The following is a 72089-nucleotide window of genomic DNA, read 5'->3' on the forward strand; positions in this document are numbered from 1 at the left end:
CTGGTAATACCGTGGGGACGGCAGGCCTCCTGCCCAGCCTTCGCTCTCCCGGTTGCCCTGTCTGATGTCAGGCTCTCATGCCAACCTAAGGAACAGATGTCCCAAAGCTGGCAGCGGGGGGGGGAAGAGACCTGAGTTCTGGTTTAAACTAGGCTGCTAACTTTCTGGATGATCTTACGAAGTCATCCTGTATTTCTGGGCTTGAGTCTCTTCTGTTGGGTGGGTGTGGGGATTTTAAATGAGAGGTCTTCAAGCTCTGACATTTCTAGCTCCACAGGATGGACACTGAATATCCTAAGGGCCCAGCAATTTTCAGAACACTGCTTTTTCAGCTAGAGGCAGGAATACCGGGAGGCATATTGGGAGTTTCCAGAGGTGGTCTGGGCGTGGCAGAGCTCACCGGTTTTTCCTGGGGCTGCAGAAAATGGGGGGTGTGGGTCTCAAGTGTGGGCCTCTTCCTTCTCTTGCCTTTGGGAAATGAACCCCTTTGAGAAATGGGTGACAGCCACAGACCATCTCTCCAGAAAAGCATGTGGCATGCACAGAACCATGTACCAGATGCACACCCTCTTTTACGTTTAATTTCAGGGGCCCATGGCCTCCCTAGAATGCAGCTGGGCTATCTGCCTGCTTTTCTCTCCCTAGTGGGTTCTGGGTTCCTCTTACAAATCCAGTGCTTGCTCCTGGGCCAAGTTGTGGAAGAGCTTCAGGAGCCAAAGGAAAGTCCTCAGAGGTGTTCGCTTTGACCTCACAAGGGATTGGATGAGACCTCTCTAAAGAGAGGCAGAAAATCAGTGCAAATTTATATGGCGACAGCTGAAGGCACTTGGTAGGTGGGGTTTGTGTGTGCTTGTCTGAGAGAGAAAGTTGGGGGGCAATGTGGGTGTATTGGCACTCTTACCTTGATAACATGTCTTCTGGGAGGGATTCTCTACTTCTTTGTAATTAAGCTTTTTATTTTGAGATAATTAGAGATTCTCATGCAGTTATAAAAAATAATACAGAGGAATCGCTTGTACCCTTAACCTAGTTTTCCCCTTTGGCAATATCTTGCAAAATTATAATACAGTATCACAGTTAGGATATTGATATTGGTACAGTCAAGATGCAGAATATTTCCAACACTGCATGGATCTCTCCTGTAGCCCTTCTACAGCCATGGCCACTTCCCTTCTCTGCTCTCATTCTCTACTTAACCTCTGAAAACTAATAATCTGTTCTTCATTTCCATAATTTTATCATTTCAAGACTGTTATATAAATGCAATAATACAGTATATGTGTAACTTTCTGGGATTGGCTTTTTTCACTCAGTGTAATTCCCTGGAGATTCATCCAGGTTGATACATTTACCAGTAGTTTGTTCCCTTTTATTGCTGAGTAGTGTTCCACAGTATGGATGGACCACAGTTAGTTGAACCATTTATGCATTCAAGGGCATCTGGATTCCTCTTTGACTCATTGATTATTTAGAAGTATGTTGATTTGTTTCCGAGTGTTTAGAGGTTTTCCTGTTATCTTGCTGTTATTGATTTCTAGTTTGATTCCTTTGAGGTCAGAGAACACACTCTATATGAAATAGAGAATGAATTCCGTATGAAAATTCAGTTCTTTTGAATTCACTGAGATTTGTTTTATGGCCCAGTCTATCTTGGCATGTGTTCTGTGGGCACTTGAGAAGAATGTACATTCTGCTGTTGTTGGGTGGAGTGTTTTGTAAATGTTGATTAGATTCTGTTGGCTGATGGTGTTGTTGAGTTATTCTGTATCCTTGCTGATTGCCTAGTTATTTTATTAATTTTGAGAGAGGAGTGTTGAAGTCTGCAAATATAATTGTGAATTTATGTATTTTTCTTTTCAGTTCTATCAGGTTTCACGTCACATATTTTGTATCTCTGTTGTTTGGTGCATGTGAATTTAGGATTTCTTGGGGGATTAATCCTTCATCATTATATAATATTCCTCTCTGTGCTCACTTCAGCGGCACATATACTAAAATTGGAACAATACAGAGAAGATTAGCATGGCCCCTGTGCAAGGACGACGCACAAATTCATGAAGCGTTCCGTATTTTTGTTAAAATGGTTGTGGTCATTGTATCTATCTCGAATAGTGTCAACAATAAAAATAAAATTAAAAAAATATTCCTCTCTGACTGGTAATTTTTTCCCCCTGAAGTCTAATTTATCTCATATTGATATAACCATTTTTGCTTTCTTGTGATTAATGTTTACATGATATATATATTTTCGTCTTTTACATTCAACCTGCCTATATCATTTTACTTGAAATGAATTTCTTATTAACAGAATAGTGGGTCATGTTTCTAAATGATATTTTTATTTATTTATTTATTTATTTATAGATAAATAACAAGGATTTACTGTGTAGTACAGAGAACTATATTCAATATCCGGTAATAATCTATAATGGAAAAGAATCTGAAAAAAAAATATGTTTAACTGAACCATGTTGCTGTACACCTGAAACTAAGACGATATTGTAAATCAACTATACTTCAATTTAAAAAAATAAAGAAAGAGAAAATCATCACCAAAAACCAGAAAGTCAGTCTTAATCATGTGCATTTCTAACTTATGTGGACTGACCAGATCAAAGACAATTTAGAATATCAATGGCCATTACAGGGAACATTTGAAATCCCCAAACTTAATTTCCTTAAAACTGAATTGGGCTACAATAGCTCAAAAACTTCCAGAAAAGAGTTCAATACTTATTTCTGTTGGTAGTTTGAGGCTTCCCTATGTTATCAGGAGTCTAAAATTGCCTCACTGAAAAATAAGATTTTAAGATTAATGGGGCAAACAAATTATTAAAGAAAGATAAAATGGCTCCCAAAGCCTTAGGCCCTTCTTCTTGGCTTCTTTGTCTCAGATTCCTCTTTGGCACCATCTTGTCTCTCTCTTTGGCTCCTCATGTCCAGACTCCACCTCCATCACCATCATCCTTATTCCCTTCTACACTTCCTATGCCTCTTCTATACCCTCAATTCTCCCATATTAACTTTCTCGCCGAACTTTCCCTTTTCTCTAAAACCCTCCCCACTCTTTTCCTCTGAACTTGTCAGAAGCTTTCCTTTCAAAATTGAGCCTTCTGAGGGTCCAGAGGATAAACTTTTAATTCCTTGGACCAAAGGTGAACAGTGAGCCATTGTTAAAGATTTTTTCAAAGTAACTAAAGTTTCTCACAAATTTGCTGAGGAATTCAAACTTATCAACCTGGTTTCTCTGACTTATATCAGCTAGTTCATATACTTGTCAGGGAATGCCAGGCCCAGCATTGGGTGAAAAACACAAATTGGGAAAATACTGAAAGGTCTCTAGCATTGTAAAGGGGAGACCAACCTGCTAATTTATCATATGATCAGGCTTGGGCAATAGCCAAGTGACTTCATCAAGCATAAATTGATATTTTTAGATTATTCACATTTAATGTAATTATTGATATTTAAGGGCCTCAGTATGCAATTTTATTTTTATATTTTCTGTTTGTTGTCTCTTTCATTTCTGTTTTCTTTTTCCTGTTTTCTTGTGTGCCACCTAAACATTTTAAAGAATTCCACTTTGACTTATCTATGGTATTTTTCAGTTTATATTTTTCGTATATCTTTTTAGTGATGTGTACATTATGTGTACATGACTTAACACAGTCTACTGGTGTCATCATTTTACCAATTCAGGTGAAATATAGAAACCTTACCTCCTTTTATGTCTTTTTACCCTTTATAATTTACATTATAATGTAATTGTCTTAAATATTTCCTCTACATTTAAAACCACATCAGACAGTGTTACAATTTTTGCTTCAACTGTCAAATATCATTTAGAAATTTAAGAGGAGAAATAAGTCAGTTGTATTTACCTACACTTTTGCTTAAGTGTATTTCTTCCTTCCTGATGTTCCAAGGTTTCTTCAGTTGTTTCTTTTCTTTTCTTTTTTTTCCTAAAGAACTTCTTTTAGCCACTCTTGGGGGTAGGTCTGTTGGCAACAAATTCTCTTAGTTTTCCTTCATCTGAGAATGACTTGATTTCCCCTTCATCCCTGAAGGATATTTTCACCGGATACAGTATAAGATTCTCGGTTGATAGTTCTTTTCACACGTGAAAAATGTTGTGCTACATCTTTTTGGTCTCCATGGTTTCTGATGAGAAATCTGCTGTTGTTCTAATTGTTTTTCCCATATCGGTAGGTGTCATTTCTCTAGAACTGTTTTCAAGATTTTTTTCTATGTCTTTAGTTCTTGACTATGATGTGTCTTGTGGATTTCTTTCAGTTTATTTTGTTTAAGATTCTCTCATCTTGAATCTGTAGGTTTGTGTCTTTTTCCAAATTTGAGAGGTTTTCAACTATTGAGCACTTTTTCAGTCCACCCTTTTTCTCCTCTCCTTTGAGACTCCAGTGACAAGAATGTGAGACTTTTTGTTGTATTACTATAGGTCCCTGAGGCTTTGTTTGTTTCAGTCTATTTTCTCTCTTTCTCAGTTTGGATAATTTTTATTGCTCTGTATTGCAGTTCATTGATTCTTTCCTCTGTTCTCTCCATTCTGCTGTTGAACCCATCCATTGAATTTGGTATTTCAGTTAATATGTTTTTCATTTCTAAAGTGTCCATTGGTTCTTCTTTATAGCTTATATTTCCGTTTTAGACTTTGCATTGGTTTCAAACATGTTCATAGTTGCTTGTTGAAACATTTTTATGATGGTTGCTTTAATATCTCTGTCAGATAATTCTAACATCTCTGTCATCTTGGAGTTGGCATTTACTGACTATTTTTTTTTTCATTCAGTTTAAGGTTTTCCTGGTTCTTTAAGATAAGTGATTTTTTTATTGAAACGTGGACATTTTGGGTAATATGTTTTGAGACTCTAGATCTTACTTAAAACTTCCACTTTGCCTGGCTTTTTTTTTCAACATGCTCCAGAGGGGAGTCTGGGGGCACTGCTTTATTACTGCCAGGTGGGGTTGAAGTCCAGTTGTCCCACTCGGCCTCTACAAATTCCTTTCTGGTTAGGAGGGGTTGGAATGCCTAGTTACTGGTCCCCTTGTGACCTCCACTGACACCACAGGGGTTGAGGGTGGCCTCTTTACTGCTGAGCAGTAGTAAAAACCCTGACTCTCCACTAGGCCTCCTCTAACACCACTCTAGTGGGGAGGGGTTAGGGTGACTCATTACTGCTGGGTGGGAGTGGGAGTCAAGGCTGCACTGGGCCTTTGCTAGCATGGATGGGAGTGGGACCACAGTTTTTTTTTTTTTTTTGGCAGTGTTTGACTGGATTAGAGCAGTCATTGTATAGAAGTTTGTCTTTCTAGGCTTCCCCTCTCCTAGTCTTTTGGCTAGAAAGAACAGGCTTTTGTTGGGGAATTTTTTGTCTGTACCTATTGATATTTTCAGGTTGCCATCTTCTTCAGCTCCAAATCTGGGATATATGAGGCCAAAAGAAAACCCACCATCCAGAAACTTCACCATCGTATCTTCCTCAGGTCCCAAGGTCCCTAGCTAGTTGCTTTTCTTTACCTTTCAGATTCACATGATGTTTGTTTTATGTATAATATCCAGGGTTTTTAGTTGTACTTAGGGGGAGGCATAGGGCAAAGTGTGTCTATTCCATCTTCCCAGAAGTGGAAATCCTCTCTACTTCTTTTTCTTTACTACTTTTTAGCAATATTGAGACTGTAGTACATGTATTTGGGAAAGTTTTAAACAGTACAAAAGAGATACATGAAAATTTCCCTTTCAGGTCCTGTGTTCTGCAGTGGCCACGTGGTTCTTCTGCCAGTGGCAGTCACTGTTACCAGTGCTTGTGCGTCCTTTTCAAGAGAGTCTGTGTGTGTGTGTGTGTGTGTGTGTGTGAGAGAGAGAGAGAGAGAGAGACTTTCTATACTTGGTAGTGGCACCAACTTAAACTCCATTAACCATGGATGAGAGCAGTTATACACACTGGTTCAGCAGCATTGTGTATATTTAAGCATATTTGCCAACCTAATATATGAAAAACTGGATTGTATTATAGTTTTAATTTGCATTTCCTGCCATGTGTGAGGTTGAGCATCATTTCTGATGTATAAAATCCATTTGTGTTTCCTGCTTTGTGGTCTGACAATTTAATTTCTTCTCTATTGTACATTTCTCTATTGGGTTGTTGGCATTTCTTATAGACTTGCACAGGTATGCACGTGCACATTATTTATGTAGCAAGGAAATGTGCCCTATGCCTGTCATATATGTCGCCAATATTTTGTTCCTATTTTTTCCGTTTTCTTTTGACTGTTGTATTTTATGGTAATCGATATTTAAAAAATTTTGAACTCACATGTAGCCTTTTTAAAAATGACATCTGAATTTGGGTCATGTTTTGAAAGTTCTTCCTAGTTCAAGATTATTACAAATATTCTCCCACATTTTTCTTCTAGATCTTTTCACAGTTGCATCTTTTGTTTAGGTCTTCGGTACATGTGATCCAAAATTTTTTTAGATCATTCCTGAATCGCCTCAACACAATCACTTGAAAGGTCTGTCTTGTCCCCAGTGGTTTGAAATGCCACCTTGATTGATTGTGGGTCTTCTCTGTGTAGGTGCTTATCTGCTTTGTCAGCAAATTACCAATGGCAGCTGGTGGCCTGGGGAGGCTGTGCTGAGGTGATCTCGGAGCCATCTACAAGGAAAGAAGCACTTTTGGCGAGGGATAAGGAGCAAGGGTGGCTGATTCTCCCCACCTTGGACTGCTCTGTTTTGGTCTCATGAAAATGGGCTGAGCCTGTTTCAGGGACGTTTTCCAACCATCTTGCCCCCTGATGGTAAGAGGCCCCTCTGTCTGCTCCTCTTGTAAATCACAGGTCCTGCTCTTTTCTTAAATAGCTCCTACATCCACCCCTCATCCCTATTCCCCTCTTCTGTCCTTGACACCTCTTCACTTCAGGCCTTTACTATTATGGCCTAGTTTTTGAGTACCCTCCTAAGTGTTTGTTTTAGTTATCTCTTGCTACCAAGCAAATCAACACAAATTTAGTTGCTTGAAACAACACACCTTTATTATCTCATAGACTTATTATTGCTGTGGACCACGAGTCCTGGCACATCTTAGCTAAGTCCTGGCCTTCAGGGCTCTCATGAAGCTACAGTCAAGCTGTCATCCAGGGCTGGGTTCTCATCAGGAGGCTCAAGTGGGGAAGGATCCATTTCCTTTTTCATGTGGTTGTTGTGGCTGTGGGATTCATGGAAGCTTGCTTCATCAAAGCCAGAAAGGGAGAAAGAGTGTCTCTAGTGCCCAGCTACTAGCAAAATAGAGCAAAATAATGTAACGTGATTGCAAGAATGACATCCCATCATCTTTGCCATATTGTACTGGTTAGAAGTCATACCACATTCAAAGGTATGATCACCTGGAGGCAGGTCTCGTGGGATGCCCTTGGACTCTGTCCTCCACATGGGTTGTTTTCTACTCTAGTCCACACTTCACTGTGGAGCCACATTAATTTTCTTAAAGCACATCCCTGACCTTACTAGTCTTCTACTCAAAAATCTGCATTAGTTAAATTTCATATAAAATGTTCTTATATTAGCATTTAAGGCTTTCTCCAGGAGCTGCCTGGCCGTTATCTGTCAAAATTGCCAGTGCACAAAGCCTTTGACCCAGACTATATCCCAGATCTCGACTCCCACATGAGTGAAATAATGAATGCACAAATGTAAGCACTGCAGAATCATTTGAAATAACCGAAGATTGGAAACAACCCAAGTGGGAGGGGCTGGTTGAATACATTACTGTACATCCAATCAGTGGAATACTACACAGCCACAAGATGGACGAGGCAGCTCTTTATAAATTCATGTAGAGTGATCTACACCAGTGATTCTCAGAGTGTGGTTCCTTGACCAGCAGTATCACCTGAGAACTTGTTGGAAAGAAACAAAGAACTACAAAAACAACCCCCAAATAATTTACAAAATGTCAATAAGCATACACATGTCAACAGTTACTTTAAATGTAAATTGAGTAAATGCCCCAATCAAAAAACGGAGCGGCTGAATGGATACAAAAACAAGACCCCGGGCTTCCCTGGTGGCACAGTGGTTGAGAGGTCGCCTGCCGATGCAGGGGACACGGGTTTGTGCCCCGGTCTGGGAAGATCCCACATGCCACGGAGCGGCTGGGCACGTGAGCCATGGCTGCTGAGCCTGTGCGTCTGGAACCTGTGCTCCGCAATGGGAGAGGTCACAACGGTGAGAGGCCCGCGTACCGCAAAACAAACAAACAAACAAACAAACAAAAAACAAGACCCCTAGATATGCTGGGAAAGTGACTTTTCACTGTATATCCTTTTGTACGTTTTGAATTTGGACCATTTAATGTATTACTTACGTAAAATATTAAAATACAAAAGCCCCATCCGTCAGACATCATTAGCTTTCTCTCTCATCTCTCACGTGGCCTGTTCACACCAGTCAGACTTGCCTCTTCACTATCCCTTGGGTGAGGGTCGCATTTCCTGGCCATGGGCCATCGCTTACGTCCGTGCCCCCAACTGGAATTCCCTTTACTCTTCTCTGTATAATTAAAGCCAACTCAAAGGTCAGGCCCAGATGCCGCCTTCTTTGGGGATTTGCCTGACCCCCGCCCTGCAGGCAGAATTAACTGGAACTTCTCCTCGGCTTCTCCAGCCTGTGCCTTTCTTCTGCCCACTGCCTGGCTGTCTTCTTTAATAGATTGGCGGCTCTCTGCAGACAGGGACTCAGCCTCACACATCATTGTGACCTCAGCGCCCAGCATAGCCTGCAAGTTGATACCTAAGAATCTTTTAGTGAATAACTGAGTGAGCAAGTGAATGATGGACACAGAGATGGGGACATAGGGACACAGGGTGGGCTGGACAGTGAACAGACCTAAGAGTGCGAATTGTCAGAGAGGAGAAGAATGAATCTGGGCAGGAAAGTTGGGGAGAGGTTGCGGGGAGAATCTGCTGGTGGCTGGGCTTTCTACCGGCTTAGGTTGGGGGCTGAGCCATCATCAGTGCCCTGGGGGGTGGGGTGGGGAGGGCACCTTGACCTGGGGGCCCATGGGATTCATTTCATTTCATTGGAGGGGGGAGTTCTTTTAAAAATGTAGATGAGCTTTGGAGGGGCAGTGATTGAGGGGTAGAATTTGTGCCTTAAAAAGACCTCACACAGACTGGCAGAAGGGCAGGCTGCCCTCCCAAGGGGATTATTTTGAGTACAGCCAAGTCGAGGTGAAGTTATTTTTTAATATTAAAAAGAATATGCCCCCCCATGGCCACTCTGTCCCTAACCTCCCTCCATCTCGAGAAAGCATCTGACATTTCCTGCACATTTTAACTTTCTAACCAAATAATGAAATAATCATATTGGCTCCTCAGTCACAGGATTCATTTTCTCTCATTCCTGGGCTTCAAAATTCATCTCCTATTTTAATCTGTTTTGAGCTCTTTTCAATTGCCTTGGAGATAGAGCCAAAGGTTCCCTGAACTCCTATTGCCTGCCGTTGTTTGGTTTTGCTTCCTGTGGGGTATTCTCTTTAATAACACGGTCTGTCCTGTAGCAGCGGCAGGAATTCTAGGGGGGTCGGGGCTGGGCCTCACACTTTGTGGCTCCCTGATAGTATATTAATGCCCACATTCCGACTCTGGGCATTCTCAGTTGCTGCCTTCCTCTTGAATGGTACCCGCCCTTCTCAATTGTGTTAATGTTTAAAAGCCCAGCCTCCCGTAGAAATTCTCTCTCCACTACTCTAGGCCACATGATCCTTCCCTCCTCTGAGCATCAAGTAAACACACAAAACACAACGGCAATAACGACCAGCATTTCGGAGCCTAAATATCTTTCAGGCACATTCTGAGCACTGTTACGGATTAATTCATTTGATTCCACACTCTCCTCTAAGGTAGTATTAGTTTTAGTGTCCCCATTATTTTGATGAGTAGACTGAGGTAAAGAGAGAGTCCATAACTTGTCCAAGCGCTGCAACACACCTAAGGTCAGTTTCATCCAGTTGAACTCTTGGTTTTCCTGTTTCATGTGTGCACGTCATAGCCTCCCAACCAGACAGCAGGCCCTCAGGGTGGGCGCTGCACCCTTCTAGGTGCTGTGCGAGGTGGTGTCATTGTAAATACTTGTTGGTTGTTTGAGCTCCTTGTCTCATGAAAGACCAGAGAGGGCGCTGGTTTGGAGCAGGAGGCAGGGGGCCGTCTGTACATTTCTTAGAGCCATTTGGGGTGGTGGGTGGAGTTGCTTGAGAACTTACCCGCGCTTCTTGTTTGGGGTAGGGAGTGGCACAAGGACATGGTGTGGCGCAGGTGACAAGGCTTCTCCTTGGGGGCATGAAACCATGTGTGCTGTAGGATTGTTGGAGAGAGTGGGGTGCCCATCAAGGAGCACCCTGTGACTCTGGGGAGAGATGAGCTCACTGCCAAGCGTCCCCCTTATGCAAATGAGAAGGGCCCCTATGTGGAAAGTCCTTGACAGTGGGGAGGGACCAGAGTCAGCTCTCTGTCCCAGGGGTTCCTCTCTGCCGCTGGGGTCTGGTCCTTCAGTTGGGTTGTCTTTGTTCCATAAAGATGACAACCCAGGCAGGCATTTCACCTCTTCGAGTCTCAATGATCTCATCTGTAAAAGGGGGAGAAATACCCAAACCTGCCTTCCTTGTGGCAGAGCATTGGGAAGGGCAATTGAGAGTGTACACATCAGGAACAAAAGCTTCATGGCAGGTAGGACTGGAATTACATCACTGGAGACAATTTCTCTCTGGGTCTCTCTTCCTGACATACTGTCTGATGGACCTGTATGTTTGTCCAGACTTGTTGAATCTGTGTAGCTTTGGCTTCTCCCTTTCTGTCCCTGGCACCTCTCATGAGCCCTTCTGGGGCTGTCTCTTCCTCCACATCAGGGTTCTGAGTCCTCGCTGTGCAGTTGAATCCCCTGGATGCTTCTGATGCCCGAGCCTTACCCCCAGAGGTTCTGACCCCATGGTCTTGGGTGCGTCCTGGGCTTGGTATTTCTTAAAGGCTTCCCAAAGATTCCAGTGTGCCCCTGCATTGAGACCTGTGCTCCACCGCGTGCTGAGACACAGGGCATGAATGGAGAGAAGAGAGAGGAGAGAGAGTCCATCAGAATCTCAATGTTCCTAGTAAAAATTTTTGAAAATCATGTTTGTTAGATGCTATGTTTTAGGCCTGATACTGAATGTATTTTGCAAGGTCAAATAAAATTGAGTACATTAAATTTTTATATTTAGCAAAAGGCTGTACAGGTGAGTTAGCATGAATCCCCTCTGGGATCTGAGGGTTGAGACGCTGGAGGAGCTGGGAAGCAGGGGGCAGCAGCAGACCTGGAGCCGGGAAGCCTGGTTACCAAGGCTGACTCCATCACTCACTTGCGAATATTCACACCTATCTCACAGAGTCATTGTGAGGGGCAATGAGGTCATTCATGAAAACTTTTTGAGAAACCAAGATTTCTGTAGAAATAAAAGTATTGCATAAAAGCAGTTGTGTTCTGTATTCTGTCGACTGTGACTCTCTGGACATCATTCCTTAGGAGTTCTGCCTGACACGGGGAGACCAGATGTCCCAAATTCCTGGTCTCCCGCGCAGGTTTACTCCACCATGTGCATTCCAGACCTCATCCACTCCTGGCACCACTGGCCAGCCCTTCCCCTCCCCAGCTCCCGTCTTCAAATTCCATCGCCCTCCACTGGCTTCTTCCCCTCAGGACAGAAACATATCCCTCTCTCCCACAGTAAAGAGAAAATACACCTGTGACCCTTGGGCCCCCTCTTCCTTCCACCTTTGCCTTACAACTAGGTTTCTGGGACATGTAACTCATGTGGAGACTCCCCTTTCCTCACTCCCTTCTCCTTCTGTTCTGGCATTTCCCATGGCTGCCAGCTGCTCCGTCCTTGTCTACCTGAGGTCTCTGCCGTAGGTGCCCTGTGGACCACTCCCTTCATGACACACTCCCTTTCCTCTGGCTCCCTCACATCCTCCCTCCCCCTCTCACCCTCACTCTCAACTTTGCCTGATCACCTAATCTTAGGGATTCCATTTCCTAAATATTTCTCATACCTGTAGACTCCCTTCAGTGCCCACCACCACTACCTTGGTTCAGCCCCTCTCTCACCTGGACTACCTCTCACCTGGCCTATTGGTCCAGCCTCTTAAGGTGTCCTGACCTCCCTCCCCGGCTGCCTCTGCCCTCCAGGGTCAAGTTAAATACAAAGCCCTTTGTGCTGTGGACCTTGCCTACATCTCCAGATGCATCTCTTCCAACTCTTCCTTTCACATTTGCGTTCATTCCCCAAATCTGTCCTGGTGCGTCATGGCTCTGGGGTTTTACATGTTTTGTAACATCCCCATAAAACTTTCCCTGCCCACCACTACCCGAACCTTATCCTGGAAAAATGTTCATCTTATAAATCCCAGCTCAACTGTCAGATCCCTCAAGGAGCCTCCCCTGGTTCCTCTGTTCCATCCCCCAGTGGGCTTAGTCTCACCTTGCCTTGCTCTGGCCCCCCTGCTGCTCAGTCATGCTGCTTTCAGAGCTCTCCTCACGCTGCATTATGCACGCAGCAAGTGCTTCCCCAGACCTGGAAGCTCCTTGAGAGAAGGGTTCATGGCTGGCGCTCTCTCTTTCAAGTTCTCGCTCTCAGATATGCGGAGCCCGGTGCAGAGTTAGCACTCAACAAATGTTTGTAGGATTGAATTGAGTTGATTGATCTGCAAAGAGCAACTCGGAGCATCTCGACCGGTCATAATGACTTCTGAACACCCAAGAAATGCCATTGTCCCTGTATCCCAATGCTTGGAAAAGTAGTTATCCTCACATGGGATCGATTGCTGATTCAGTTAGCGAGGATCTTGGCTTTTCGACCCTCCGCCATGTTCTGATCTCTTCAGACAGCAGGGAGCTTCCTCCATGAAGGCCCCGTTCACAAACAATTCTAGGTACGTGCACGTCGTAGGATGCTGTGACTGGGCCTGTGGAAGCAGACAGAGCACTCGAGCTCTGAGCCAGGGAGAAACGTCCTGTATGTTTTTCTGGCTTCTTTTTCCTACAACTACATCCCGCTGATGATAAGCCCCTCCAGAAGGGCAGTGGTCCCTCCCTCTGCCCCACTCCCACCATCCGCCTCAACACAGATGTTTTCTTGCTTCTGTTTTGTACCACCCATGGCTTCCTTTCCAAGGTCTCTCCCACCCTTCCCTCTTGGGGAGAAAGGGAAAGGATGGTTTGTTAAAGTCACAAAGCATCCTTGCAGAACTGATGTCACCAGCTTTTGATGGGTTTCAAGGGGCTGTACTTGCAGGGCAGGCCTTCTCTGGCCTCCTTTTATATCCTTGAACTGTTGTTAAACTCATTCTTGAAATTTTCCTTTGTACATTCTGCCTCGCTCACTCTCACAGTGGTATCTAGTGTCCCATCATGTTGCCATCACTATAAAACTCTTAACTGCCTGTTATACCCAAAAATGTGTTATGTTATATAGTGGAATGTTGTTATATATATTGTAAGATTGTAATATTATATGTTGTAATAATGTCTGTCCCCTGTCATTTTCTTTGAAATTCACGTTTTGATCGTCTTCATAGTTTCCTCTTTCTAAACCTGCTCTGAAAGCTTTCCTTTATCCTGGAGTGAAAATGACAGATACCAGGAGAACGCTTGGCTTCTCACAGTGGAGGGAAAGGGATGCAGCTTGGGTGCAGGAATATCAGGCACCAGCCCTGGGGAGCTGTGGGTGTGCGTCTGCAGGTGGGTTGGTCATCAGCTTTCTGTCTTCTGACCCTGAGCAGCATTGTCCTTCCCGTACCCTTAGTTGTGGGGCAGGGTCACAAGATGAGGTCTGGCCAGCAGGGTGTGGATGGCGTGTGATGGGTTTCGCCTCCAGGTTGGAGCGTTTAGTTACCTGCGCAAGGCCCTCCAGAGCTGGCAGGACAGTCGGCCACTTTCGAGACCGTGGCTCCTGCAGCAGCCTGGAGCCCCGAGTGACTGCAGCAAGCCCAGTCTGCGGTGGCTGGTTGTAACCACAGCATGACCTGGCCTGGCCGGGAAATTGGTTCTATGCCTAGAACAGTTGTGCTTTGTGACGACAGTGTAAACTGTGTGCCATTTGCTTGGGGCACATATGAAAGTGAAAAGAGCGGAGTGTAGATGCTCGTGAACCATGAGCCTGAGATACACTTCCGCTGTCTCAGGCCACAGCGAGGTTTCTGTACTGCTGGCGTCTCTGACTGATGCGGGCAGGTGGGGAGGGCCAGGGCGGGATTGGGTGGGGCAACATGTGAGTACCAGTGAGACCTGCCCGGAGGCCCGCCAGCTCTGATCTTGGCCGGCAGTCACCTCTGTGCCGTGGGGGAAGGCCAGTCCTGTGTCCCGCACCCCCGGGGGCACCCATGGGGATTCCCTGGACCCTGTGACCCAGAGACCGAGCAGGCTTGTTTTCTCCTTGGAGCTCTTCTTTGTCTCTGTTTCATTGTCACCTTTTCTCTGTGACAGCGTCAGGGCTCTGGAGAGGCAGAGGTGAGAACGTGTGAGCTCTGTGTCCCATTTCCCAGCTGCGGGGTGTTGGCTCTGAGCAGAATCCACAAGACAGTGAAGTTTGTCCCTCTGACCCCACTGCCCCAGCCTCTACCCCTCGTCGCTCTGACCTGCTCTCTGGGCAGCTCTCTACCTGTTCTGCAGGTGGCTGTTTGCTTCCCCCAAGAATGTGTACGTTCTCTAGCCCTCCTGGGACAGGTCTGCCAGTGTGTTTCAAGGTGACGTTCTGGTGATCTGGTAGATTAATCTCAGTGCATCTGCTACGGAGGAGTGCAGGCTGCCTGGGGGGTCGTTCACTCCTCAAATGGTTATTGAAGGTCCCCTGTGCCCAGCTCTGAGCACAGTCCTAAGGGGTGGGGGGGCAGGGAAAGCGGGGAGAGGGAGACTCATGACTGCGGCTGGGCCCTGCCTCTAGACCCTTGCAGTTCAACGGGGGAGGACAGGGCTAAGCCGGTGGAGGGTTTAGAAGTGTGGTGCAGGGTAATGTGTGTTAGGAGCTCCGGGTGGGATCCAGGCCATGAGTAGGGGGCAAGGGGATGGCGAGAGCGCTCTGTGGTCTGGGATAGTCAGGGAATGCCAAGTCACTGTCCTGGGGCCTCAGTTTCCCCATCTGTCAAGTAAGGAGGGTGGGTGTGTGCGTTGCTGTTCAGATTGCCTGATGATAAGAATTTCCAGGGAAGCCTGTTCAGCTGCAGGACTCCCAGGCCCCTCCTAGAGATTCAGAGTCTGTGGGTCTGGAGTCGGGCTGGGAACGTGGCTCTTTATTTCTTGTCTGACCTCCCCTCCCAGCCCCAGTTCCGCCCCAGGAGCTGGGATGTTGGGGGCTTAGGGGGCAGGCTGTGAATGGTGCGGGGGACTTTGAGGGGGCCTTCAAGATGCCTAGCTCCATGTTGCAAAAGCACTTACCACAGCTGGGGCAGGTCACTCGGTAGGGAGATGAGGACACTGTTCAACTCTAGTTGGTTGCTGAATAATTAGTGGCACCGGGGAGGGTTTGTTGACCAGGATGCCTTTTGGAGGAGAGCTGGAGGCAGCCTGAGTGTTCGGCGCTGTTTGCGTTTGGCCTTGACGTGATAATGCTTCGGGCTGCTGGGAAGGCTTTCTGAGCGAGTTGACTCTGTGATCCTTTAGGCCAAACGTGGGAGTTGGGTCCCCACAGGAGACCAATGAAATGGGCGGCCCTGATTGGGCCAGCTCCTGTCCTAGGTGGAAAATGCTGCTAAAATTCAGCAAACCCAGCAGGGTGCACTGAGGACCCTGTACCTTGGTGGTTCTCAAACTTCCTGTGCCTCAGAATTGCCTGGCGGGCTTGCTAAATAGGGCGCTGAGCCCCACCTCCAGTGTCTGATTGCGGGGAGGGGAGGGCAGAGAATCTGCGTTTCTAACATGTGGCCAGGCGCTGGCTGCTGCTCCCGGGACCACCCTTTGAAAGCCAATGCCAAGTTCTCAACCCACTAGCGTAGGGGTGGGGGTGATATCTACAGACTCAGGACCCAGTCACTCCCCCCAGGCCACTTATACTCCAACTGGGGACCTATTTGCAGCCACCAGATCAAGGGAGTACGAGGTAGTGAGTGTCAGAGTACTGGAGTGATCCCAAGATGATGGGCACCGAGGAGACTGCAGAGGGGTGTGCAGTCGGGGGAGAGGCCTCCTGCAGCTGAGAGGCCCTGAGGGTGGGCAGACCGGGAGCGCCATGCTATGCACCGCACACATGCGACCTAGGAAGGGAGTGGCGGCCTCTGGAGCTGTGCAGTGCGGTTGCTCTAGCAGGTGAGAAGGTCCTTGCAGCTGGGCCAGTGTGTAGGGGCACAGACTGGGAAGGCCGGAGTAGGCCTGTGGCCCAGTATAGAAGCCAGGGGCCGAGTGGATTCCTACCAGGGGCAGGAAGAAGAGAAGGCTTTATAGGAGCCGGCCCGTGGAAGGTCTGAAATGCTCGGGTGAGGAGTTCAGACTTTATTCCATGGTGAACTGGGAACAGATCAACAGTAGTTTGGCTCCCCAAAGCAGACATCTGGAAATTGACTCTTACATTTTGAAAAACAGATTTTCAGTAGTAGCTCATGGCCGATCCGTGTGACATGATTTCAAGGCTGAATCTCAGAGCTTTCTCTGTCATCTCCTCCCCCCCACCAACCCCGCACACTGTTTCTTCCTCACAGTCCTTGAAATTTCACCGTTAGAGATTATATCCCTTTGTTCAAAATATTACCCTCTCCAAGAGGCTCGTGTCATAAACCAGGAATGCCCAAGAAGGAAAGTAGCTAACATTAGCATGCTATGCTAGGTCACCTTAGAGGAAGATGACATGGCAGTCTTCTCCTCCAGGAGCCAATGGCAGGGGACATAGGACAGATGAGCTTTGACAAATGTGGAAGCAGAGGTAGAGTACAAAGGCCAGGTGCAGTCGGAGAGGAGGCATGAGACACAGCGGGTTTAGGGAAAGCGTTCCAAGGCTTTCCCTAGAGAATGTCAACAAGAATGATCTCTGGGTGCTGTGAGGTGGGGGGGCCTGGATGCTGTTAGCATAGGAAGGTATCAGTGTGCTTGGTAGGCTCACAGTAGCTCAGTCCAATTTCTTTGGTCTCCCATCTCCACTCCTTTATGTGGAACACTGAGGGGAGTGTACAGCTATCAGTACATTTCAGACCCAACCCTGACACAGCAGCCTTCTCCTCTCCTGTTTAACTAGCCAGAATGGCTGACATTGGTTCTCGATTTGCAGTCAGGAAGCAGGAAATAGCTGTGTTTCTCAAGGCATGTTCCCAAGTCCATTAGATACCTATGCTCTGAAAACCGGGTGGGAAGAGAAACTTTACTAATTGTATTTGGAGATGATGAGCTGATGAGGAGATCTCAGGTGAGTCCTTTTGCCAGGTGATGAATTACCTCCTTATTTTCCTGTTCTAAAGTCAAGATTTTCCATATAAGATGGTCTGTAAGTGGGAACAGTGTATACAGTGCATATAAAGCTCTAACAAGAACCTGTCATGAACAAAGTCATTCATTGCATTCATGTTGAGATGGATTATGGCAGCCTAACACGACTGTTTGTAGACAGTTAACGTTTTTGCCAACAGGTGTGAATTACGCAGGTGTATTCCTAGGCAACCCCACCCTCAGACTCTGCGTTTATAGAATGCCTGTATCTGAGAAACTGAGTCTGATTTCTGTTGCCATTATTGAGTTCTTCCACACAATCCACTGAAGGAAGGAAATTGGAAGGCCCAGGAGGTGGCTTGGAGTGCAGATGAAGCCTTTTTTGGGGGGAGGGAGGGGAACACAAGAGGCTAGCACTGTGCACTCATCTCTATCTCTCCCACCCATGCTGTGATGGAAAGTGCAGGGATGGCCTTTGGGCCCGACCACTTCCAGGCTGCGTGATGACTGTGGGCAGGTCATGCAACCATTCTGCTCCTCGTTGATACTAATGTTGACCTGAAGTCATCATGAGATAACTGAGAAGATGTACACGGCATGCCCAGGACCTGGTAGGTGCCCTCTCTGTGCAGCCAGCTCTGTCCTGCTCCCTGTGTTGTCATAAAGGCCCATGGCCCAGCCCTTCGAGAAAGGCCCTGAGTGCATTTCGTGGAAGCGCCTAGATTAGAGTCGTTAAGTGATTTTAACATCAAAGATATACGGAATTGGAGGAAATTGGGGGACAGGAACTCTTCTACAGCCCCGCAGAGGCTCAGAGGCTGAGCCCAGCCTGCAGCCTGCCTACCTCCCCAACACTGCTGGTTACAACGAGCCTGGGGAAGCACATTTATCAGTCAACAAAGCTGGGGAAAGCGACAGGATTAAAGAAAGAGGAGGGTTTCTGCACAGCTAGAGGCTGTGGTTTTAGGCAATGCTGGGTGCATCTGTGGTAAACAGAACACTATTTGGAGTTAGAACACCTGGACACCACTGTCAGCTCAGCCCCTTGCAGTCTGTGTGGTTGTGGGCTTGAGCTCTCTGCACCTCAGTTTTCACATCTGTATACTGGGTATGACTGTCCTTTCCTATGTCCCAGGGTTGCTTTGAGGATCAGGAGGCACTGGGTAGGAAGCTCCGTGTAGACTGCAAGACACAGCAAAAGCAAAGGATTATTGTTATAACAGTTTCTATTTCTGTATTGCTTATAGACTTCCAGAGAACTTTCTCATCTTTCCTTACTTAATGTACAACAGCTGTGCGAGGTAGGCAGGGCCGATGGTAGTACTCTCACATACAGATGTCTAAGGCTGGTTGATGGCTTGTCCGAGACCATCCCTGAGAGCTGGGGGTGAGGAAAGCCTGGACCCCAGTCCTCTCAACACAGAGATCACAGCTTTCTAGCTCACCTTTCATCTTTTTGTTTTTTAAACAATTCTTTTAAAAAATTTATTTATTTATTTTGGCTGCGCTGGGTCTTAGTTTCAGCACGTGGGATCTTCGTTGTGGCATATGGACTTCTTAGTTGTGACATGCATGTGGGATCTAGTTCCCCGACCAGGGATCGAACCCAGGCCCCCTGCATTGGATGCGTGGAGTCTTACCCACTGGACCACCAGGGATGTCCCTCACCTTTGATCTTTTTTTTTTTTAACAACTTTATTGGAGTATAATTGCTTTACAATAGTGTGTTAGTTTCTGCTTTATAACAAAGTGAATCAGTTATACATATACATACGTTCCCATATCTCTTACCCCTTGTGTCTCCCTCCCTCCCGCCCTCCCTATCCCACCCCTCTGGGTGGTCACAGGGCACTGAGCTGATCTCCCTGCGCTGTGCGGCTGCTTCCCACTAGCTATCTGTTTTATGTGTGGTAGTGTATATATGTCCATGCCACTCTCTCACTTTGTCACAGCTTACCCTTCCCCCTCCCCGTATCCTCAAGTCCATTTTCTAGTAGGTCTCTGTCTTTATTCCCGTCTTACCCCTAGGTTCTTCATGACCATTTTTTCCCCCTTAGATTCCACTTATATGTGTCAGCATACGGTACTTGTTTTTCTCTTTCTGACTTACTTCACTCTGTATGACAGACTCTAGGTCCATCCACCTCACTACAAATAACTCAATTTCGTTTCTTTTTATGGCTGAGTAATATTCCATTGTATATATGTGCCACCTCTTCTTTATCCATTCATCTGTTGATGGACACTTAAGTTGCTTCTATGTCCTGGCTATTGTAAATAGAGCTGCAATGAACATTTTGGTACATGACTCTTTTTGAATTATGGTTTTCTCAGGGTATATGCTCAGTAGTGGGATTGCTGGGTGATCTGGTAGTTCTATTTTTAGTCTTTTAAGGAACCTCCGTACTGTTCTCCATAGCGGCTGTATCAATTTACATTCCCACCAACAGTGCAAGAGAGTTCCCTTTTCTCCACACCCTCTCCAGCATTTCTTGTTTGTAGATTTTTTGATGATGGCCATTCTGACCTGTGTGAGATGATATCTCACTGTAGTTTTGATTTGCATTTCTCTAATGATTAATGATGTTGAGCATTCTTTCATGTGTCTGTTGGCAATCTTTATATCTTCTTTGGAGAAATGTCTATTTAGGACTTCTGCCCACTTTTGGATTGGGTTGTTTGTTTTTTTGATATTGAGCTGCATGAGCTGCTTGTAAATTTTGGAGATTAATCCTTTGTCAGTTGCTTCATTTGCAAATATTTTCTCCCATTCTGAGGGGTGTCTTTTCATCTTGTTTATGGTTTCCTTTGCTGTGCAAAAGCTTTTAAGCTTCATTAGGTCCCATTTGTTTATTTTTGTTTTTATTTCCATTACTCTAGGAGATGGATCAAAAAGAATCTTGCTGTGATTTATGTCATAGAGTGTTCTTCCTATGTTTTCCTCTAAGAGTTTGATAGTGTCTGGCCTTACATTTAGGTCTTTAATCCATTTTGAGTTTATTTGTGTGTATGGTGTTAGGGAGTGTTCTAATTTCATACTTTTACATGTACCTGTCCAGTTTTCCCAGCACCACTTATTGAAGAGGCTGTCTTTTCTCCACTGTATATTCTTGCCTCCTTTATCAAAGATATGGTGACCATATGTGCATGGGTTTTTCTCTGGGCTGTCTATCCTGTTCCATTGATCTATATTTCTGTTTTTGTGCCAGTACCATACTGTCTTGATTACTGTAGGCTTGTAGTATAGTCTGAAGTCAGGAAGCCTGATTCCTCCAGCTCCGTTTTTCTTTCACAAGATTGGTTTGGCTATTCGGGGTCTTCTGTGTTTCCATACAAATTGTGAAACCTTTTGTTTTAGTTCTGTGAAAAATGCCAGTGGTAGTTTGATAGGGATTGCATAGAATCTGTAGATTGCTTTGAGTAGTAAAGTCATTTTCACAATGTTGATTCTTCCAATCCAAGAACATGATATATCTCTCCATCTATTTGTATCATCTTTAATTTCTTTCATCAGTGTCTTATAATTTTCTGCATACAGGTCTTTTGTCTCCTTAGGTAGGTTTATTCCTAGATATTTTATTCTTTGTGTTGCAATGGTAAATGGGAGTGTTTTCTTGATTTCACTTTCAGATTTTTCATCATTGGTGTATAGGAATGCAAGAGATTTCTGTGCATTAATTTAGTATCCTGCTACTTACCAAATTCATTGATTAGCTCTAGTAGTTTTCTGGTAGCATCTTTAGGGTTCTCTATGTATAGTATCATGTCATCAGCAAGCAGTGACAGCTTTACTTCTTCTTTTCCGATTTGGATTCCTTTTATTTCTTTTTCTTCTCTGATTGCTGTGGCTAAAACCTCCAAAACTATGTTGAATAATAGTGCTGAGAGTGGGCAACCTTGTCTTGTTCCTGATCTTAGTGAGAATGGTTTCAGTTTTTCACCATTGAGGATGATGTTGGCTGTGGGTTTGTCATATATGGCCTTTATAATATTGAGGAAAGTTCCCTCTATGCCTACTTTCTGGAGGGTTTTTATCATAAATGGGTGTTGAATTTTGTCGAAAGCTTTTTCTGCATCTATTGAGATGATCATATGGTTTTTCTCCTTCAATTTGTTAATATGGTGTATCACATTGATTGATTTGCTTATATTGAAGAATCCTTGTATTCCTGGGATAAACCCCACTTGATCATGGTGTATGATCCTTTTAATGTGCTGTTGGATTCTGTTTGCTAGTATTTTTGCATCTATGTTCATCAGTGATATTGGCCTATAGTTTTCTTTCTTTGTGACGTCTTTGTCTGGTTTTGGTATCACAGTGATGGTGGCCTCGTACAATGAGTTTGGGAGTGATCCCCCCTCTGCTATGTTTTGGAAGAGTTTGAGAAGGATAGGTGTTAGCTCTTCTCTAAATGTTTGGTAGAATTCGCCTGTGAAGCCATCTGGTCCTGGGCTTTTGTTTGTTGGAAGATTTTTAATCACAGTTTCAATTTCAGTGCTTGTGATTGGTCTGTTCATATTTTCTATTTCTTCCTGGTTCAGTCTCAGAAGGTTGTGCATTTCTAAGAATTCACCTTTGATCTTGACATCACTTTGCTCACTTGCTTACACATCACTTCTTAACTTTGGTCACTTCCTCTCTTCTCTGAAGTTCAGCTCTTAGCATTACACCCTCTGAGGCATATTTTTACCTCCTGGCATGCTGCAGAGATGCCTACCAAGTCCTGGCCTGTCACTTCCTAGTGGAGGGACCCTTAAGCTGAACCTAGCAGGCGAAGTCGAGGTCAAATAGAGGTTAGGGAGGGGGCTAGGCAGAGGGCGGGCACCTCTAGCCCCTGACCTTCTGGCCTGCCAGGGCCCCTCAGGCTTACTGCAGGGGCTCAGTTCTCTGTTCTCTCCCTTGCAGCCTCGTCTGTGCTCTGCCAGACAGAAACCTGCCAGCGGGTAGGATCCTGGCTCCTGTGTCCCAGCCTGAGCTTGTCCTGGTACAGAGGTGGGGCCATGCTGGGCTGGTGGGAGGAATAGGAACATTTGGGGCTCCCCAGGCCCAGCACTTACTGCTGTGAAATCTTAATTGCGCCAATCAAAGTTTCCATTTAGCCTAGCTTCTTTTAGATCAAAATTGACTTAGCACATAACGGGCCATTTTGTTTAAAGCAACATCTCCACCAGGAATGGATGAAGAGCAGGAAAATAACGCCTTTCAGGGTGCAGCTGGGACTTTGGAAACCCCAGAACGCTTGTAATGTCCCCTTAGAGCACATCCCTGCCGAGAGTCCCTCCTTAAGCCGTGGTAAGGTGCTCCCCATACTGGGGAAGCCCGCTGGCTCCCAACCTGGTGGGATGTCCGTGCGGGAGGAGCAGTTTGGTTGGTGGAGATGCACAAAGCCACTTCTTTAAATCCAAGGAGCTGCGTCCCTCCTGTGCTGGCTGCTGGCTTCATCCTCCTGTCTAGTCTCTGCCCGCGTCACCAGCAAGAGTCTAAGGGCTTGTGAGCAGTAGTGACCCCCAAGGGCTTCCTGAGTCCATACCCGGAGTGAGCACCGTGGGGGACGTGAAGGAAATGTGACCCATGGCTTCTGTGCCAAATGAGCTTACATCTCATGCCGTATATGACTGGAGGTGGGCCATGTATATGTACATGTAAATTGGTTCAACTCTATGGAGGCAATATTAACAGGGAGAAGAACTGGATCGTGAATGATAGGGATGGGAGGAAAACTCTTCATTCTATAGCCTTTTGTGTCATTTGAATTGTGAACAATATGAAGGTATTTCTATTTGTGTTGGGTGGAATACTGGTCCCCTGTAGATGTCCACGCCCCAATCCCCGGAACCTGTACATATGTCGCTTTACGTGGCACAAGGGTCTTTGCAGATGCGATTAAAGTTATGACCTTGAAATGGAGAGAGGATGCTGGATTATCCAGGTGGGCCCAATCAAGTCACATGAATCCCTAAACAGCAAGGAACCTTGCTTGGCTGTGGTCAGAGAGGGAGATGTGACTACAGAAGAACAGTCAGAGAGATGCCACACTGCTGGCTTCGAAGATGGAGGGAGGGACCCATGTGCCAAGGAATGCGGGCAGCCTCACAGAGCTTGCAAAGGCAATGGAATGGATTTTCCCTTATAGCCTCCAGGAAGGAACACAGCACAGCCAGCACTTTGGTTTTAGGCCCATGAGACCCATGACAAGTTTCTGACCTTCAAACTGTAAGATAATACATTTGTGTTGTTTAAGTCACAGAGTTTGTGATCATTTGTTACACTGTTCATAGAAAGTTAATCTACTACTAAAACCAATTAATAAAATAGTTTTGGAAAGAAGCTCACAGTCTAATAGTTAGAGTGGACATGCACGGAGGAAACAGACACCAACTTTCAGTGGTGTGCTGGGTGGTGCAGACTAAATGTTGCACCCAGCTCACTTCTTGGAGGACTGTGGGGCAGGCACTGTGCTACGTGCAGGGACCACAAAATGAAAAAGACATGGTTGCTGCCCTGGGCGTGCTTCACGGCGTGTTTTGCAATATTCCTACTCTCTACCCCCTTAAAACTGGCCTCCGGGATGAGTGCACTGTGTGTCCACCCCCACCCCACGGCCTGCCAGGCAGGGCATTTCTAGGTGCTTTGTCATCTTGGGCCCCGATGGGCTGGACTGTCCCTCCTTCCCCTGCTTGCAGCCAGTCGTCCTGCCTTGAATACCTCCAGGGTGGGAGAACCCACCACCTCGAGACTTGGCTCTGCCGTGGGCTTTCCTCCTAAAGCACTCAGCGTAGGCACCGTTTATTTCAGCATGACTCAAGGACCAGGTGACTGGGGTTTCTGCTTTGCGAGGTGGGTATCTTGCCTTCCCTCATGAGACCACGCACGTCCTCGTGCGTCTGTAGTAGTGTTAATTTGTTGCCCACCCATCATCTTGACGGGGCCAAATACATAATAGTGACTCACTACAAACCTGTTGTATGAAGCAGCTGTGCAGCTCCTATCGCGTGTATCGGGTGGTTGGGAAGGATGCAAGAAACAGAAAAGGATGAAGGCTTGGTCTTTGAGCAGAGTTATAAAGAGAAAATGTATCATTGTTCTCTTCTGCTGGTTCCTTTGTTCATGCCCATTTTATATAGGAAATGAAGGGAAAACTGATTTCCTCCTTTAGTCCTCCCTCCCCTGTCATGTATTGCCAGAACGCTGTTCATCCTTGATTCGAAGAAGCCGCCAAGCTGCTGTTAGGTGCTTTGCAAGTCCTGCCAGCCACCACACTCAGGGCTGCATCCAAAACCCCCCAGACCCAGCTGCCCTCTCCTTGCTTACTTCTGCTTCCTCCCCTCCCCACCCCCAGCGTCCTGTGTCCTAGGATCCGTTTCCCTCTTTGCCTTTCAAGGCTTCCTCTCCCGGCCAAGGCCAACGTCTATGAGTGTTTGAGCAGAGGTGGCAATGTGCACAGCTAGGTGACGCGCGGTAACTCTTGGAAACCGGCCCTCCCTGAGGGAGCAATCCTGCCGCACCATCTCAGCCTCTGCAGGAGACTTAGAGCAGTGTGTTCGTGCTGGAAATGCATGAAATGCAGTGGTTTCATGTGGGGAGACAGCAGGGTCCCCTAGAGCAAAGCCCACCGGGAGCCACTGTTCTTGCACCCCTGAGGAGCCGTGGGTCGGCAGGGAAGTGTGGCGCTTGAGGGGAACAGGTTTGGGAATCAGGCAGGTGAGGATTTGAATCCAGGCTCCTTGGTTGCTTCCTCTTTCTAAGCCTCAGTTTACTCCTCTGTAGAAGTGGGAGCTGGACTCAGACGTGGGATGACACAGGTATGTAGAGTTGGGATTCAATTCTGAACCTGAGCTTGCCTTCTGATGTGGTCCCGGTGGTAATGTCGGCTCCGACAGTGTACAGACCCCCTCTGGGAAGACCAGACACCAAAGCAGAACAAGGTGCCAGCTCAGGGGTGCGGGTCGCTGATGAGAACGGACTTGACTTTCCATGGGAAATGCCTGGCTCTCGGGGGTGGTTGTTATAAGGTTCATGCTGTTTTACTGTCTTGGCTCGTTTCCTTGCTGCCGTGCTGCTCCCCGGGCCAGACCCAGCAGGAATGCGGGTCTGCAGAGGCCCGTTCCCAACACCCCCAGGCGGCACCTTGGTTTATTCGTCAAGCAGGGTTGGAATATCCGCCACGGCACGAACACGCCCTCGCAGCCTCTTCAACTCCTCCATCTCTTCCTGGGTTATCCATCACCTCACCTTTTTTCCTAGTACCCTTCTACACCCACCTCCAGGCCCCTTCCGCCCCCATTTCCTGCCCTTTTTCTTACCGACCTCAGCGTTTTGCAAACTATCTCCCCGCCTTGGTCTCAAAGTGGCTTTAGTGGTTTTTCTTCTAGAAGCTTCCCCCTCCTGCAGCCTGGCTTTTCCATAAAGGCACCCTTTCAGAACTGCCCACTTCCAGGCTTGAAAACTCTGAAATTCCCTTTCCTAACCACAACCTGCAGGCTCTCTACGGTGTCCTCCGGAGAATGAGTGATGTGGTGGCCCGTCACACGCAGAACAGGAAGTGCACGTGTGGCAGGGGGCGTGGTAGCTTGGTGATAAATGTGGAGTTGACTGGCTCAGGTAGGAAGCTGGGTGTGCACAGGGGACAATAAGAGCTTGTTGGTGCAGCTGCTCCAACCTGGGATGGAGGGGCAAAGGCAGAGGGCGTCGAGGTTTCGCTCTGCCTTGCCAGGGAGTGGAGGCGGGGGACAGGGATTGCTCTGGTCTAGGAATGAGCCTGCATCTGGCCTAGTGCCTCTGGTGGCCTCCTCTGAAAAGAAAGCCTAATTTGGGGACTTGTAGCGTCGCTTATGGGAAGAAGCAAGGCAAGGGCATATTGAAACTTGGGGATCAGTTTGGAAAAAAGAGTGACACCGGGGATGTATAGAGTTGGGGTTAAATTCCAAACCTGAGCTTGCCTTCTAGTCTGGCCTGTGTGGAAATGATAGCAACTCTGATGGTCTCTAAACGCCCCCTCTGGGAAAACCAGCCAGCAAAGCAGAAATAAGTATTGGTTCAGGTGAGGGGGTCAGGACACAGATAGTTCACTTATCCAGAGCTCAGCCTGCTCTCACCTGTCCTGTCAGAACATGGATCTCAGAGCGAGGGACGCGTGCCTGTGATCAGCGAAATGGCTGAAGCCATGGCTTCAGAGAAGTGGTGGTCCTAAGACCACCACTCCACCTGACCCTTGCTCAGAGCCCCATGGTCGCCCAGCCCAGGGGGCTGCACATTAGAAGTGGAGAAGCTTCTTTAGGCAGGCGTTCCTAACAGGTAGCATGACCTCTGGGAGCCTTACTGTGGGAAGGGGCAGATAGAAGAAGAGAGAAAATTGCAGCAGTCGGGACAAATCTCCTGACAGAGGAGAGCATCTCATAGACATGCCAGAGGGCCCTGAAGACAAGGTTACATTATTTTCAGCACCTTGGCCACTGCAAATGCTTTGTGGAACAGAACTGGGGAGAGGTGTACACAAACAAATGTGAGGTTTTATTCTTTGCCACAAAAGGAAGAGAAGCATATAAATGTTAAAACAAAACAAAACAAAACTTCGTGCAGTAGGGCTAAAATGAAACACATTTTGTTGCTTGAAGGGGCAATGTTTAGTTGTCTAGAAAAGCCTTGTATGTGAAATATCTCGTCTGTATTGCTAGATAAACAGTAAACCGTTATTCCTGTTGGCGTGATGGAGTGTTAGGACTGAAAGAGACCATGAGATTCTATAAACCCATTTTATAAAACCCATTTTATAACCCATTCTATAAACCCATTTTAAAATGTTTATAGGTTCAGAGAAGTGAAGTGGTTTGCCCAAGGTCCCACAGCCAGATGGTGGCAGAACTGGGTCTTGAACTTGGTCCACTAGAGTGCATACGTCTGGCAGGAGCAGCCAGGCCGGGGCTGGGACCTCCTCCCTACCTCCAACCTCCCAGAGGTCAGAGTCAAGGCCTAGATGGGAGGCTGGGGGGCCTGAAACACCTGCCTAAGGACTAATTGAGGAAACACTGCACGGAATGGGTCGGGGGTCTGGGGGAATGGGTGGGAGTGCTGGTAAGCCAGGAGAGCTGGACAGAAGTCCACAGGGCAGGCTGGGGGCAGGGCATTGGAGTGGTGTAAACACGCTCAAAACATAAGTGAGCCTCTGGCGTCCCCCGGCTGGACAGTTTGCCTCCTATTCTAGAACAGCCTGACTCCAGGCACATCAAGAACTGGTTTGAAAGGCAGCTTACAGCCCGGAGATGGGAAACAAAGAAGAAAATGCCAAGCGCTCCTTTTAATCTTGCGGGAAACACGGCTCCTAGAGTCTGATTTTTGCTTTCGATTTCCTGTAAGAGAGGCCGAGAGGGCTCAGAACCCGGCCTGTCCAATGCAAACCCGCAGAAGCGTCTTGCTGAACATCTATCCATGGACTTCCTATTTTTACTCTTAATAACCGTAAGCTCGAGGTTACCAGGGTCTCCTTGTTGCTATAGTGAGAGGTGATAGCGCCAGCCTTCCAAAGCGCCGGACCCTTGGCTTAGAGGAAGAACAGAATCTGGGTTGCTTTATTTTTGGGCTTGACTGAGAAGGTTTAATGCACCATTTGCCAGCCCTCCCAGCAATAGCGTTTTGTGCTCAAAATACATGAAACCTCAATAACAGAAAAACTGACGATTTCAGGAAGTGGGTATCTGAGAGTAATACTCTCAGAAGGAAAACTTTAAATTACAAAAATGATAAAACTTCATTAAGAACATCTAGAAAATGACAACGAAATGAAAATACATGTGATTATAATACCGTAACACAGCTTTCACAGCCCTGAGCTGTCATCCTACTACAGTCTATCAGTTTTCTTAAATGTGCATTTGGCAGAGTTGAAGATTTAGTGTGCGTATGTAGTGTGTGAATAATGGGTAGTCTGCTTTTTCAGTTATTATGTCATAAGCATCTTTCTGTGCTGCTGCATTATCTCAATAAACATTATTTTTATTGGTTGGGTAATGTCACATCATTTCATGTAACGGTCTCCTACTTTTCATCTTTGGTGTCTCTTGAATTCATGTTTGGTCTCCATCATACCATCTCTTTCAAAATTCTACTCCTTCTCTAATTTGGATAACTGGCCTGCCTTGTCTCTGTCCCCATCCCCCTACACACACACACATACACACACACACGCACACACACACACACACTCACACACACACACACACACACACACACAAATACACACTAGGATTTCCTCCACTCTACAGTCTTGCTAATCAAAGGGTGGTCCCATACCAGTGGCCTGGACACCCCCTGGCAGCTTGTTAGAAATGCAGAATTTCAGACTCCAGCTGGGACCTACAGAATCTGAATCTGCATCTGTATTTTGACAAGATCCCCAGGTGATTCCTAAGCACATTGAAGCTTGAGAAGCACTGATCTGAAACACACATTCCCCACGCTCCAGGAGAGAATCCCGGTCAGGTGCGCAGCCTGCAGAGTGCAGACCAAATGGAGAGGGGGCAGGGAGTGAGTAGGTGAGGGCCAGCCAGACAACCACAGGTGGTGGGCAGCTGTGGGCCAGGAACCTTAGAGAGGTTGCAGGAAGGAAGGAGGCCTGTGAAGGAAAATCTATAGAAGATACAAGATTGAAAACTGAGGGCTCAGTTGGCTAGGAGGGGCAGGAGCAAAACAACCAGCCCTGGCTCACTCCCACTTTGTAGGTGAAGAAGCTGAGGCAAGAGAAATGAAACTGCTTGCCCAAGGTCACGAGTGAATAGGTGGTGGAGCTGGGAGACCAGTCTGCTTCCAGAGCCCACACTCTTAACCACCCTGCAATGCAGTGGAGGGTAAACGACAGGAGGAAGAAAAGAATAAAAGGACGTTAGACTCCTACAATGAGCTGGGTAATTTTTCACTTCCTTACATATAATAACCACGACAGCCTTTGGATGTGGATATTCCTACCCCATGTTACAAACGAGAAGGTCCATTTGCACCAGTGATGAGCAGTTCCTGAGTTCACGTAGTTACTAACAGCTGAAGTCAGGATTTGAACCCAGGACATTTTGGGTCCCAAAGTGATGCTCTTTCCAAATTGCACACTTCATCCACAAGGTGTGGAGCTGCCCTCTGCTCTCAGAACAGCTTCTTTCCTTCTCCCCTGTCTCCTGATTTTATTTTATTTTTTTAGATTTGTTGAAAGCTTAACCTTTAAAAGCATTTTTATTGGAGTACAGTTGATTTACAATGTTGTGTCAGTTTCTGCTGTACAGCAAAGGGAATCAGTTATACATATACATATATCCACTCTTTTTTATTTTATTTTATTTATTTATTTATTTATTTTGCGGTACACGGGCCTCTTACTGTTGTGGCCTCTCCCGTTGCAGAGTACAGGCTCCGAACGCGCAGGCTCAGCGGCCATGGCTCACGGGCCCAGCCGCTCCGCGGCATGTGGGATCCTCCCGGACCGGGGCACGAACCCGCATCCCCTGCATCGGCAGGCGGACTCTCCACCACTGCGCCACCAGGGAAGCCCTATCCACTCTGTTTTAGATTCATTTCCCATACAGGCTATTACAGAGTATTGAGTAGAGTTCCCTGTGCTATACAGTAGGTCCTTATTAGTTATCTATTTTATATGTGGTAGTTTGTGTCAATCCCAGTCTCCCAAATTATCCCCCACCCTTTCGCCCCGGTAACGATAAGTTTGTTTTCTACATCTGTGTCTCTATTTCTGTTTTGTAAATAAGTTTTTTTAGAGTCCCCATATAAGCAATATCATATTTGTCTTTGTCTGGCTTACTTCACTCAGTACGAGAATCTCTAAGTCCATCCATGTCGCTGCAAATGGCATTATTTCATTCTTTTTTATGGTTGAGTAATATTCCATTGCATATATGCACCACATCTTTATCCTTTCATCCGTCGATGGATATTTAGGTTGCTTCCATGTCCTGGCTATTGTAAATAGTGCTGCAATGAACATTGGGGTGCATGTATCTTTTCGAAGTATGGTTTTCTCTGGATATATGCCCAGGAGTGGGATTGCTGGATCATATGGTAGCTCTAGTTTTAGTTTTTTTAAGAAACCTCCATACTGTTCTCCATAGCGGCTGTACCAATTTACATTCCCACCAACAGTGTAGGAGGGTTCCCTTTTCTCCACACTCTCTCCAGCATTTATTGTTTGTAGATATTTTGATGATGGCCATTCTAACTGGTGTGAGGTGATACCTCATTGCAGTTTTCTTTTTAATTAATTAATTTTGTTTATTTTTGGCTGCATTGGGTCTTTGTTGCTGCGCACGGGCTTTCTCTAGTTGCAGCGAGCGGGGGCTACTCTTTGTTGCAGTGCATGGACTTCTCATTGTGGTGGCTTTTGTTGTGGAGTGGGGGCTCTAGACACATGGCCTTCAGTAGTTGTGGCACATGGGCTCAGTAGTTGTGGCTTGTGGGCTCTAGAGCACAGGCTCAGTAGTTGTGGCGCATGGGCTTAGTTGCTCCATGGCATGTGGGATCTTCCTGGACCAGGGCTCATACCTGTGTCCCCTGCATTGGCAGGCGGATTCTTAACCATTGCGCCACCAAGGAAGCCCCCCCTTATTGCAGTTTTGATTTGCATTTCTCTAATAATTTGTGATGTTGAGCATCTTTTTATGTGCTTTTTGGCTATCTGTATGTCTTCTTTAAAGAAATGTCTATTTAGATCTTCTGCCCAGTTTTTCATTGGGTGGTTTGTTTTTTTGATATTGAGCTGCATGAGCTGTTTGTATATTTTGGAGATTAATGCCTTATTGGTTGCTTCATTTGCAAATATCTTCTCCCATTCTGTGGGTTGTCTTTTCATTTTGTTTATGGTTTCCTTTGCTGTGCAAAAGCTTTTAAGTTTAGTTAGGTCCCATTTGTTTATTTTTGTTTTTATTTTCATTACTCTAGGAGGTGGATCAAAAAAGATCTCGCTTCTATTTATGTCAGAGAGTGTTCTGCCTGTTTTCCTCTAAGAGTTTTATAGTATCAGGCTTTACATTGAGGTCTTTCATCCATTTTGAGTTTATTTTTGTGTATGGTGTTAGGTAGGGCTCATTCTTTTACATGTAGCTGTCCAGTTTTCCCACCACCACTGATTTAAGAGACTGTCTTTTCTCCATTGTATATACTTGCCTCCTCTGTCATAGATTAGGTCACCATAGGTGCCTGGGTTTAACTCTGGACTTTCTATCCTGTTCCATTGATCTATATTTCTGCTTTTGTGCCAGTACCATACTGTTTTGATTACTGTAGCTTTGTAGTATAGTCTGAAGTCAGCGAGCCTGCTTCTTCCATGTCCGTTTTTCTTTCTAAAGATTGCTTTGGCTATTCAGGGTCTTTTGTGTTTCCATACAAATTGTAAAATTTTTTGTTGTAATTTTGGGAAAAATGCCATTGGTAATTTGATAGGGATTGCATTGAATCTTTGGATTGCTTTGGGTAGTATAGTCATTTTGACAATATTGATTATTCCAATCCAAGAACATGGTATGTCTCTCCATTTCTTTGTTTCACCTTTGATTTCTGTCATCAGTATCTTATAGTTTTCTGAGTACAGGTTTTTTGCCTCCTTAGGTAGGTTTATTCCTAGGTATTTTATTCTTTTTGATATGATGGTAAATGGGATTGTTTCCTTAATTTCTTCTTCTGATCTTTCATTGTTAGTGTATAGGAATGCAAGAGATTTCTGTGTATTAATTCAGTTGTATCCTGCAACTTCATTGATGAGCTCTAGTAGTTTTCTGGTAGCATCTTTAGGATTTTCTATGTATAGTATCATGTCATCTGCAAACAGTGACAGTTTTACTTCTTTTCCAATTTGGATTCCTTTTGTCTCCTGATTTTAAAACCCCATCTCTGCCCAGGGACACATTCCCCTTGCCTGTTCATGGTAGGGACAAACACAGGGCAAGTTTCAGATATTTTCCTCAATCCTTAAAATTGTGAAATGCTTATGACTAGAAGGTACCTGTTGTGCATTTAATCCAACTGCCTCATTTTACAGTTAAGGAAACTGAAGCCCAGAGCGTTCAAATGGCTTGTCTGAGGTCACACAGCCATAGATCCGAGACTCTGACCCTGGATTCAGTGCTCCTTTCATGACTCTGGGCTGTATTTGTACATGGTGTCCTGGGTGCCAAGGGGTCTGTGCACCACCAGGGCAGCCAGCACTGGGCTGTCGGGTTGCTAGGTCAGTGCAAGTTGAGCCTTAAGCTTAAGGTGGAGGATGCAATGGATGAATCTCCATTTAAAAAAACAAACTGGGGCTTCCCTGATGGCGCAGTAGCTTAGAATCTGCCTGCCAATGCAGGGGACACAGGTTCGAGCCCTGCTCTGGGAAGATCCCACATGCCATGGAGCAACTAAGCCTGTGTGCCACAACTGCTGAGCCTGCACTCTAGAGCCCGTGAGCCACGACTACTGAGCCCACGTGCCACAACTGCTGAAGCCCGTGCGCCTAGAGCCCATGCTCCACAACAAGAGAAGCCACTGCAATGAGAAGCCCACGCACCACAAGGAAGAGTAGCCCCCACTCGCCACAGCTAGAGAAAGCCTGTGTGCAGCAACGAAGACCCAATGCAGCCAAAAAATATATTAAAAAAAAAAATGAAGAGGAACTAAAGAGTAAAAAAAAAAAGAGAACAGAGGCTTGAAAAAAAAACACCCTAATAAAAATAATGTCTGCTTGTTAAAAACCCAAGCAGTGTAGAAGTGTGTCTGCAAACACTTGAAAGCACCCCCTCCCAGCCCTCCCCAGCCCACTCCCCAGGGGTAACCACTTAGTGCCGCCTCCAATGGCTTCTTAATTTTCATGCCAGCCATTGGGTTTTGTAGGATCCATGCCACAGCGAGGCTATTTTTAACAAGCATCCCAGGCTTCAGGAGGTTGAGGAGAGGGGAAGAAAAAATATTCCATTTGTGTATTTTTAATCCATGTGCATTTGAGCAAGCAGTGGCTTTCCTGTCCCTGCTGCCAAGGGTTTCAGGCAGTTGATTAGACTTTCTGGGTGCAGGGTAATAATTTCTCTTGCCCTAACGAGGCTGGAAGGCCAGGGAGAGGCTCAGGTGATGTTTCTGGGGCTGATGGCTGTCTCAGCTGGCTGCCTCCTGATCCTGCCTGCCCCCAGCCCTCTCCTTCCGGGCAGCCTTGACAATCCTGGCTGGGTCTTCCAGAGCACAGGAGGCCTGGGAACCTGACTCTTTGTGCCACGCTCATATTTAGAAATGTCTCCAGCCAGAGGCTGGCGTCTGTCCCGCTTGGGCTCTGGGCAGGGGGTGCAGTCACATGTGCTGCCTTTGAGTGGGCAGATTCTGAGTGGGCAACGGCCCGCTTTGAATCTAAACACACTCCTTTTATGCCGAGGAGCTTTTATGCCGAGGCATCCGAGCCTGTGCTCTTGGTCACTGGGTGAAGGCAAGTGCTGGTAGCCGGATGGGCGACAGGGAGACGGAAGAAAGACGTCACAAGGCTTGAACTGGGCAAAATGGTGGTCGAGGAGGGGCCTCAGCTCCCAGCCCTCCACCGCCCCCCCAGCCCCGTCCGTATCTTTTTTTCTGCGCTCCTTCACCAGGTGCGCAGAGCACTGCCACTGCCTGAGTAGGAGGCCTGCTGCCCCATGGGGTTGCGGAGGGGTGTGGGCCAGACGGTGCCCCCACCTGGGCCTTCCTTTCTGCCCTGTGAGTTCCCTGGTGTACTGAGGGGCGGTCCTGGGAGGCTGTGTGGACTGGGACCGGAGTGCGGCCTGGATGTGAAGCCAGCTGCGGCAGAGTATTGCTCTGCCCGCCCTGTCTGTGAGCAGCCAGGCCCTCAACCTCTCCAGGTGGCACCTGCAAAACGTGTCCAGGATGATGTCATCCCTGAAGGCTCTTTCAGCGCCGACAGTGATCATTCTACAATTTCTTGCTCACTCTCCTTTTTTTCCCATGACAGTGCCTGACAACAGACAAAATGGACCAACCAGCCCAGCCTTAAATCATAGCCCCCTGGGTAACAAACGTCATGCCTTAGCCCTATAAAAACTCCTTTCTTTTAAACAGTTCCTTGAAGGAGGGGCATTCTTGTTCATTCACTCATGCCTCAGGTCTCTAATGAACCCCTGCGAAGTGCTCTCTCCAGCTCCACAGCAGCTGATGGGGGCTTTCGGATCTCCTTACATAACACCTCTCCACCCCTCTGCACGCCTGCCCTGGGGACCAAGGTGGCTTCCTTACCACGTTCAGCTCTCTGGAGAGGACTCTGCCTTCCTGCACCAGAATCCTCAGAGAGAACACAAATGCAATGGGATTCCCCTCCTACAGCTGATGCCAAGCCAGTGCCCAGGATGAAGCCCCTTGCACCTCCACTTCACCCTGCTCCATCCTTCCCTCCTCCCTCCACATCCCAGGGGAAGAGAGCTCCGTGCAGTGGTCCAGAAGGCTGAAGAGATAGTCTCTTCGTATCTCCTATATAACTGACCGAATGCATGAGTGAATGAATGAATGAACAGATAAGCAAGTGAGCGAATGAATGGAGGAACAAATGGAAACTCAATCTCTACTCCCAAGGAACTTAAAGTTCAAAGGAAAAGAGCCATGCTTGTAGCATGCTAGCACTGTGGGACTGAAGGGGACCCTAGGGATTGGACTCACCCCCTCTTTTTATGGTAAAGGAAATGCAGGCTCAGAGGCGGGAGGGGCGGCCACGCGATGCATGCAGCAGACCACGGAGGTCAGAGGATGGCGAAATCGCCCAGGGAGAGTGAGATCGCGAATCGAACACAAGGCTGCCCTACTTTCCCTCTGCTGCTGCCCTAAGTGTCCCGTCCTTGGGAAAAATTGTCTTTTCATATGGTTGAGAGTGGATGGCGCAGTTTTTCTTGGAGGGTTAATTGTTTTGCTGACAGCACAGATAATTAGGAATGAGAATCCCGAGTGAGGGCGACAGCACCATCTGCTGTGAATATGTTTCAACCCCACCTTGCAGGAGGGCTCAGAAGGACTCCGATTCCCACTCTCCCACCCCCAGCAAAAACTGACGTGCTCTTGCCGTTTGCTTCCGGAGCTACTGCCGCCAGGTGATCCTGCAGCCCATGGGACAGGCTGGTAACCGGCTTCTGAAGGGTGCAGTTTCTCCTCCTTTCCCCGCGGCATCTGGTGCACGTGTAGTAGGGCTCACGTCTTACTAGGTAGAACAAGGACCCCCTCCCCTTCCCCGGGGTGCCCGGGACACAGAGCGATGATAATAACACCAGGGGATGACTTTCCATTCTTCCCGTAGCCTGATGTTTTGAGGTGTGGTCCGTTGGGCATGTGGACCTGCACCGAGCTCCTGGCTGCCTTTGGTGTTTGCGTCCTTTTTCCGCTGAACTCCATGCATTGCCACCTATCCTGGGTTTCCTGGCCTTTGGCCTGTGCTGCCTATTCTAGAAGGATCTCGGCCTGCCTTCCTGCCAGGTAGGAGTTTCCTAGGTTGTGACTTCTTCCTGGAGAGCAGAAGTAGAGCAGCGTTGGAATCAAGCAGAGAATCCCATTGTCCAGGAGCAGCTGAGATCTTTCTTCGTAGGGCTGGAACTTCGCGGTGGCGTTTTTTCATTTTCATTATTCAGGAATATATCCCATCTACAAAAGAGCGTTGATGTGTGTATATGCTTTTAGAAGGTAATACCGATAACTGCTTTGTTCTTTCAGAGGGGCTTCTAATCCCCAGGGCTGCCTTGCCCAGCAATGCCTCGGCGGCCAGAGCTGTAAAGCCAGGTTGCCCTGGAGGCTCAGTGTCGGCACCCTGCCCCCCTCCCCGCTCCGAAGCTGTGGCTGTTTATCACAGCAGCACCCTCTTTGCCTGAGCTGCTCCTGTCAGCTAGGGGCCTCCACATTCCTGCCTTCCCTGTTTATCACTCTCTTCTCTGTGTCTTCTTCGCCTAGACCCTCCCAGCAGGGGAGAAACCACAGGCTCCATCCTCCTCCTGTTCTCTCTTCTCCCCATCCCCCCACAGCAGGCCAAGCATGCCTCTGTTCCCGTCATCCTCCCCGCTCCTAGCGACCCACCATTCCCCTGACGTGGTAGGAAATTAACCCAGGACCAAGGGGCTTGCTGAAAAGAATGATAACTGGGAGTCAGAAATGCCAGTCTTGACTCTTTCACTACCTTCCTGTGGGATCTTGAGTGAGATTCTCAACCTTTCTGTGCTTTTGTTTCCTCATCTCTAAAACAACCTTAAAAAAAAAATACCCCTTTATGTCACTACTGTGAAACCACATGGGTTCAGTGGGTGCCAAAGCAGCTTGAAGGGTATAAATCAGGGTATGTGTGTAAGACACTGTCATTGTTAGGCTTACAAAATCCATGGGACTCCAGGTCCCTGCCTCCCTTTGCTACCCTCATCCCTGTCCATGGTGCTCCCCCTTTCCTGCAGCGCTGGATGCCCTGGTGGACACTCTCCACCTGCCACAGCCCCTTCTCAGCTGTGGGCCCACTGAGGCCCAGAGGACCCCGAGGTTGGGGTGGAGCTCAGGGTCACAGCTGTCTGGGCAGTGGCCCCGGGAGCTGGAGGCCATGCCTGGTCAGAGATGCAGGGCTGCGGCCAATGTGGCCCCGGTCTCCAGAACCCAGGAGATCTGCGTGCTGAGGCGCGGCTTCTTCTCGTTGGGGCCCCTTCCTACCTGCCCCCTGCCACCCCCGAGTGTGAGCTGCAGTCTTGGCTCTGAAATGTGGTCACTCAGCAGAGCGGTGTCTGTGTCCCTCACCCAGCGAGGTTTGATCTGTACCCTTGTCTCTCACTCTGAGCGAAGGGCTGTGAAAGGAGGCCGCAGGTGGGTGGCCTTCCTGGAGCCCCCACACCACAGCACACCGGAAGCCTTGTCCCAGGGCCTGGGCTACAAGAGTGGAGGCATGTCCCTGGTAGACATGGCCTTGTTCTTCGTGGGTCTCATTGGTGGAGGGAGGACACCCAGGTCCTTCCTCTTTCCTGGGGCAGTGAGGTTCTGTTGGTGCGTATGAGCTAAACTCTGAATGGTGGGTAGGATGAGTGACTGAAGGTGGGTCTTTCAGGCAGATGAAACGAAATATGCCAAGGTAAGAAGATAAGAAGGAAGGGGTGTGTGTTTGGCACACGCATGCTGAGGCTTGGGGGGTAGGGTTGGTGGGTGGCACATTGGCAGTGAAGTCCCTAGCTGAGGTAGACTCTGTATAGTCACCTGGAGTTACAAGATCTAATAATAGAGAGAAAAAAGATGGCTGGAAAGTTCTAGAACAGCTAAAACTTGGACATGTGTCTCTGGCCCTGGTAGGTCACAGGGACCTTTGTTCTTCCTACAGGTCTCCTCTGAAGCAGCTGGGAACTCAGAAGGCCTCACTACCCATGAGGAGTAGGCCAGCCAGGAGAGCAGTAAGGGATGGCATGAAGGCCACCAGGGCCTGAGGAGTGAGCGCAACCTGCAGCTCGTGGGACCTGGAGCCTCCAAGTCGGGAGACTGTATCACCGGGGAGACTCACGAAGAACTGATACTTCGGCCCCAAGTGACATGTCCACGGTGTGATGACAGGTAATGAACCTGAGGTTCATCAGTCCTTTCTGAATGATGTGGCAGGTAGGGGAATGTATCAGCCTGCAGTAGACATAAGATGTCAACTCTTGGGAGGATAACCATGCAGACAAAGCAGAGTAAGGCCTGGTAAGATAATAGACGGATGCTTTATAGTTATTAGTTCCTGCCCCAAGCTCTTGCTGGAGCTAGGCACCAGCAGATTTAGCATCAGGTGGGTTCACTTACTATACCTTATAGGAAGGCCTGATGCCGTATGGATGGAGCCCCTCTTGTTTGAAGACCTTAGAGTAACAAATCAAGAAGTCATTATTTCCCATCAGCTCCCTTGGGAAGCAGGGCATGGATGCCAGTGGGGAAACACAGGCAGCGAGGGGTGCAGGAGCTCTTTCATGGATCAGTGATACCTGAGGGATAGACCTGGAGGCCTTATTGTCTGAGAAGGCTTCTGGGTTGGGTCAGATTTCTTGAATGACGGGTGAGGTGAGGGGTTGGTATTTCTTGTAAAAAAGGAAATAGGGACTTTGTGGCTGCCTTCGTCCCTCCAAGGATGCCAGGCCAAGTAACAGATGACCAAGGCTGACTTGGGGAGGTCGTGAGTGGCGGTCTGGAGAGCACAGGCGGGGGCTGGCAGACACCCTGGGTCTAGCAGGTAATCTGAGGAGGTCAGCCAAGGCAGAAAGCATTGAGAAGGTCCCCAGAGCCTAGAGGGCAGGACCCTGAGGCTGGAAGGACCAGGGTCCAGTGGGACTGGAGACCCCGAAGATGAGCTCTGACGTAGTGGAGGGCCTGTTCCATTGGCCATCTGGTCGTCACTGTGTGTGTCATCCTGGGTACCACTCTGGCGATTTCCGCCATGAGGAAAACGGCAGGCTGGGGCGGGAGCAAAAATAGCTTGGGGCCTTGGGAAACTGACCAGGGCAGGGGGAGAGGGCCAATGACCTGGGGCAGGAGGCCCAAGAGGGTGTGGCAAATTCCATTCCAGTGCAGGCCAGTGTCAGGGTCCACAAAGCCAAGCCAAGGGGTGGGGAGGGGCAGAGCATTAGGACTTCTGGGTGGCCTTGTTCTAAGTCAGGAAGAAAGAATAAGATGAAGAAGGAATCTAGAAAGCTGAGCCCAGCTCTAGGAAATGTCTCAGCCACAGGTACCAGGTGGGCCCAGGACTTGGCTCCTGTCTATATGAACAAATGGCAGGGGAATCGAGCTTTGGGGACCCTGGTGAGGATAGTTAGGGGTCTGGCTGGGCCTGGAGGGAGCTGGTATCTTCACAGTCTCCTGGGGCTAGCTGTGTCCCCGGGCACCCTAGACCCTAGTGTACCAGCTCTGGGCTATTCTCAGACCCCCACCTCTCAGTGGAGCAGGCAGTCTGTGCATTTTAGGCTTGACTGGGGACCTGGGCACGGCTGACCCTGTGGGCCCTCGTGATGGGAGGTGATGTGGGGGCAGGAGGAGGTAGAAGAGGCCCAGCCCTACAGGTGGGTGGGTGAGGACTTAGCCTAAGGAAGGTAAGGGGCAAAATACTTTCTGATTAAGTCAAGAGAGAACAAAGGGTTGAATCTAGAAGTTTCTTAACCTAGTTTCCCAATATTTACCGAGTACCTATTTTGTACTACGTGCAAACGTGCCAGACATACAAAGATGTATGAGGTATGTCCGCTCCCAGGGGAGGGAACGTGGGGCAGAGGAAAAAACATGGGAGTGGAGACAGATCTGGGATTCTGGGAGCCTCAGGCTCCTGTCTTCAAAATGGGGACAAGACTTTCTCACTCACAGGCTGGTTGGGAGAATTAAATAAAATGAAACATGAAAAACATTTAGCACAGCAGCTGGCACCATAGTAAGTGATCAATCATTTAGTTTTCTTCCATTGTTCTGCTCTTGGAGGAGCTTATGGTCTGAGAGGGGAGGGAGCAAAGAAGGCTGGGAGAAACACATCCCAATTCCCAGGGCTTCTGATTGTGACCAGGGTTTGAGGCCTGGGCTTTGAAAACCTGGTTCTCGGCATTCCTCTGGCCGTGGAAAATGTAGTTTAAGGTGGATCTGAACACTCAGAAATGCTGATTGCCTGTGAGTGCTGCGGCAGTAGCTGGGCCTGGGGATGCTTTCTGGGCACTGCGTAGGATGGAGGGAGGGAGGGGTGGGTCCAGGAATTTACAGACGTGTTGAGAAGAGAGGACATTCTCGGAATGCTTGGAGAGTCTTGCCTCCTGGGCTTCCAGCGCTGCTCTAGGGAGTGTGGGGCAGGATGAGTCAGGTACAGAAACCGAGGCAAGACTTGGGACCTGGAGCAGGGCTGCCCAGAGAGACTGAGCATGAGCCAGTCTCGTGGGATTTTCAGTTTGAAGCAAGTGAAATTAATTGTAATAATGTTTCATTTAACTCAACATGTCCAAAGTATTATCATTGCAACATGGAGTGAATATAAAGATTATTAATGAGATAGTTTATATTCTTCTTTTCGTACAAAGTCTTTGAGGTCCAGAGTGCGTTTGATACTTACAGTTTATCTCCGTTTGGACCAGCCACGTTGCAAGTGCTCAGCAGCACCTGTGGCTAGTGGCTATTCTATTGGACAGCTTAGGTCTAGAATTTAGAGCATCTTTGCCCAGGGGCACCCAGAGGCCAGGTGTATCCTGAGCTAGACAACAGGACTTACTATTCTGTCCTCTTCTCATGACACATCTGAAATGAATTCCTGGGGAAACTGGCTTGAAGAATCAGAGATGTCTTGAATCGCTTGTTCTGGATGGTAACGTATGTTCTCTAGAACCAGCCGTGGCTGCAGGTCTTCCCAGCTGGCCTCAGATGCCACCACTTACTGGTCCCAGGCAGTTCCCAAAGCTCTCTGAGATTCAGAAGCTGCATTGAAAGTGGCACTAAGAATGTCTGTTTTGCTGGGTAACTTTGAGGACTAAATGAAATAATCATTACTCTGTGACATTCCACGTCAAGAAATAATGCTTTTTATTTTCCTAGATTAAATGAAAACCGGGTTGAGTTCCCTATGGGCTAAGTGTGGCAAAAGTGTCCTAGCAGGAATTTCTGTAGTTCTGTTTCTACCCTTCTGTTGCATGAGGACTGTGGGGCTTTGTGGGGCAGGACAGATGGGCAGGGGGTGAGCCTGGACCTTGGCCCAGGGGGGCTGCCTGTGGCCCTCCTTATCCAGAGCCGTGTGGTCACCTGGAGGAGACAGGTCCTGCAGGCAGCTTGTGCCCCTGTGTCGGCTCTGCCGTAGAGAAGGCGGGGGCCCCCGGGCTTTCATCTCTAGAGGATGGACGCCACCGTGGCACTGTGTTTCAGTGGGCCGAGGGGGTGCCGGCCACCCGAGGACCCATCACCTAAGCCATCCCAAGTGTCTTGGGACCCGACCCAGGCACCCTACTCGAAAAGCTGCTTGTCCTTCATCCCCTTTCTCTCCTGTCTCCCAGCCTCAGCCTTTGAAACAAAGGCCCATCCCTACCTTACCTGCCTCCTTTCTTTACCAGCCATAAAAGTACAGATTACTCCCTGTGAGGGCCAGGGAGCCTGCTGTCATAGACATGGCTGCTCCTTCTGGGGTTGGGAGAGGGTACTTTTTATTACTCTGTGAATGACATCTGCCCCAGTCACGGGCTCCCAACAGCAGCAGAAAATAGTAATTGCTACGTATGTGTCCTGACACATGTCACTGGCATAAGGTTGGCACTCCACAAAATCCAGTTCCCCTAAGCCCAGCCCCACCTGAGGAATGGGTTAAATAATTTCTGCCTTTGGCGTTTTTCTGAGACTAAAATGAGATAGTGTATGTGAAAGACTTGCATACAATTATAAAATGTTATTAAGACTCTTAATTCCCTATCTGGCGTGGTTTCTTGGTTGGGAGCTGGGTTGATTCTAAACGTGCCCTTCCACTTGGCATCACGTGGCAGGTTGGGCCATCATCACGCACTGTCCTCCCATCCGTGGGCCCCGCTCAGTGCTCCCCTGGGGGTTCCTCCCTGCCGGGCGAGCACCTCTCAACTAATAATCCTTTGTCTCCTGTGTGTCAGTGGCAGGTTTCCCTGACATCCTTAGTTTACTTCAGCCTGTTGTGTGGGGTCTCTAACTCATCCCCCTGAGTTTGGAATCTGCCCTAGATTATCAAGGTTATCAAGAATGTTCCCAATCCATCTTTTCTGGGCCTGAGGGGAGAGAGGCCTGGAGCTAAGGAAGGGTTCTCTTCACCTGCCTGGCTTGGATTTGGTGAGAATTCTGCGATGGGAAAGGAGGTTTGAATAGAGTGTCTGCAGGTAGATCCCCTGTCCTTAGGGCTGGGGTGGAGGGAGCAGGGTAAGGAGGTACAGGTCGGTGATGCAAAGAGTAACCGGGTGTCAGCCATGCTGGAATCAGTGCAAAGTCTATAGACGAATGGGAATTCTCCAGCCCTGGGGACTGAAATGACATTTTCAAGGTTGAGTCAACATCTAATTGTGTGAGGTTGCGTCAGTAGTCCTTGGATGCTCACCGCAACCGTCTGTGGGTCCCTGTGTTGTTCCTCCCCCCGGGGGCAGCTGGCTTCTGCTTCCTGTTCCTCTCCTGGGCCCTGAGCTCTCGAGGCTGTCACGAATCCTAAGAGTCCTCCAAAGCAGTGTCATTGTGACTTAGCATCTATTTTAAAAGGTAATCTATGGCGCATGTGGGGGACGATGAGGAGGGAGTGTCATAAAATCAAGCATATTTAGGTAGCGATATAGTCTAGATTCTTTCTAAGTTTGCTTTGTGACCCTGTACACATCTCTCAACTTCCCCAGGCCTTAACGTTCTCATCTGTTAAATGAGCATGAGAAAGTGCCCTGCAATGATTTAATGCTGTTGCCAGGCACACATGCATTCAAAAAGCAAGAGGTGCTATGACTCTTAATCACCAAAGAGTTGAGAGTATTATGGCAACCCCCTTTTCCTCGTCAAGTCTAGCAGTGTGTAATTCTGCTCTTCAAAATTAGTCTCTTTATTGCTTCCTGGGGGCCCACAGGGAACAGCTTCTGATATATCACCTTAAAATTTTGCAGCAGGGAGAGGCGGAAAGCCACATTGCCCTTGACTGACAACCTTCATGTTGGTACTTGACAATTTTAATTTTTCATGATTCCTCTGATAAAAATAGTGCCTGACTAAAAACAAATACGTTTGTATTTTTCATCTCCTTAATTAGTTTCTAATTTGGGGGTTCTTATTAGCTTAAAATCATCTCACTGAAATGGTCCTTGGATGATAAAAAATGTGAAAACCACAATCAATTCTAGAGAGACCCTGCTATTTAATTATGCTGATTGGAGCACTAGGGACCCCTGGCAAAACGAACCTCTCAGAATAAGCATGATTTGTGTAATTTGGTTTTTAAAAATTTTGGATGCATATTTATCATGTTCAGCTATGTGTTCTTGTTCTCCTTGAGATTCTGACTCATCTCCTAAGAGATGGGTGGAGGAATCCATGGGCTGTGGAGACCTTGGGACTCCCGCTAAGCCCATGGAGTTGCTGGTAGCACCTGGCCAGAAGGGAAGACAGGGTCCCCGGCTTGTCTGGTCATTTAAAAGTGTCTTTTCTTTATTTAAAAAAAAAAAAAAAGGTAAAAGGTCACCCAGAGATAGCCTAGGAAAGGATAGGCTGATAGAATTTTGGAGCTGATGGTAGTAGAGGGTCTTCCATGAAATCCCAGGCTAGAGATGTATCTAGAACCAAATTCGAGAATGTGATACGACTTTGGAGATACTGGGAAGACCTAGTTGCTCAAAAAGATATACCCCCCCAGCATCCAAAGCCATGGATCAATATTAGCTTTGCTAAAAGTGGACCACCAGATGTGATGTGATGGGAAGGACACAGCACCACCCTGGACACTTTCCCACCATAAAGCTGAACATAAAACTGCTCCTGCCTAGGGCTTCCCTGGTGGCGCAGTGGTTGAGAGTCTGCCTGCCGATGCAGGGGACATGGGTTCGTGCCCCAGTCTGGGAAGATCCCACATGCCGCGGAGTGGCTGGGCCCGTGAGCCATGGCCGCTGAGCCTGCGCGTCCGGAGCCTGTGCGCCGCAACGGGAGAGGCCACAACAGTGAGAGGCCCGCGTACCACAAACAAACAAACAAAAAACAAACAAAAAAAACAAAACAAAAAAACTGCTCCTGCCTGTAAATCTAATGACCACCTTGTGCAGAAGCTGGAGGAACATGGGAAAGCCCAGCACAGAGAGGCCGCCACCAGATCCAAAAGGAGAGGGCTCCTCAGGACAAATGCCCTGTCTTCCCAACAGGAGGTCCAGGGGAAATAATGGCGAGATGTGAGGGAATTGTTACAGATTTAGAGTCTTAAGAGATATGCCAACCGAATGGCCTCTGTGGGTCCAGTTTGACTCATGACTCAAGTCTACTTTGACTCTATTTGAGAGAATCAAGGAGGTTAGGGACAGGCTGTGCGTTAGATACCTGGGAATTATTACTATTATTATTTTTTTATTTTTATATTTTTAAAATCTTTTTAACATCTTTATTGGAGTATAGTTGCTTTACAATGGTGTGTTAGTTTCTGCTGTATAACAAAGTGAATCAGTTATACATATACATATGTCCCCATATCTCTTCCCTCTTGCGTCTCCCTCCCACCCTCCCTATCCCACACCCTAGGTGGTCACAAAGCACCGAGCTGATCTCCCTGTGCTATGCGGCTACTTCCCACTAGCTATCTGTTTTACGTTTGGTAGTGTATATATGTCCATGCCATTCTCTCACTTTGTCCCAGCTTACCCTTCCCCCTTCCCATATCCTCAAGTCCATTCTCTAGTAGGTCTGCGTCTTTATTCCCGTCTTGCCCCTGTTATACCCAGGACTTACTGTTAATTTTTTTAGGGTGTGTAATACTGTAGCAATGTTACATACTGAAGTATTTACAGATGATGTCTGGGATTTTCTCTAAAATATTTTAGATAAAAAAAGATGAAGCAAGAACAGATTGCTGAATATTGTTGAAGCTGGTTTGGTAATTGGTGATGGGTATGTGGGGATTTATTATGCTCTTCTGTTTTGTGTGTATTTGAAACGTTCAATAATAAAAAGTAAAATAATAATAAATGTCCTTACTGGTTGGCTGAGCCCTGAAATTTCACAATTAGAGCTTTCTTCATCTAGCTTAAGCCTTTCTTCGTCCATAATATACAGCTTCTCCTGGGAACATGATTTACCCTTTAGGAAGGTAGCAGTGAAGCAGTAGAACATTTCCCCAGTTCAGATACTGTAGGTGTCCCATGCAAAGGGGTTCCAGGTGAGGTAAGTTTGGAGAAGTTTGCATTGAACTAAGCCAAACAGGTTTCTTCAGAACGTCGGCTATACTGTGAATGGATGTTAACATGTACTGTGCATCTCGCGGAGGGGGGGAGTGGTGGTGCATAGCAGTGCCATGTTCCCCCAAATAATTTGTCATGTGCTTCAGAGGAGACAGAAACTTTCAGCTCCCCTAAGGATAATCAGGAAGGTCAGAAACCTGGGTTCCAGAGCTGTTTCTATTTACTAACTTGTCATTGGTCAATCACTCAAACTTTCTAAGTCTCAGTTTTCCTACGTGTAAAATGACCTTCATATCACCTGCCACTTAACCTTCCAAGATTATGAAAGGGTTTCGTGCAGTATAAAGCCCAAGACCAAAGGTTAAATTGTGTGATTATTATTTAGTGCCATTTTCTGAAACTCGTTTGCTCTGAAACAAACGTTTGCTTGGAGACTCCTGGCTCTGTGTATAGGTGTGGTCTAACATCACCCAAGGGATAGACTATCCTGGGTGTCACAAACTTAAAAGGTACAGAGGAGGTCAAAACAAGTTCTCTGCCCTTTGGGAGCTCACGACGGAACTGGAGAAGCAGTACAAATAAACAGTGATGGGGCAAAGCCATCTAACCCTAGTGATAAACGAAAGGTTCAGATTCAGAGGAAAAGGGAATTGCTCTTGGCTGGAGTGATCCCTGAAGGCCACCTGGAGGAGGTGGCACTTGACCTGGGCCTTGAAGCCTGGGGAAGATTTGGACAGACCATCCCTTTGTTGGTTATGGATCACTCAGCTAGAATACTTCCCTGTCTCCCGCTTCCACACGCCCACAGGCTGCAGCTGAGCACATAAACCCTGTTTGGATTACAGTATTATCTGACTTGGGGACCCGAGTCTTCCCTGTCCGGAACTGGGGTCGTGCTCCCCCTGCCCGGCCCTGCCAGCCACTCCCATCCTCTCCTCTCCGGCTCCACCCCTCGTTTCCGTCTTCCCACCAGAGTTTAGAGAAGCTGGGATTACTCATCCCGTTCAGGCTCATTCACTCCTGCCCTGTCTTCTAAGCAAAAAGAAAAAAAAAAGTATCAACCACAGAAACAAAGCAATAAATTGTGACTCAGAGACACCCAAGCCTTCATGTGGAAATGTTTATTATCATCAGCAAATCATTCCTAGGGCAGAGAGAGAAGGTGGCCTGAGTGGAAGTCTTGCAAAAGGTGGGCCGCAGTTGCTCCAGTAAAGGTGAAGGGATTTGAGGCAGCCTTGGGAGCCAGTTCAGTTTCTTGGGTGTGGAGAGCTGGATGGGGGGGCTCTCACTCCTCCCAGGGGGCGTGCATGGCGTTATTTGGCAGGAATGGCCATCAAAGGCACTTGTTAGTGGGGCTTCCCTGGTGGCTCAGTGGTTAAGAATCTGCCTGCCAATGCAGGGGACACAGGTTCGTAGCCCTGGTCTGGGAAGATCCCACATGCCACGGAGCAGCTAAGCCCGTGCGCTAAAACTATTGAGCCTGCGCTCTGGAGCCCGCAGACCACAACTACTGAAGCCCGCGCGCCTAGAGCCTGTGATCCGCAACAAGAGAAGCCACTGCAATGAGAAGCCCGTGCACTGCAACGGAGAGTAGCTCCTGCTCACCACAACTAGAGAAAGCCCGTGTGCAGCAACGAAGACCCAACGCAGCCAAAAATAAATAAATAAATATATTTTTTAAAAAACGCACTTGTTAAGTAAGAGCCCACACTGTCCTTTAATTTGCACAGCAGAAATGGAAGAAAAGGTCCTAGAAAAGGACAGGGTTGTGGTGGGTGCTTCAGGTCAACAAGGGGGCTCAGCTCTGTGCCACTCAAGGATTCAGAGACAACTGGGCCACATGCCTTGTCCTCAAGAGTCCTGTGTGGACAGAGCTCAGCCCACTCCTGGCACATTTGAAAGCTCAGAAAGCTATTGTTAGTATTGGTATTTGGGGAAGAACCTACTCAACGCCTGCCCCACTGTGGACCTTCCCTGCAATTGCACACCTCACACCCAGCTGTGGGCCCAGGGTGCTGGGTTCTGGCTCTGCCACTTGGGGCAGGTGGCCTAGTCTCCCTGGGCCTCTGTGTCCACAAGTGTAAGATGGGGCAACCACGCCTCTCTCCCAGGATGAAATGAAATGAATGAATTGGGAGCATGAAATGAAATGATCCAGAGAGAGCTCTTGGCTTCCCCCTCTGCCACTGAGAAGTAATAAGACATGGGACAAGTTGCCCCGAGCCTTGGTTTCCTTATCTGTTAACTGGAAATAATTAGATTACCTGTCCTGCTGACATCATTTACCTACAGAAAGAGAGTTTAATGGGCAGTGTATGCAAAAACACTTCAAGAAGTATAAAGAGTTAGTCAAGCATTTAAAAAATGTGTTCGTGTGTATTTCATATGCAAACCCACACATGCAAACTGTCCTCAAAAGACAAAAATCTCAAGAGTGGCAAAAGGTGTCCACTGGTGGTCCAGTGGGGAGAGACGTAGCCCCGACTCTAGACTGCTTTGTATTGTGTTTTTTGGCCATTCCACTTGCCCAGAGGCCGCTCGTCTACTTTTCTGGACGCTGGTGCCCCCAGCAGGGCGGGGTGTGAGAGAAGCACACGGGACCAAGTCTGGCAGATCTGGTGTCCAGCTCTGCCTTGGAAACTGCCTTGTGGGACCCTGAGCAAGTCATGGAACTGCTTCCTCAGACACAAAACAAAGGTTGAAAACTGCTGGCCACGTGACATCAAGAGGCTCCAGCGGGATGATAAGTGAAAGCCTTTCTGAGTTGTAAAGCAGTGACCATATGGAAGAGGCCACCATCTTTATGCCTGTCAGCCAGGCCTTCTGAGCCCAGTGCAACACAAGATTTAATAACACTTGTTAATTGATTAATGTGCATCCTGCCATTTCAGGTGCTTTTGGGGAGGCAGTGGCAATTATTTTTATGTTAGAGAGATACTCCTTAAAGAAGCCTCACCTGACCCTGACCTTCTGTTGTTTTTCTGAGTCAGAGGGTAGACCTTCTCCCAGCTCTGGTGGGTAACAGTCAGGTGGCCATTGGGGCTGAGACCGGCCATCGATTTACCCAATTATTCTAATTCACTTTGTAACTTAGCACTCACTCCAGGTGTTGATTTACAGTTAATGTTTCATCTTTAAATGAATACTTGTCTGGAATATTTCATGAGTCAATGGAGGTGGTATTGACCTGGCAGCCAGGCAATGACTCCTGGAGTGCCAAGTATTTTTTTTTTTTTTTTTTTTTGCCAATATTCCCCCTATTTTCCCCTACCAACCACATAAAGAACCCTCCACAAATACACACTGATTTTATTTTCAGGCTACAAGGTGTAGTGGAAAGAGTGCAGGGCTGAGTCAGGAGATAGGAGCTCTCCGCCCAGCTTTGCTGTTAACTCACTGTGTGATGCCAAGAAAGTCACTTGACCTCTCTGGGCTTCAGTTTCCCATCTGCTGGATGGTGCAGGGTCGGGAGGGGAGTTCTTCCACTGAATCTCCGACTAGACCCACCAGACCAGCAACGTAGGCAATGCATGAGAGAGATCTATGTTCAGATTACAAAAATAATAATTGCTTTGTATAAGAAAACAAAATAATATACACGTGTTTGAGAAAGTGAAGGCAATTGTGAGACACCCCCACCCCCACCCCAGAGATCATCACTGTCAAGAATTCAGGGAATTGTTACATTCATATCACTATCTGTATTTATACTGTTACCATGGATCTGGAAAAATAGATCAATATTACACAAAAATGGGATCAAGCTATGTATTGTATTATGTTCTGCAGCTTGTGTTTTTACTTAATATAATCTTTTAAAAACTACTCGTACGCATCACTCTAGTTTTTTATAACATGGTTTTCTATAATATGGATATACTTTATTAATAGGCTAGAGTTAATTCCACCTCCTCAGTGGATGTCAGGGTGGTAGCAGTACATTTTAATGGATGTGATGGTTGGCTGCCACCTCCTACTCCAGGAGGGGATCAGAGAGGAGCCTGGGAGGGGAAGAGCTCGCTTACACGGCCGAAGTCGCCGTCCTTAGCTGAGGGTGCTGCCCTCTCACCTCTCCAGAATTCTTCTCCAACAAGTACTGTGGCTGAGGAACGCGAGGGCACAGCGCACTGCCCCCCAGAGCTGGGGGAACCAGGGCCATGCTGGGGATACAGAGAGGAAGGCCCGGAGTGGGGTGGGCTTGGCAGGCAGAGCCTAAGAATGTGAACATGGTACTTAATGCAGTTTGGTTGCTTCCGGAACCACTTGATGTCAGGAGCCGCGGTAACCGTGAGTCGGGATTGAGTCAGGGAGCAGACCTGGGGCATAGCCCTCCAGAGGTGGGTAGGCCTTTAGCGATGCTGGCCTGGGGCAGGTCCCAGCCCTTCGCTTCTTGCTGCCTCCGGTGATGAGTCAGGAAGGGCAGGCCCCTGCAGCCAGCCCCAGCAGGCTGCCCATTTTCACTCCACGCCCGGCCTCCACTTGTGACGCGCCCTCCACTTCTGGGTCCATGTGACCGTGGGATTCCAGGCACGGCACTTTTAGCATCCATTTTTGGAGGGGGCAGAAGGGAGAAATTTTGGGCTCTTGCATCTAGAATTATTTCCCATTTCCCCTTTCCTCTGTGTTTAATTGAATTAGAATTTTTGAGTAGGTGAAGCATTTTATACAGTTCAAAAATCAAAATGACATACAAAGGTATATACTGAGATTTCACTCTCCCCCCGTTGCCCCCTATAGGCCACCATTTATATAACTTTTAGGTTATTCTTTCAGTGTTTTCTTTATGCTAAAATGGAGAAATTTGAATATATATTCTTAACCACTTTGCCATACAAAAGATAGCCTACTGTATATTCTGCACCTTGCTTTTTTATTTCCTTAAATATATGTCCTTGAAATCTCTTCATATTAGTACGCAGAGCAAATTCCTCATTTTTAAAAATAGCTGTGTAGTATTCCACTGGATGCATGGACAGTTTTTTTAAACCAGCCCCCTATTGAGGGACACCTGGGTCATTTCCAACTTTTTTTGCTATTAAAAACAGTTCTGCAATCTGATGTCAGTCTGAGCTATTTTATTGCATGTATGTGTTTTAAATTGCAAACCACCCCAAATCTTTTCTAGAAGTAGGCAGAATATACATTATTTATAAACAGATAAGCCAATAAGGCTTTGTTCCCAGATTCCTATGCCATTTCCCTGTCTTCCAAGCAACTTTCCCCCAGTCCCCTAGCATCCCATAGTCACCAAAACATCTGCCAGGATGCAGTGTCCTTTGTCTGCCAACTTGGGCTGGTAGAAATAGTCTTTACTCTCATTTCCTCTGGGGGTTTCAATGAAGACTCCCGCCAGGGCCTGAGAGATTGGGAATCTCTATAAAGGATTCCTGGCGTCCTGAGTGCAATGGAAGAAGCACCATGGCCTGAACCAGTGAGAGGGTGTGGATTCCTGTCCCAGATCTGCAACTGATGAACCGGGCGATTCTGTACAAGTCTCTTCCCTCATGCATCGCACAGGTGAGCTGAGGGCCTGAGGTCCATTCCTATCCTCACGTGTTGTGGTTCTCGGAGCAACCTAATGGTGTTAAGTACAGTTTTAAAATCCTCAGGCCCTGGATAGCAGTTCCGTGTCCCTTTCTCCATGAGGGGCTCCATGCTGGTGTCTCCTCACCTCCCTGGGTGGCTGGAGTGCTTTCTATAACGTGACATCAAAGGTTTGATGACGCTGGCTTGTGCATGGTCATAAAATAATGCCCACGTGCAGATTCCCATTACTCAGAAGTATATTCGTTTGGCTATAGGTCTGCGAAGACCTTTCATTGCTAGTGCATGTGAAAGGGGTATTTCACACATGGTTCACATTAGCACCATGATTTAGCTCCTGCGTGAATAAGAATCGAGGCAACAGCCAACTGCCCCCTGAGAGTCCATTTGTATCACACTACACGCTGCGGCGGCGGGCCCACCTTTGACTGCGCTCTCGTCAGATCTGATAAGGTAATAGTAATAATAACTTACCTTTTCATCGTATGGGCTCTTTCCCCAGGGCTTGGCCGCCTGCAGGTGTCTTTTCTGTGGTTTGGCTGTTTCTGACCAGGGTGAGTCCTAAGCCGGTGGCGGCCTCACACTGAGCCTCATCCCAGGAAAGAGGTTTGGGCATCATTTATCCATGAATCAGTTGGTAGATCAGTCAGTCGTTCGGTCCGTTGTTGTTGTGCATAGCACCCCTCAAGTGCAGGGCACCCACACGGGGCTCCTGACCTGGACCCCACGCTCTGGGTCCCCCCCTCTTATAAAGAGCACCATGGTTCTCCAGGCCTCCTGCTTCAGCCCTACCTGCGTCCCTACGACCTGCACGTTCAGTGTCTCTGGAGTTTGCCAGTCCCTCCATGCCCCCTGTCACCCTCTGCTGGACCCGCCCAGCAGCCCAACAGATCCTTCTGCATTTTCTCTTGCCAACTCCGTCCCCACCCTGGTCTTCACATAGCACACAGTAGCGGCTCTGGTGAGTATGCTCATCTGACCAGACCTCTCCCTATTTAGACCCCCTAAGGGTTTCTTGCTGCTTCTCCGATAAAGGTAGAAATTCTTACCAGGGCCCACAGGTCCCGCCCACGTCATCTGCTTCCTCCCTGTCCCTCTTCCCTTGGTTTCTAGGACAAGCAGCACTCTTTTCCACCTCAGGAGATACACACCTGCTCTCTCTGGGCACTGGCCTCCCTCACCTTCATGGCTTTAACCCCTGCACACCCATCAGAGAGCAGCTAGGCTGTCCCTTTCCTGACCCTCTGGCCTGGGTCAGGCCCTCTCTTAGCCCTTACCATGGTTGTAAATAAATGTCCAGCAGGCTTTTAAAATCTTCCTCCTCTCTAGAGGTAAACACCATGACTCATTGACAGCTGGATCTTGGCACAGACTGTAGTAGGAGCGGATTGATTGACATGAGCAAGCTGTATTGTGGATGGCGGGGCATCCTGTATTTAAAGAATACAGGATGGGGCTTCCCTGGTGGCGCAGTGGTTGAGAGTCCGCCTGCCGATGCGGGGGACACGGGTTCGTGCCCCGGTCCGGGAAGATCCCACATGCCGCGGAGCGGCTGGGCCCGTGAGCCATGGCCGCTGAGCCTGCGCGTCCGGAGCCTGTGCTCCGCCGCGGGAGAGGCCACAACGGTGAGAGGCCCGCGTACCGCAAAAAAAAAAAAAAAAAAAAAAAAAGAATACAGGATGCGCAGTGGACGTAATCTTTGTAGCGACAACATCAAAAGAGTGGCACATTTGTGGGACTGCGGAGGACTTCAGAAGTGGTCTCAGGCCCAAGGCCCTCTTTGAGGGAGGGGGTACGGACTGTGGCTCGGGAGTCAAACCGTCTTCCTTCTTGCTGTGTGCTCTTGAGTAAGTTACCTGACTACTCTGGGCCTTAACTTCCTCACCTGTAAAATACCTTTTCCAGAAAAACATTGTGAGGGTTAAGTGAGAATTAAATGAAAAAATCCATGCAAAGTGCTTAGCACAGTGCCAGCCCCGAGCACGCACTGGCCATTATTATCAGTACAGAGGATGACACTGAAGCCCGGACAGGTTAGGGTAGAGGTGTCCTGACCAAGATCACACCGCCTGGTTTTCTGTACTGGCCACTGGACTGAGCTATCAGAAGTGCCGGCATAGTCCTTGCCCTCCAGTGGTTCCCAGTCAAATTGCTACAGCACACTGGTTCTCAACGGGGCGATTTTGCCCCCCTCTCCACTCCAGGGGGGTATTTGGTGATGTCTGTAGACATTTTTATTGTCACAGATGTGGGGAGGGTGGGTGCTACTGGCATTTAGTGGGTAGAGACCAGGAATGCTGCTACACATCCCACAATGCACAAGACTTCCCTCCCCAACAAAGAAGCCCCAAATGTCAGTAGTGCTGAGGTTGGGAAATCCTGCTATAGCGTTTACAGGAGGGCCCCAGGGGAACTAAGTCCACCAGAAACTGACCTGATGAAAGGCACCCTCTCTAAAATGGGCCTTGTAACCCTATATCCACCCATCTGCAATGGGTGCCTCGTAACCCTATATCCAGGGAAGACGGCCTCTCTTGTTTGGGGCAGAGCAGGGATGAAAGGCTGGACCTGGAACTTAGAGGCAGATGGGAGTCAAAAGAGCTGCTTGGAGCAAAGAGAAAATATAACAGGGGCAGCCTGATCTGATGTGTATGGGGTTTGGGGAACGTGGTCTATTTCTCTGAGTGGAGTCTTTGCCAGAACCTTACAGATCCCAGCATCCAACTTCCCCTGTTGTTTTCCAAAGGGTCTTTGGGCGTTTTGAGATTTTGGGGTGCTTGTGCAGAGACGTGGCTCCCGGCTGGGGCAGATGTGAGTGCAGCCTGGGCAGAGCTCCCCATCTGCCAGTGGCTCTGAGCAGGCTGCCGAATGTGGCTGCCCTTGGGAGGTGTGAGGACTCAGGGCAATTGTAAATCACACTCCATCCAGTTTCCCCACCCCCAGCCCGTCACCATTTTCACCTAGGAAAAGTCTAATAAAAATGCATTCCAAGTCCTAAAGGAGGAAGAATGGGGAGGAGCAGGGGAGGGGAGCCAGCACAGCCTTGATTAAATGCATCTGAGCCGCAGGGCTTTTCTGGCCTTAGAAGCAGCCCCAGGGCCCACGGAAGCCGGTGGTCCTGGGTATCTGCTCCACTCTCCAGGCCTGGGGGGCAGCCTGGGTCCCAGCCTACCCTGTGACTTAGGTGAGTGCTCTCCACTCATCTCAGGGCTGATTAGGCCCTGCAGAGAGGCCTCACCTCAGTGGAGGATGCACCAGCCGGGGGTTTGCCTTGGAGAGCGGGGCGGGGCAGGAAAGAGGCTTGTGGGCATGAAGCACCTGTAAGGGATGGGGGGCAGGGAAGCCAGACCAGTCCCCTTAGAGTAGTGGCTGTCAACCCTGGCTGCACATTAGAATCACCTGGAAGCTTTGGCGATACCTCAGACCTATTACAGCAGTCTCTGGGGGTGGGACTCAGGTGCCAGTAAGTGTTCAACTTCTCCAGGTGATTTCAATGGGTACCACGGATTTAAAGCTTCCCTGGGCTCTGCTAGTCTGGTCACAGTGAGGCCTGTAATGAGGGCACAGGGAAACCCCTGTTGGGGTGCAGGGGAGGGCCCAAACATGAGGAGGAAACTGTGCAGCTGACAGACCCTGGGTGGAGGTGGAATGTCACCCATCCGGCCACACGGATGACCAGGATTTCCGGCTGCAAGAAGTGACAGCTCCAGAGGAGGTAGCTGTCCACGGCCCGGGTCTGAGGAGCAGGACCGCTGCAGGCCAGACAGGGCAGCAGGACTCTACGTAAACTGCTGTAGAGTCGACGGTAGATGTTGTGTTGTGGTTACTTGGATGCACGTGTGGTCTCTGCTGCTGGCCTTGGAGCCCCCAGGAGAGCAGTGGCCGGGTCATAATTGTATCAGGACTTGGTCACTTCTCACCTGCCTGCTCTTACCTCTCAGGCACCGGCCGCCTCATCTCTCACCTGGATGATCACAACTGCTTCCTGATTAGGGCCCCAGCCTCTGTCTCCAGCGGTCTAGCCAGATGGACCCTTTGAAACGTGTCAGATGGTTTCCTCCTTTTCTCGGAACCTTCCAGTGACTCCCCATGTCGCTCAGAGTAGAAGTCCAAGCCCTCAGAGTGGCCTGCAGGGCCCCCGTTCTCCCTCCTGACCCCCCACTCCAGCCACACGGGCCTCCTCCCTGTATGGGCATTCTTGCCTCAAGGCTTTGCCCGGGTTGTTGGCCCCCAGAGATCTACAAGCTCCCTTCTTCCCCTTCTTCAGGACTTTGCCCGAATGTCCCTTTCTCAGTGAGGCCTTCTGGATCCCCTGCTTCCTGTCTCCCAGATCTTCATTTCTCTCCATACCTCTTACATGCTGACACTATATATTTTGTTTAATGTCCATCTCCCTACACTACAGTGTGAGCTCCAAGATGGTGGGGATTTTATTATGATGATGATTATTACATTTGCTGGTGTAAACCCAGAACCTGGGACAGTATCTAGCCTGCAATGGATGCCCAGAATATTTGTTTGTTTTCCCCCTTGTGGACCGCTCATGTTTAAAATTGGTTGAATCACAATCTTTGGCTAATAACATTCCCTCTATTGGCCCATGCATGGTTTGATTTTATTTAATTATGTGTTTAGCTGTTTTTGTTGTTTTTTCTTTTTTTCTTTTAATTAATGTAACAAGCAGCCAAGAGCTCATCACTCAAAACAAAGCAAGAATTTGACAAAACCTATATCCAGACCTAAGATCTTGCCTCAGGGCTTCCCACCCGAGGTCATCACCTTCCTTAATCTTATCTTTATCATTCTGCTTTTCCTTTTACTCGCTACACTGCATCTAATCTATATGTATTCCTAAAAGGTATATTTTACTGTAGTTAGTTTTAGCCTTATTCAAAACCTATTATCCTGTATATAATCTTTGAAGTCATTCCCATTTAATATAGTTTTTTAACATCTTTAATGGAGTATAATTGCCTTACAATGGTGTGTTAGTTTCTAACAGGGTGAATCAGCTGTACATGTATCCCCATATCCCCTCCCTGTTGTGTCTCCCTCCCTATCCCACCCCTCTAGGTGGTCACAAACCACTGAGCTGATCTCCTGTGCTATGTGGCTTCTTCCTACTAGCTATCTATTTTACATTTGGTAGTGTATATATGTCCATTGCCACTCTCTCACTTTGTCCCAGCTTACCCTTCCCCCTTCCCGTATCCTCGAGTCCATTCTCTACGTCTGCATCTTTATTCCTGTCCTGCCCCTAGGTTCTTCAGAACCATTTTTTTTTTTTTTAGATTCCATATATATGTGTTAGCGTATGGTATTTGTTTTCCTCTTTCTGACTTACTTCACTCTGTATGACAGACTCTAGGTCCATCCACCTCACTACAAATAACTCAACTTCGTTTCTTTTTATGGTTGAGTAATATTCCATTGTATATATGTGCCACATCTTCTTTATCCATTCATCTGTCGATGGACACTTAGCTTGCTTCCATGTCCTGGCTATTGTAAATAGAGCTGCAATGAATATTGTGGTACATGACTCTTTTTGAATTATGGTTTTCTCAGGGTATATGCCCAGTAGTGGGATTGCTGGGTCATATGGTAGTTCTATTTTCAGTTTTTTAAGGAACCTCCATACTGTTCTCCATAGTGGCTGCATCAATTTACATTCCCACCAACAGTGCAAGAATGTTCCCTTTTCTTCACACCCTCTCCAGCATTTCTTATTTGTAGATTTTTTAATGATGGCCATTCTGACTGGTGTGAGGTGGTACCTCATTGTAGTTTTTTTTTTTTACATCTTTATTGGAGTATAATTGCTTTACAATGGTGTGTTAGTTTCTGCTTTATAACAAAGTGAATCAGTTATACATATACATATGTTCCCATATCTCTTCCCTCTTGCATCTCCCTCCCTCCCACCCTCCCTATCCCACCCCTCTAGGTGGTCACAAAACACCGAGCTGATCTCCCTGTGCTATGCGGCTGCTTCCCACTAGCTATCTATTTTACGTTTGGTAGTGTATATATGTCCATGCCACTCTCTCACTTTGCCACAGCTTACCCTTCCCCCTGCCCATATCCTCAAGTCCATTCTCTAGTAGGTCTGTGTCTTTGTTCCTGTCTTACCCCTAGGTTCTTCATGACATTTTTTTTTTCTTAAATTCCATATATATGTGTTAGCATACGGTATTTGTCTTTCTCTTTCTGACTTACTTCACTCTGTATGACAGACTCTAGGTCCATCCACCTTATTACAAATAGCTCAATTTCGTTTCTTTTTATGGCTGAGAAATATTCCATTGTATATATGTGCCACATCTTCTTTATCCATTCATCCAATGATGGCGCTTAAGTTGCTTCCATGTCCTGGCTATTGTAAATAGAGCTGCAATGAACATTTTGGTACATGACTCTTTTTGAATTATGGTTTTCTCAGGGTATATGCCCAGTAGTGGGATTGCTGGGTCATATGGTAGTTCTATTTTCAGTTTTTTAAGGAACCTCCATACGGTTCTCCATAGTGGCTGTACCAATTCACATTCCCACCAGCAGTGCATGAGGGTTCCCTTTTCTCCACACCCTCTCCAGCATTTATTGTTTCTAGATTTTTTGATGATGGCCATTTTGACTGGTGTGAGATGATATCGTATTGTAGTTTTGATTTGCATTTCTCTAATGATTAATGATGTTGAGCATTCTTTCATGAGTTTGTTAGAAGTCTGTATATCTTCTTTGGAGAAATGTCTATTTAGGTCTTCTGCCCACTTTTGGATTGGGTTGTTTGTTTTTTTGATATTGAGCTGCATGAGCTGCTTGTAAATTTTGGAGATTAATCCTTTGTCAGTTGCTTCATTTGCAAATATTTTCTTCCATTCTGAGGGTTGTCTTTTCGTCTTGTTTATAGTTTCCTTTGCTGTGCAAAAGCTTTTAAGTTTCATTAGGTATCATTTATTTATTTTTGTTTTTATTTCCATTTCTCTAGAAGGTGGGTCAAAAAGGATCTTGCTGTGATTTATGTCATAGAGTGTTCTTCCTACGTTTTCCTCTAAGAGTTTGATAGTGTCTGGCCTTACGTTTAGGTCTTTAATCCATTTTGAGTTCATTTTTGTGTATGGTGTTAGGGAGTGTTCTAATTTCATTCTTTTCCATGTAGCTGTCCAGTTTTCCCAGCACCACTTATTGGAGAGACTGTCTTTTCTCCACTGTATATTCTTGCCTCCTTAATCAAAAATAAGTGCATGGGTTTATCTCTGGGCTTTCTGTCCTGTTCCGCTGATCTATATTTCTGTTTTTGTGCCAGTACCGTATTGTCTTGATTCCTATAGCTGTGTAGTATAGTCTGAAGTCCAGGAGACTGATTCCTCCAGCTCTGTTTTTCTTTCTCAAGATTGCTTTGGCTATTCGGGGTCTTCTGTGTTTCCATACAAATTGTGAAAGTTTTTGTTCTAGTTCTGCAAAAAATGCCATTGGTAGTTTGATAGGGATTGCATTGAATCTGTAGATTGCTTTGGGTAGTAGAGTCATTTTCACAACGTTGATTCTTCCAATCCAAGAACATGGTATATCTCTCCATCTGTTTGTATCATCTTTAATTACTTTCATCAGTGTCTTATAGTTTTCTACATACAGGTCTTTTGTCTCTTTAGGTAGGTTTATTCCTATGTATTTTATTCTTTTTGTTGCAGTGGTAAATGGGAATGTTTCCTTAATTTCTCTTTCAGAGTTTTCATCATCCGTGTATAGGAATGCAAGAGATTTCTGTGCATTAATTTTGTATCCTGCTACTTTACCAAATTCATTGATTAGCTCTAGTAGTTTTCTGGTAGCATCTTTAGGATCTCTCTGTATAGTATCATGTCATCTGCAAACAGTGACAGCTTTACTTCTTCTTTTCCGATTTGGATTCCTTTTATTTCTTTTTCTTCTCTGATTATGTGGCTAAAACTTCCAAAACTATGTGGAATAATAGTGGTGAGAGTGGACAACCTTGTCTTGTTCCTGATCTTAGAGGAAATGCTTTCAGTTTTTCACCATTGAGAACGATGTTGGTTGTGGGTTTGCCATATATAGCCTTTATTATGTTGAGGTAAGTTCCCTCTGTTCCTACTTTCTGGAGAGTTCTTATGATAACTGGGTGTTGAATTTTGTCAAAAGGTTTTTCTGCATCTATTGAGATTATCATTTGATTTTTTATCATTCAGGTTGTTAATATGGTGTATCACATTGATTGATTTTTGTATATTGAAGCATCCTTGCATTCCTGGGATAAACCCCACTTGATCATGGTGTATGATCCTCTTAATGTGCTTTTGGATTCTGTTTGCTAGTATTTTGTTGAGGATTTTTGCATCTATGTTCATCAGTGATATTGGCCTGTAGTTTTCTTTCTTTGTGACATCCTTGTCCTCCCTCTGCTGTATTTTGGAAGAGTTTGAGAAGGATAGGTGTTAGCTCTTCTCTAAATGTTTGATAGAATTCACTTGTGTAGCCATCTGGTCCTGGGCTTTTGTCTGTTGGAAGATTTTTAATCACAGTCTCAATTTCAGTGCTTGTGATTGGTCTGTTTATATTTTCTATGACTTCCTGGTTCAGTCTCAGAATGTTGTGCTTTTCTAAGAATTTGTCCATTTCTTCCAGGTTGTCCATTTTATTGGCATATAGTTGCTTGTAGTAATCTCTCATGATCCTTTGTATTTCTGCAGTGTCAGTTGTTACTTCTCCTTTTTCGTTTCTAATTCTACTGATCTGAGTCTTCTCCCTTTTTTTCTTGATAGGTCTAGTTAATGGTTTGTCAATTTTGTTTATCTTCTTAAGAACCAGCTTTTAGTTTTATTGATCTTTGCTATTGTTTCCTTCAATTCTTTTTCATTTATTTCTGATCTGATCTTTATGATTTCTTTCCTTTTGCTAACTTTGGGGTTTTTTTGTTTATTTGAGGTGTTTCTTGTTTCTTGAGGTAGGCTGTATTGCTATAAACTTTCCTCTTAGAACTGCTTTTGCTGCATCCCATAGGTTTTGGGTCGTCGTGTGTTCCTTGTCATTTGTTTCTAGGTATTTTTTGATTTCCTCTGTGATTTCTTCAGTCATCTCTTGGTTATTTAGTAGTGTATTGTTTAGCCTCCATGTGTTTGTAGTTTTTACATATTTTTTCCTGTAATTGATATCTAGTCTCATAGTGTTGTGGTTGGAAAAGATACTTGATATGATTTCAATTTTCTTAAATTTACCAAGGCTTGGTTTGTGACCCAAGATATGATCTATCCTGAAAAATGTTCCATGAGCACTTGAGAAGAAAGTGTATTCTGTTGTTTTTGGATGGAATGTCCTATAAATATCAATTAAGTCCATCTTGTTTAGTATATCATTTAAAGCTTGTGTTTCCTTATTTATTTTAATTTTGCATGATCAGTCCATTGGTGAAAGTGGGGTCTTAAAGTCCCCTACTATGATTGTGTTATTGTCGATTTCCCCTTTTATGGCTGTTAGCATTTGCCTTATGTATTGAGGTGCTCCTATGTTGGGTGCATAAATATTTACAATTGTTATATCTTCTTCTTGGATTGATCCCTTGATCATTATGTAGTGTCCTTCTTTGCCTCGTATAATAGTCTTTATTTTAAAGTCTATTTTGTCTGTTATGAGAATTGCTACTCCAGCTTTCTTTTGATTTCCATTTTCATGGAATATCTTTTTCCATCCCCTCACTTGTAGTCCCCTGTGTGTCCCTAGGTCTGACGTGGGTCTCTTGTATACAACATATACACAGGTCTTGTTTTTATATCCATTCAGCCAGTCTGTGTCTTTTGGTGGGAGCATATAATCCATTTACATTTAAGGTAATTATCAATATGTATGTTCCCATTACCATTTTCTAAATTCTTTTGGGTTTGTTATTGTAGGTCTTTTCCTTCTGTTGTGTTTCCTGCCTAGAGAAGTTCCTTTAGCATTTGTTGTAAAGCTGGTTTGGTGGTGCTGAATTCTCTTAGCTTTTGCTTGCCTGTAAAGGTTTTGATTTCACCATCTAATCTGAATGAGATCCGTGCTGGGTAGAGTAATCTTGGTTGTAGGTTTTTCCCTTTCATCACTTTAAATATGTCCTGCCACTGCCTCTGGCTTGCAGAGTTTCTGCTGAAAGATCAGCTGTTAACCTTATGGGGATTCTCTTATATGTTATTTGTTGTTTTTCCCTTGCTACTTTTAATATTTGTTCTTTGATTTTTGATAGTTTGATTAATATGTGTCTTGGTGTGTTTCTCCTTGGATTTATCCTGTACGGGACTCTCTGTGCTTCCTGGACTTGATTGACTCTTTCCTTTCCCATATTAGGGAAGTTTTCAACTATAATCTCTTCAAATATTTTCTCAGTCCCTTTCTTTTTCTCTTCTTCTTCTGGGACGCCTGTCATTCGAATGTTGGTGCGTTTAATGTTGTCCCAGAGGTCTCTGAGACTGTCCTCAATTCTTTTCATTCTTTTTTCTTTATTCTGCTCTGCAGTAGTTATTTCCATTATTTTATCTTCCAGGTCACTTATCTGTTCTTCTGCCTCAGTTATTCTGCTACTGATTTCTTCTAGAGAATTTTTAATTCCATTTATTATGTTGTTCATCATGGTTTGTTTGCTCTTTAGTTCTTCTAGGTCCTTTTTAAACATTTCTTGTATTTTCTCCATTCTATTTCCAAGATTTTGGATCATCTTTACTATCATTACTCTGAATTCTTTTTCAGGTAGATTGTCTATTTCCTCTTCATTTGTTTGGTCTGGTGGCTTTTTACCTTGCTCCTTTATCTGCTGTGTGTTTCTCTGTCTTCTCATTTTGCTTAACTTAATGTGTCTGCGGTCTCCTTTTTATAGGCTGCAGGTTCATAGTTCCCATTGATTTTGGTGTCTGCCCCCAGTGGCTACGGTTGGTTCAGTGGGTTGTGTAGGCTTCATGGTGTAGGGGGCTGGTGCCTGTGTTCTGGTGGATGAGGCTGGATCTTGTCTTTCTGGTGGGCAGGACCGCATCTGGTGGTATGTTTTGGGGTGTCTGTGACCTTATTATGATTTTAGGTAGCCTCTCTGCTAATGGATGGCGTTGTGTTCCTGTCTTGCTAGTTGTTTGGCATAGGGTGTCCAGCACTGTAGTTTGCTGTTCATTGAGTGGAGATGGGTCTTAGTGTTGAGATGGAGATCTCTGGGGAGCTTTTGTCATTTGATATTACATGGAGCTGGGAGGTCTCTGGTAGACCAATGTCCTGAACTTGCCTCTCCCACCTCAGAGGCACAGGCCTGACACCTGGCCAGAGCACCAAGACCCTGTCAGCCAGATGGTTCAGAAGAAAAGGGAGAAAGCAAAAAAGAGAGAAAGAAAAAATAAAATAAAATAGTTATTAAAATAAAAAATAAGGGCTTCCCTGGTGGCGCAGTGGTTGAGAGTCCGCCTGCCAATGCAGGGGATGTGGGTTCGTGCCCCGGTCTGGGAAGATCCCACATGCCGCGGAGCGGCTGGGCCCGTGAGCCATGGCTGCTGAGCCTGAGCGTCTGGAGCCTGTGCTCCGCAACGGGAGAGGCCACAACAGTGAGAGGCCTGCGTACCGCAAAAAAAAAATAAATAAATAAATAAAATAAAATCAAAAATAAAAAAATTGAAAAGTAATAAAAAAAGAAAGAAAAGAGCAACCGAACCAAAAAACAAATCCACCAATGATAACAAGCACTAAAAATCTATACTAAAAATGAAACAAAACAAAACAAAAAAACAGGCAGACAGAACCCTAGGACAAATGCTAAAAGCAAAGCTCTACAGACAAAGTCACACAATGTCCACCGCCTCAATTTTGGGATGATTCGTTGTCTGTTCAGGTATTGCACAGATGCAGGGTACATCAAGTTGTTTGTGGAGATTTATTCTGCTGCTCCTGAGGCTGCTGGAAGAGATTTCCCTCTCTTTTGTTTGCACAGCTCCCAGGGTTCAGCTTTGGATTTGGCCCCACCTCTGCATGTAGGTTGCCTGAGGGCGTCTGTTCTTCACTCAGACAGGATGAGGCTAAAGCAGCAGCTGATTAGGGGGCTCTGGCTCACTCAGGCTGGGAGGGAGGGATACGGATGCGGGGCGAGCGTGCGGCGGCAGAATGGGGCACGCCATGTGTTCTCCTGGGGAGGTTGTCCCTGGATCACAGGATCCTGGCAGTGGTGGGCTGCACAGGCTCCTGGGAGGGGAGGTGTGGAGAGTGACCTGTGCTTGCACACAGGCTTCTTGGTGGCTGCAGCAGCAGCCTTAGCGTTTCATGCCCGTCTCTGGTGTCTGCGCTGAAAACTGCGGCTCGTGCCCATCTCTGGAGCTCATTTAGGCGGTGCTCTGAATCCCCTCTCCTCATGCACCCAGAAACAATGGTCTCTTGTCTCTTAGGCAGTTCCAGACTTTTTCCTGGACTCCCTCCCGGCTAGCTGTGGCGCACTAGCCCCCTTCAGGCTGTGTTCACACAGCCAACCCCAGTCCTCTCCCTGGGATATGACCTCCGAAGCCCAAGCCTCAGCTCCCAGCCCCCACCTGCCCCGGCGTGTGAGTAGGCAAGCCTCTCAGGCTGGTGAGTGCTGGTCGGCACCAACCCTCTGTGTGGGCATCTCTCCACTTTGCCCTCTGCACCCCTGTTGCTGCGCTCTCCTCCATGTCTCCGAAGCTTCCCCCCTCCCGTCTCTGCCAGTGAAAGGGCTTCCTAGTGTGTGGAAGCTTTTCCCCCTTCACAGCTCCCTCCCTAAGGTGCAGGTCCCGTCCCTATTCTTTTGTCTCTGTTTTTCCTTTTTTCTTTTGACCTACCCAGGTACGTGGGGAGTTTCTTGCCTTTTGGGAAGTCTGAGGTCTTCTGCCAGCGTTCAGTAGGTGTTCTGTAGGAGTTGTTCCACATGTAGATGTATTTCTGGGGAGGAAGGTGATCTCCATGTCTTACTCCTCTGCCATCTTGAAGGTCTCTCCCCATTTAATATTATATTGTTAAGATCCACCTACATTGTTACACGTGTTCATTCCTTTTGACAACAAAAAGTATTGGAATGAATATTTAACTTTACGTCTCCCCATGGTGCCAGGTTCCTAATAACAGCTAACATCTATGAAGTGTGTGCAAGGCACTCTGCTAAGTCTTTTATTAACCCCCCTTAACAGATGGGAAAACTGACACACAAGAGGTGAGCAACTGGCCTGAGGTCACATCCAGATGGCTCAAGGGGCAGAGGCAGGACTTGAACTTGTATCATGTGCCTCTAGAGGCCTTGCTTCTGCCTCTGTACCACGTCATCTCTGAGTAAACAAGGGAGTGAGCTCACACTTACACCAGTGCCAGCCCTTTGGGAACCCCACTGAATGACTCTTGGTTACAAATAGAGATGAACACACACACACACACGCACATACACACACACACATACACACACTAGCATTCTGGAATTGCTCACAAATACTTGTTAACTGACAGACAATTTATAAGAGGGGAAATGGACTTACCTTCTGATGCTTACCAACATCTGTCTGTCTGTCTCTCTTTCTCTCCGTCTCCTCTCTATTAAAAGAAAACGCCAGCTGGGCCTTGTGCTTGCAGGAGCTGGGGGCTCAGCATCTATCAACAGGCTGTGCCCTGGTCTTGGATCCCAGGAGGAGGGGGCAGGGTGGGGACCGTGCCCTTGGCCTGTGGGAGGAAGGAGCCTGCTCGGGGAAGAATTTATCTCCCTCCACACCAGGACCCTTGGTAACTGCAGGCGCCTCACTCAGCAAAGCTGGTCATGCAGTGACCAGAGTGGGTAAGCGCTGACCCTGTCAGGGGTCCCCAGCCATCTGTTCCCCTTCTTGGCAATAGGATCTCACGCTCAGGGGTGAGATCTTTTTACATTAGGAACCAACGGAAGCAATGGGGAACTGGAGGGCTGGGTACAGGATTGAGCAAACAATAGAGGCTATCCCAAGAACCATTGCCCCTGCCCTGGGGTACACATAGCAGGGCCAAGGTCAGGCGAATAAATGAACATTGTGCCGGCTTTGGTCCTGAGCCCAGTGTTGGGCTCATGTGAGCCAGATTTGGCCACACGGAGGACAGGCCCACAGATCTTACCCTTCCAGGTGAAGAATGGCCTGTCCACCATGGCAGCATTTGTGCAGGCCTGGAGCAGAGCTGGTCTGGAAGGGGCTGCCTGCGACTTGTCTCACGGACCAGCCTGGGGAAGGCAGAGGGGCCTCTCCAGGAACCAAGCAGGTGGAGGATGGAAGCCTCACCTGGAGCGGATGTGTGCAGCAGGTGGTTCCAGACCCGACTGGCGGGAGGAGGAAAGGAAGGAAAGTGAACGCTGTGACATGTTCTGCTCACTGGTGTCAACAGGGGGCGGCAGAGAGCAGAAGACAAACAAGTGGGCCTCCCCTGATAATAAGGTCACCCAGCCTCAGTTTCCTCTAAGCACCTGTGGGCCCAGAAGCCTAGAAGTGAGTGCAGGTGTGTGGCACTGCGGGTGGGGTGGGGCCTATTGCTAGTGCCCGTGCACATCAGTGAGGCCACGTGGGGTGGATGGCAAGGAGGGAGGCAGTCTTCCAGAAGAGGGGGAAGGGACCCACTGAGCTCAGGGTGAGCTTTCTCAACCCAGGCTGCACACTCGAATCGCCCCAGGAGTTTCTCAGATACGGAGGCCCTGGCCCACCCAGACCAGTGGAATCAGAATGTCTGGGGTGGGGACCCAGGGATCCGTCTGTTTTAAAGCCTTTCTAGATGATTCTTCTCTTCAGCCAGGATTGAGAGCCACTGGGTCAGGCGCTCTGCTCTTTGAGTCTAGGCTTCCCCCTCAGTAGCTGTAGGAGCTGGAATGTTGACTCACTTTGTCTGTACATTGGTGATGTTAACAGAATGCGGTGACATCACAGCTGCTGTGAGGGTGAACAGAAATACTGTGTATTAAGCTTGGCATGTGACTTCCACCTAGGAGGAAACTATATGGTCAGCAGTGCTTCGCAAACGGGCTCTGGACCTGGCATCTTCAGAGCTGGACCTGGCATCTTCATCTGGGGTCCTTGGGGACACAGAACACTTGGGGAGATGTTTTGTTTCTGGAATCTGAGCCCTGGGTGGAGCTGGCCTAAAGGCCTGGGTCAAAATGGTAGACACTGTCTTGTATCAGTGCCTGAGGTCAGAGATGAAGGTGATGCCTTCTCCCTAAAGGCCTTAGCCTTGGTCATGATGTCCAGCTAGGGACAGTGCTTTAGCCAAAGGTTTTAGATGGGGCAGCATTTGTGGGGCATCTTCTACGTGCTAGACATGTTCACATTTATCACTTTACACAATTCTCAGAGCAACCATACATGATGCATACACATGTCTCCATTTTACAGGGGGAGAAACTGAGGCCCAGAGAGGCCTGGCAGCTTGCTCAAGGTCACACAGGAGAACCAGGTCTCTTGACTTGTCACCACACCACAGCCCTCTCCTAGCAGTTGTAACCGGTGGCTTCCTCCCTAGGCAGATACCCAGGCCCGAATTTAGTCGACTCCTATTCCTAAACCCAAACACGAAAGGGTCATTCTTTGGACAATTCCAATTCTACTTCATCCGTAAGGAGGGGAATAAATGAGTGTGGAAGTGTTGTGTGGAGGCCTAGTGCTGGTGCTGCGTATCCCAGGCGGTTGGTGGTGGCAGCTAGGGTCTGGGCGGGAGGGACGGGGAGTCCGTTGCTAGGTCTTTAGGGCTGGACAGTTGGTGATGTGAACTTCCAGGGGCAAGAGGAGTGGGGGCAGCGGGGCCTCCCTGAGGGGGGCTGGGCTGGGGGGCTTTAGGCGCTTAGGTTGTCGTTAAAGCCTATCCCTCCGTCCACGGGGGCTGTCTCCAAGGCTTTGTTCATCGACTTCTTTCCGTTTTGTGTTACACTCTGGCGGGGGAGGGCAATTAAGCTAACTGAGACCCCCTAAGTGTCAGAGCTGGACACGAGTTCACCCAGCCTGGACTCTGGACAGTTGGATGGGGTGGAGTGGGGGTCAAACTCTGCAGCCCGCCCCCCGAGAGGTTGACCCATCATGCCCATGAGGAGCTGCCATTCCACTGGGAGTGTGGAACTTGGGGCTGGTTCCAGTCTACCTCCTTACTTCCCACTTTGCCTAAAGCAGGAGGTGGCTTCTTAGGGGTCCAAGGCTAGTAAATGGCAAAGCATGGGGCTCCTGCGCTGTCAGCACTCTTTGCACTAAGCAGGGCAGGGATGGGGGGTAGCGGAAGGGGAGACAATGGCATGACCTTGGACGCCATTGGCCCTGGTGGGGATAACCTTCACTCCATTGTAAATCTAAGCACATGATCCTTACCAGATTATAGAGAACCTGCATCCTGGTAGGGTTTCGAATTTTCAAAACTCCCTGAGTCCTGTGAGCCTAACTGAGTATCGGTGTGCCAATTTCCGCCCAGCAAATTTCCAGCTGTGGACAAGTGGTGGGTGCTTTTCTCAAGGTCAGCTCCCCAGTACCTGTCTATGCAGAAGTCTCTGTGTTCCGAGTGTCTCCACTCAGCTGGCTTCTGAGTCACACACATCTTGTCCCAGCTCTAATTGGCGCTCTTGAAGGCATTCCCTGGGCAGACGATAGAGTAGGCTTTGACAGCCCCAAAAGAGGACAGGAGAGGATTCCATGCCCACGGTCACCATGCCCTCCACAGAGGGCTCCTCCCATGCCAAGTGGCTGTGCAGACCCCAGGTGATGAGAGGCAGCTGAGGGAACCGTACCATTATCAGCCCTGTCAGGACTCTACTGTCGGCTGCATATAGCGCCTGCTCGCCTGCGTGTGAAGTCCCAGGAGAATGGCTCGTTAAAAAGGAGGGCCAGCACCTTGGGTGACCTGCAGCCTGAACCCTTCTTCCAGCCATCAGGGGTCTCTGGAGGGGTGGGCTGGCCTGGAGAGAAGGGAGCAGCCGTGCGTTCTTCCTCCTCTGGTCTCCAAGAAAGCTCAGCCGGGGACACCTTTATGAGGGGGCTCTCTGGAAGGAGTAGGCCTTACACCTGTCTGGGGACCCAGTGCTGCCCCTATCTGCCACCACCCATCATCCCTGAGCTAGTTCCAGCAACTGTAAGCAAACTTGGCCATTATTTGCAGTGACCCTACCCACATGTCTCCTCTCTCCCCCTTTGCTGGGCTCCACCAGTAGGGTTGCCAGATAAAACACAGGATGACCGGGCTTCCCTGGTGGCGCAGTGGTTGAGAGTCCGCCTGCCGATGCAGGGGACACGGGTTCGTGCCCCGGTCTGGGAAGATCCCACATGCCGCGCAGCGACTAGGCCCGTGAGCCATGGCCGCTGAGCCTGCGTGTCCAGAGCCTGTGCTCCGCAACGGGAGAGGCCACAATAGTGAGAGGCCCGCGTACCGGAAAAAAAAAAAAAAAAAAAAAAAAAGATGGACAAAACACAGGATGACCAGTTAAATTTGAATTTCAGGTATGCAAGGAAAAAAAAAGTATCGCACAGCACATACTTACACTAGAAAATCATTTATCATTTATCTAAAATCCAAATTTAAGTGAAATTCAAATTTAATCTTGAATTTTTGTTTGCTAAATCTGGCAACTTCATCCACAAAGAAATCTCCCGACACAGGGGCTGGGCCCAAGAGGGGTGATACCTGTGTTCTGTGGCTTCTATCCTCTGTAGGACCAGCTCTACTTACTGGTGCCCTGGAGATTGTAATAAGATGCAGGTTACGATTCAATAGGTCTGGAAGAGGGCTGAGGCTCTGCATTTCTAACAAACTTCCAGGCCAGTGCTGTTGGTCCAAGGACCATACTTTGAGTAGCAAGGAAATAGAGCAGTGATTGCAGGCTAACCACAGGTTAACGGGGAAGTGGGGTGGGGAGGTTGGGGGTGGGGAGATGAGGGTTTGAAAACACTGCTGCTTGGAGTTTACTCCACAAATCTGAGTTAATTTATCTGGGGCAGGACCCAAGCAAGGGACTTTAATTTTTTGTGTGCGTGGTAAAAAGCATAACAAAATTTACCATCTTAACCATTTTTAAGTGCACAGTTCATAGTGTTAAGTATATTCACATTATTGTGAAACAGCTCTCTAGAACTTTTTCATCTTGCAACTCTGACACTCTATACCCATTAAACAGCAACTCTCCATTCCCCCTTCCCTCCAGCCCTTGGTAAGCACTTTCTGTTTTTATGAATTTGACTACTTTTAGATATCTCATATATAGTCATACAGTATTTGTCTTTTCGTGACTGGTTTATTTCAGTGATCATAATGTCCTCAAGGTTCATCCATGTTGTAGCATGTGATAGGATTTCCTTCCTTTTTAGAGCTGAATAATTTTCCATTGTATATATAGACCACATTTTACTTATCCACTCATCTGTTGATGGACATTTGAATTGCTTCCACCTCTTGGCTATCGTGAATAATGCTACTATGAACATGGACGTGCAAGTGTCTCTTTGAGACCCTGCTTTCAATTCTTTTGGATATATACTCAGAAATGAGATTGCTGAATCATATGGTAGTTCTATTTTAAGTTTTTGTAAATTAAAGAATTTGAGGAACCTCCACACTCTTTTTCATAGTGATTGCACCATTTTACAATCCCAATCAAGAATGCAAGTGTTCCAGTTTGTCCCCATCCTCTCCCCAGGTGATTCTAATTCTCAGGCAGGCTTGAGAGCCACTTCCCTGGGCTCTTTCTTGGCAAATTCTCTCTGTTCTTGCTGGCCTGAGGCCTCTGGGTTTTGCTAGGTACAGGATGAATTCATTCCACAACTCTAGGGGGTCCTGTTCCTGTGAATGGTGCCACAACTGGCCTGGGAAATAGAAACCCTATCTCTGAATTTGCAGATTGAGTACTGTGTGACCTTTGGCAAGTCATTTAACCTCTCTGAGCCTCAGGTCTACACCTATAAAGGGACAGGGGAGTATTAACTCTAACAAAAGGAGGATCAGGTAAACCATGTATGCAAGAGCTTTTCAGATTCATAAACAGCCATGGGAATGTCAGATGAGATGACAGTAGGAATTGAGTGAAGAAACTCAGGCATCTGTGGTCAGGAAGGCTCAAACGGAATCAGTTGACACTTACTGAGGCACCCCTGCCCCGTGGCATCATGGAAGAGCTTGTCTGTTCACCATCACCCCAGCATCTCACCCAGTATTGGCATTGTGTCTAACACACAGCTGACCAACGTTTGTCTGAGACACTGTCCTGGAAGCCTGTGGCAGATGAGCTCCTGTGGACAGGGTGTGTGACACGACCAGAGCTGACCTCTACGGAACACTTACTATGTACCAGGTGCTCAGCTAAGCTCTTTATTTTTTAATTCCCTTAACATTGCTGTGAGGTGGGCGCTGTTATTACCTCTGCTCTTTGTATGAGGCACAGAGAATTGAAGTAGCCTGCCCAAAGTTCTGCGTCCAGAAAATAGACTTGTAAACGTTGCCCTTTATAAATAAAGCGCCACATGGGTGTTAAACCATGATGTAAAGGAGTCTTCACTTGGCGACCTGCTGGAGGAGCAGAATAGAGTCATGACACAGTGGGTAACATGACTAATTGTGGGGTGGGGTGACCAGGCAAGGCCAGGAGGGCAGACCTTCTCGGGCAGGGCCAGTGCTGGGAAGGGTGGGATGGACAAGTGTGTCTGCTGCCTGGATGGCCTCAAGGAGGTCCCTTCTGGGATCTGGGAAGAGCCTGAGGGCCAGGCAAGGAAGTGGGCCAGCTGGTAGCAAGACCCAGGAGGGACTGGGGCTCCGGGATGTGGCCAAACCCCAGATACGTGAGCTGGATGCTGCCTGAGAGCTCCTTTGATGCCCCCTGATGAAGGTCACGTCAGGGGTCAGACCTGGCTCTGTAGAGCAGGAAGCCCTGATGCCGTCCTTGAGAGATGGGTAGAAACTGGATAAGCAGATGGGAGGTCACTGATGTCCTAAGCAGGTGGGAGAACCTCAGCAGAAGTACAGAGATTCTTGCCTTAACCTGGAAGAGTAACTCATTGGGGAAATTCAGGAATCAAAGCAAGCTTGTTGGGAAGACATATTTTGTCCAAGGTGGCTGCTTTTTCTACTTGTCTTATCAACGGAGAAAAATCAGAATAAAGGCAAATTTTAATGAATAATTTTTACATTTCTATCATCAGCCTTGCATGCCTGTCTGATCCCTATTGCTCCCTGGCTTTTCCTGTGAGGTATGGGGTAAGACCACAGATCTGGTGTCAGTGATAGTTTAGCTTGAGTCCCATCCCGACTACTCAATAGCTGTGTGTTCGTGGAGAGCTCACTTTACCTCTCTGAGCCTCAGTTTTCTCATCTGTGGTGCAGGGATTGTCCTGAACATTGTGGGATATTTAGCAGCATCCCTGGCCTCTATCCAGTAGATGCCAGTAGCACCCTCCCAACTCCTGAGTTGGTGACAACCAAAAATGTCTTCAGAGATTGCCAGATGTCCCCTGGAAGCAAAATTGCCCATAACTGAGAACTGCCGTAGTAGTCCCTGGCTCCCTTCTAGGCAGAAAAGGCTAAAATTCCATTCACTCTTTTTTGATTCATTCATTCAATAGCTATTTACCGTCCACCTGCTATGTGCTGGGTACAGGCAGATTCAGTGATGAGCACGACAGGTCACGTGCCCTCAGCAGCGCCCCCTGTGGGGAGGCCATGGCATGCGAAAGAGAAGGCATCCACCCTACCTTGGGATGTGCTATGTTGGGGAAGCACAGGCTGCTGTGGGAACACACAGAAGAGATGCTTAATCCTGGATGTTTCATCGGAGGAGCAGCAGGGCACGGAGGGTGGTCAAAGATATCACAGGGCATTGCCCTGCAGGTGCCAGAAATTCTTCCATTCCTGTTGTTGATTGAATGAATCTGGGAACCGTTATTAAAGGCTGCCCATGACGTAATTGACTGCCCAAATTGGCTGAAAAGATGTGCACTAATTTATCATACAGAGGGGCAGTTACTTTGTGTTGACATTTGGAGCGGGGCAGCCAGGGGCCTGCCTGTCTCCTAGGAGCACCAGTAATGTAGAGAACAGGTGGGCTTATTAGGTCACCCCAAGGAAGAACGCCGCCGCTACCAGCCCGAGTTGCCAAGTGTGATGTGCCCTACCTCAGACTCGCCAGAGACCTGGGCTGGGTGGAGAGCAGGGGAGGAGAAACCCATGGGCTTTGAGGTAGATGTGCCCAAAAAGGTGTTTTGAAAGAAAACTCAGGAAAGCACTTTGCTGGCCCAGGTCTGTGGGCTTGGGTGACAGCGCCCTTCCTGGGTGTTCTGAAATA

The sequence above is a fragment of the Leucopleurus acutus genome (assembly GCF_964270905.1).
Source record: "Leucopleurus acutus genome assembly, chromosome: 13".
Classification (NCBI taxonomy): Eukaryota; Metazoa; Chordata; class Mammalia; order Artiodactyla; family Delphinidae; genus Leucopleurus; species Leucopleurus acutus.